Below are 72,089 nucleotides of genomic sequence, written 5' to 3' on the forward strand. Positions count from 1 at the left end.
GAGATGCCCACCCTGTCTCCACATACTGTCTGGAATGTACCAGTGGCTAAAAAGCCCAAGGTAGAAAGTACCTGTACATGTGGTGGTACTGGATTAGAGCGTCTGGTACGGCTCCGCAGTGCTGGCTCCAAACTGTTACACAGTTCTAGCAACACAGCTCTTGGCAGTCTGAAGCGTGAAAATAAATATTGGTCACTTCGGGCAAAGGGGTCTACATGGTCCTGAAAAATGCGTTCCCTCCCTAGGGCACGATCGGCGGCATCTTGCAGCAGCAACAAAATTGCCATTGTGTGAAAGGTGCAGAAAGAGGCGTTTGGTCCTATAAATAGAATGATCAATCACTAATTAACCCATCAGCTTGGATCCAAATTTACATAATTTATGTAAATATAAGTGTTATTGTATGTGGTGGGATTGGTATATATATATATATATATATATATGTGTGTTAATATACAGTGTGTGTGTGTGTGTGTGTGTGTGTGTGTGTGTGTGTGTGTGTATATATATATATATATATATATATAACCATATGTAATATAGAAATTACTGTCTATATATATAGGTCACTATACAAACTTTTTTTTTTTTTTAAAGTACACATGATAAGCATTATGAATTTCATATTATCCAACTGTAGAATTGAAGAAACTTCGAGAATTAATTAGTTTTGCACAAATATGTCACACTTAAGAACTCAAAGGCCAGCCTAAGAGTGCTCATCAGTGTGTGTAGATTCTGTTCTTACCTGAGAACAGATCACAGCTAAGAAAACATTGGAGTATACCAAAATCTTCTTGAAAACCTCTTAAATGGGTCTAAGAAAAAAAATCCTCTTAAGAAAGTGTGCGTAGATTCTGTTCTTACCTAAGAACAGATCACAGCTAAGAAAACATTGGAGTATACCAAAATCTTCTTAAAAACTTCTTAAGTGGGTTTAAGAAGAAATTTCCTCTTAAGTACCGTTGCTGAATGAGGCCCATAGTCTCTTTAAACAAGACTCATCTTCAAGGGGAAAATGTTATTGAACTGGACGGGTATGTATGGTTTGGGTTAAATAGGAAGACACACACTAAAGCATGTAGAGCATCTGGTGGATTATTACCAGATTTAAATTATTGAAAAAGATGATGGGATTATAGGTTTATTATTTCAACATAAATGATCAGAGTATAGTTTTGTCATATTCCCTGTTACCTCCCACCTGAAAATTCCACTGGGGAAGAGACGCTTCAGCTTTTTTCTGTCATTTACTAAGTTTGATTGATCAATTCTCTGAAGTGGATGCAATTTATATTGGTGGGGACGTGAATGCTAGAATTGGAAATATGTTAGATTGTATCCCTACTATTGACTCTATTGCCCTTAGAGTTGCATTTGACGATTATGTTAATAAACATGGGGAAATATTCCTAGAATTCCTATGATATTCGAAAATGTGTGTACTTAATGGTAGGATCGACCCACATTATGATAATCATACATCAGTGTCGCCAAAGGGTAAAGCCGTGGTTGATTATATGGTCGTTCCTTTTGACTGTTTAGAAAACTGTTTGGAATTTAAGGTATTGCTCGCCTCACAAATGGTAGAGGATAGAGCTCTATTTAATTTCATTGAAGATAACAGTCGTCTACCGGATCACTCTATGTTGTGGCTTAAGTTTAGGGCTAGCCATAAAATGCCCAAACGGAGAGAAGTGCCTGCTACAAGCTGGACACTAAAAAGCGAGTGAGTCGAGATGTACCTGCCACTTTTCTAAATTCTGATATGCGATGTACTGCCATCATGTTAAATCTAATTGAGAGATTACAGACTCTAAATAAACATCAAGAGGAGTTGGATAACTGGTACAAGGAGTTCTGTGTTTTAGTACATTCTGAATTGAATAATAATGTGGACAAACCCAAATTTAGAAAATCTAAGCAGAGCAATCCCTATGTCACGGTGCGGGGCAGAGAGGATTTAATACTTAAACAGGGAATATAAGGACAACAGAAACAGACAGAACATAGTCACAACATTAATGAACCAACAAAGACTGGAAACAGAGGGGCATATAAATAGACAGGGACTAACTAGAAACAGGTGAGGACAAAGGACAATTAACACATGATTGGCTGTAACAGAACAAGACACAGGTGAACTACAATTGCAAAGACATACTGGTGAGACAAGACAGGAAACAACAACTATGGCAGACAGGAAACACCAAGACAACACTACAGAATAAGGGTACCGTATAAGGTCAGACAATGGCTAAATAATAAAGTCACAGTCCACGGTCCGAGGAGCGGACCGTGACACCCTATTGGAATAGGGAGTTGGGCTTTTTATGGTCAGATATGTGCAGTGCTGAACGTCTTTTTTTGAAGTGTAAAAATCCTGATTTAAGAAAGCAACTTAAAGTTACTTATAAGCATGAACAATATAGTTTTGACAAAAAAAACGTAGATTCTAAAAACGTAAATATCAAAGAGGACAAATTATACAAATGGAGCAATTACATACACAGAACCCACAACAGTTTTCGAATGAGATAAAGAATCATCTGTGTCCTAAACGTCCAGTGGGCAGTGAAAACCGGGCAGGATGATGGTCCCGATGAGGAGGCGTTGCCTCCACAGTGGAACTTTCACTGTGTACTTCATAATGGCAAATAAGGCCACATTGCTTTTACTGACAAGGCTTTGATCTCTAATTTAGTCATTTATCTTAGCTTTAATGTCTCAAGATGGCTTTGATCTCCAATTTAGTCAATTATCGTAGCTTTAATGTCTCAAGATGGCTTTGATCTCCAATGTAGTCAATTATCGTAGCTTTAATGTCTCAAGATGGCTTTGATCTCCAATTTAGTCAATTATCTTAGCTTTAATGTCTCAAGATTCAAAGATTGTATGTCACATATTCAGGTCTGTACAGTAAAGATAATAATAATGCAAGTAAGGTAGTAAGTACTGCAGCAAATGACAAGCGTTAGGCACCATAATGGTGTTAGACGATAACCGGATAAAGATCCATTTCATTGACTCCCAGATTTTCTGCTGTGGAGCAGGAATGTGACACATTCAGTATAATGTCGCTCGCCCACTCCAATATGCACATATCGATGCACATATCGAACGGAGGCCAGGCCCTCGTGAACACAGTCTGCACCAAGCTCAAAGAATTGCTCTTCAGTCGCCGAGGATATATCGACACTCAGCTGATTCTGGGGTGGAGTGGACTGCAAGGTGTCCTACCTCACTGCGGGGTCTGGCTTCCCACGTGCACTGGAAGTGCTTCAAGCTCGCTACAGGGACAACATGGTGGAGGACGCCAAAACCACGCTTGCTGAGGCAGCAACGTTGACCTGGTAGTCATCAAGAAGGACAAAGCTCAGTACCTGATAGTGTTCAGAGGGTCCCAACAAGTAATTTCAAGTTAATCCTCTAGGCTAGGGTCAAAGATGCAGGCTATCACTAATACAGACACTTCCCTGGACTCTTCATCAACCACAAAAACATCTGATATATTAGCTGACAAAGGTGTAAATGTGTCTGGGTTATCACAGAGATTAAACATGGATGGAATGACATGGGAATGTTTGTATATTCTCACTGAAGATGCATGATATTTCTATGTCCTGCGCTATGAGTTCCACTATTCTGTCATTACATGCTATGAACATTATTGTTTATGCATAACAGCCATTCAAGATGTGTGACAGTTTCAGTGACAGGTCAACTTATTGCTTGCACCACACCATAGAACATGACCCCTGTAGACAGTTGTGTCCCTACACTGTTTGGTTATGGAGTGTTGCCGTACCTGCGGTAGTCCCGCGAGACCACTGGGTCGTGAACGTAAACACAGTTGTGTGTATGTGCTGCTGCTGTCCACACAGAGTTGCCTCCAGTAGGCTACTGTGATTTATGGTTGTTAAAGGAGAATTCCGTTCATTTTAAGTGTTATGTTTGATGTGTGTCATGTGTTGGCATGATAGTAGGCTCGTGGATAGCCCAAATTCGCCTATTTTAACAAATGTAAAGTCTGTTTTTTTCTCCTAGTACTCATTGTGGAGTCCCATGATAACGTAACAGGCGCTAAAACTCCCGACAAGCTAACGGCTAATAACAGAACGAGCTAACGCTGGGGCTGCTTATCTCTCTGCATGGCAGCCCCAGGTTGCCAGGTCGGGAGAGAAACCGGCAACCAGCATTAGCTCGTTCTGTTATTAGCCGTTAGCTTGTCGGGAGTTTTAGCGCCTGTTACATTATCATGGGACTCAACAATGAGTACTAGAAGCAAAAAAACAGACTTTGCATTTGTTAAAATAGGCGAATTTGGGCTATCCACGAGCCTCCTATCATGCCAACGGTGGGGGTCGATAGGGGGATCTGTGGAGTAACGCGATTTTCATTTCTACGTTGGTAAGTGATTTGACACACATCAAACATAACACTTAAAATGACCGGAATTCTCCTTTAATAAACCTTACTTGAACTAAACCACAAGTGATTATTTATAAGTCAAGAAGTCAACACCCCCACTCCAGGGGCACTCCAGTTCAGACACAGTCTGACCCCAAAACCATCGTAGCGGGTGTCAAGTTTCCAACTGGGTTTCCTCCTGAATCAAAGAAAGCGGGGCTCTGATTCTCTGGCCAGTGAGACCTAACAAGTAGGATCGAGCCAGCTTCAAGGTTATTATAGTTAACGAAAACGAACGAAATAACGAAAACAAAAATAAAAAAAAACATTGTCATTAACTGAATTAACGCTAATAGAAACTATAATAATAAACGAAAAACGATAACTGAAACTGTATTGTGTGTTTACAAAACTAACTAAATTATAGTCAAAATATCCTTTGTTTTTATAAATATTTATAAGCCTTTTGGATTGAAATTAATTTGATTCATTTCCCCTACCAATTTTACCGCAGTTGGGTCCTCTGACGGAACTCGCCCCAAAACACAGTTGCCCCGGGGCAAATCCGGCGGTATTCACCTGGTATGGCACTCAAAAACAAATGGGGGCGAGCGTGTTTTGGGGTCTTCCGGTTACATTTGTTGTTTACATTCTGCACCGTGAGCAGCACGTTAATTTGGCATAATGGCGACGGCGAATAAAGTTGGGAGAAATCGGCAGAGTCCTATACGGGATTTATTTGAATACAACATCGAGAAAGACAATAGCAAGTGCCAATAGCAACCCCACGAATCTGAAAGGCCACCTGAGAAGTGCCCTAAACAGGCTTATAGCGCGTACCTTGACAAGGCAGCCTCTCTGAGCACCCCAGAAACAGATGCTACTACATCGCGGCGAGTTAGCACGGGGAAGAACAGAAACATAATGGACTGCTTTAATCGGCCAAATAGCTGCTGGCTAGTGAATTCGCAGGAACACCACAAGCGCAAGGACGTATTGGTGAATATGTTTATTGAGACTGGGATGTCTACAAGGCTGTGTGACTCAACTGCCTTCAAAAAGTTCAGCGTTTCACTTGAACCAAAATTCAAAACACCTGGAGCTGCAAGAGTAAATAACGTCATTAGAGCGGGGTAAAAAAATACATGTATTTTTTATTTTTTTATTTATATAATAGTGTTTTTTAGTTATTTCATTATGGTATTTATTTATTTTATTTTTTTACCTATGGACTTCCATAGATTTGAAGATGTAGAACTCGATTGATGCATGCCTTAAGGTTTTATTTGCAATTGGCGTTCACCATAACACGGAACAACAACAGGTTACAAAGGTATCGTCTCTGTATGAAGGCTGCGTCGGAAGTTAGCCCGGAAGTTAGCCACTTTCGGAAATCATTTACCCTACTTTAAGCCCACATCTACAGAAGAAGAAATTGCAGCGCATGCTCATAGCTGGTCATTCTTCAACCGTCACTTTTTAAAAATTGCGCTAGCTAACCTGACGCTGTCAAAAGTGCTCTCAGACATCGAGACACTGGAAATATATGCAATGCTGAACATGACCAGATCATGTCATAAAATATGCGACGTTGCTGAACACAGGTAAAAACGTTGCTAACTTAGTGCTCTGCTCAATCGCTATTCTGGACCAGAGCTAGCTTTATGCTAGGCCTCACGTGCCGAAATTAACCAATCTACAGATGGAAAACACAAATTAAAAGAGCTCATTACGGAGGCGAGGAAGCTGACCCACTGTAGATGGTTGGAGCAAAAGAGGCCTAACAGCCGCTTTCATGATCTCAGCTTGTTTTTAATATCTGCCTGAAGGCCAGGTTTACCATGCTCTACTTAACCTACACTTAATGGAGCACCCACACACCAGGGAGTCCATTGCTCGCTGCATTGATGAGACATTATATGCATGGGGTATAGGAGAAGACAAGGTGCTGCTCATTGTGACAGATAACGGCACCAACATAGTCAAAGCTGTGCAGCTGCTTGGGGAGAGAAGCCGAGATTAAAGTGAGAAGTCCACAGATGGTTCACAGGCTCAGCCAGGGGGTGCTGGAGGTGGGCTAAATGAATTGTTGATCGAATCAGAATTGGAGTCAAGACGAGGAGGATGAGGAGTGTGGAGAGACAGACTAAATACATATATTGCTTTGGAAAATACCCTAATAGCCCTGAGCCTCTACCTGTACACCAGCTTCGAGGGGAATGTAGAAGCGTTCCTCCGGGCCGAGGGGGACTACATGCCAGTCAACCCCACCAATGTCCCGGTCGAGGTACAAAACCACAGATTCAAATTCGAAACGGCCATTGATGGGGTTGAACTGGAGCTGGCCCGGCTGCAGTCCCTCAAGGCCCGGTTACGCTATCTGTTTCTCCCCGATTGGCTGCGGGAGGGTCACCACCTAATTGATCTGGACAACCTCAAGGTTGATCCCCTTAGAAAACGAGTTAGGATTAGGGTTCACTTATATGGCATGGTCTTCAGAAAAATGCATGTGAAGACCCTCACCCTAAACCTACCTAACCTTATTTCTAAACGTAACCCCAGTAAAACTATGTTCTAACCTTATCATCAAACAAATGCAAGAACCGTGGGTCCGTGAAAATTAATGGGGTTGAGCGTGTTTTGGGGCGAGTTTCATTAACTTTCACTAGGCTATCAGACACGGACAAGATGGTCAGTCAGATGAAGGGATTCCTCTTACAACTTTGTAAAGCATTACCCTTACCGTGGGCCTTTCATTCTTTCAGAACATCAGCTCAGCGACCTCCACTGCAGCCGATGTGATCCCAGCCATCAACGTTCTGAAGCGACTGCTCACTCGGGAGACCAATGCTGACAGTGGAATCAAAACAATGAAGCGTACCCTTCTGGAAGCTGTCAACAGAAGATTTAGCACCACCGAAGGTCAACCCTTGTACTCTGTAGCCACTTTAGTGGACCCACACTACAAAGACAGGTAAGACTGCATGTATTCAATGTTTTATCAATATCAATACAATGTTGTTGGCTGTGTTTTAAAGGAGGAGTTCACCCAAAAAATGACTTATTTTCTAATAAAAAAGTTTGAAGACTAGACTGTTTCATTTGTGATTTGTTTGTGTGAAGATGTACCCATCAGTTTTGTAACATCTGATGTCAGACAACAGATCATTTATAAAGGTTATTTTTTATGTCTCAGGTCTTTACTGTCTACTTATAAACCCAGAAGAACCCAAATTTATTTCTAACATAAATCTAACATTGAATAGTGGGTGACAACTATTGCAATAAACTCAATTGAGAGGCATATCTTTTCTCACTTTAATGCTTAACCACTTAAAACCCTAGTCTAGACTTAGCGAACTGGATCTGGGTTGTCTCTATTGGACTGCCTTTTTCTGTCAACACCAAATGTCCGATATAACGGCCGATCTACAAGCTCTTGTAGATCGGATATTTTTGGCTAATGTTCCCCCAGACTATGGAATTTCTTTTGACTAATTCTTCATCGAAGCTTCAATTGCCATTGAGAGAACACTACATCAACGACGCATTCTGGAAGTAGGCTAAAGTGCTGTACACTGTAGCTCAGTGTTTATCAACCTTTTTGGTGCCAAGGTACACCTGGCTTAGCCAAAATATCCCAGGGTACACCTAGATATATATATGGTGCGTATATATATATATATATATATATATATATATATATATATATATATATATATATATATATATATATATATATATATAATATTTACTCTCATGTACACAAAAAAAATACTTTAAAACTCTCGCACACTGAATATAGCAACATTGTATGCCTTTCATTGTTTTCAAGGCAAAAAACAAACCATGTCACTCTGCCTTTCATGAATATTCAAGGCAAAAAAGTACCATATGTCATTGCTATGCGCTAACTGCTAGCATCAAACTCCGCTAGAATTGATAGTTTTAAACTCTCTAAAATGGATCTAAAATGTTGTGCTTACCTCGACAATAAGTGTTGTCCCTATCTACTTCAATGGACTACTTTATAAGAATCCAGCTGTTTGCTGGATTCTTTTTTTTTTAACGAGGCACATCGAGCGTGCGCGCACAACGAGCGTGCACACACACACACACACACACACACACACACACACACACACACACACACACACACACACACACACACACACACACACACACACACACACAGGCTGCAGGCAACCCTGGCAGTCAGTGGCTGCACAGGACAACATATTTGCATTCCTATGGGTGATGGTCGCTGCACTGAAAGGACTCGGCCGTGGCTGGGTGTGAAACGGATGATGGCCGTATCGATTGACGGACGCGCTATTGTTCTCGAGGGGCTGGTTTCACACGTTCTTCAAAGCTCACGGTACACCTCGCAAGTACCCGCGGTACAAAAGTGTACCATCTACCGCGGTTGATAAACACTGCTGTAGCTACTACGACCCAGCCTTCCCTTGTTGATCCAGCCTGCATTTTCGATTTGGTTGCTTTGTTCCAACCCAATTGAAGCTGCTCCAGAAACTTTGAGCTAGCTAGCAGCAGTTTTTCATCATGGGTCACGTGGAAGCAAACCCCGTCTGGCACCGGACAGTCACAGGACCAGAGTCTCACCGCCATTGGTACCATTTGTTCAGGTTTATTTCCAGGACAATGTGCTGCATCCAGCCCAACAACACCCAGAGTGGCACGCAATGACCAGTGGTTCTTCAGCAGAGACCACTAGGCACTGGGTTACTTTTAAGAGAGTACATACCATACATTGACAAAGGGCTTAGATCTTATAATGTATAATAAAGGACAACTGAACAAGACTTCAAGAGACATTTTTTCAAACAAGAGTACAAAAATACTCCCTGTGGTTGTTTCTGAAACTGAGGAGGGCCATGTGTTTCATAATGCTTAGGTTGTTTTTTTTTTTGTTTTTTTTTGTTGATAGCAAAGTCACATGACATGAAATATGACCTATTTTATACTGTTCTGCTTTAATGTTTGTTTTACCCTCTATTATTATTATACAGAGAGGCAGACAGAGAGGCAGAGTCAGAGAGAGAGATGGCGGACGAACGTTGAAATTCAGACGTCTTCAGGCGAAATGGGACAGCCTGTAACAGTGAAATGGACAGAATAATCTCCAAGGTAATCTTTTAGCCATGGTTCACATGACGCTCGTTTGTCACAAGCGTGATGGAAGCACTTGTTCCTGGTTTGCGATTTTCCGTTCTCAAAACAGTTGTTGTTGTTTTTTTAGTTTTTTTATGTTGATAGCAAAGTCACATGACATGAAATATGACCTATTTCATACTGTTCTGTTTTAATGTTTGTTTTACCCTCTATTATTATTATACAAATATATTTTTACCCACTCTTTTACAACTAACAAACATGTGTTACAATTTGACAAATAAGGTGAGCATGAATTTGACTGCCTTCTTACAAAAGTATTGGCATCAAAATATACTAAAGTACCAAAAGTAAAAGTACTCATTGTGCAGAATGTTGTGGAGTAGAAGTAATAGTAGCCTACTGAAAATTGGAAATACAACATTTTACTTAAGTACAGTACTTGAGTAAATGTACTTAGTTACTTTCCACCACTGCCAAAAAGTAGCAGATCTACAAGCTCACAACGCATCACATCATGCACCACATGTTGTGAGCTTGTAGATCGGCTATTTTCAGTATGCACCACGGTCATGCGCCGACGTATAAATCTGGCTTTAGTTGTGTGTGTTGTTCACTCACTGCTCACCTATCGTTTGGAAGAAATTCAGACTAGTAAGGAGTTTCCCCTTACTCTGTTTTCTTTCTCTTTCTATTTTTTCTTTTCTTTTCTGAGACCCAGATTTTCCTTTTTTGGATGGAGCCATGACTATTTACTTGACGTATTATATCTACTGTGCTGCAGTCATCAGTTGTCACTGACTTCAGTGTGTTTTGAGCTGTGCTGCTTGCGCAGCTGACAGACATTAGCTGATTGCAAGTGAGCAGCTGGCTTTCAGCCAATGAAAAGACTGCTTTCCATTACTTGTTCAGTGATCATATCAGTCTAGACACACCTACTGCATCCGGTAAGTTCACACACACACACATATACATGCAAACACACTGATCGTTTCCGTATCCTTTCTAGACCAGAAGTACAAACTGCAAAGCAAATTGATCTCATCCACACGTACTTAAAAGCGGACGAGGAAACCTTTTTTGTCTAGAGAGGGGCCACAGAGAGGCAGAGTCAGAGAGAGATGGCGGACGAACTTCGACATTCAGATGTCTTCAGGCGAAATGGGACAGCCTGTAATAGTGAAATGGACAGAATAATCTCCAAGGTAATATTTTAGCCATGGTTCACATGACACTCGTCTGTCACAAGCGTGATGAAAGCACTTGTTCCTGGTTTGCGATTTTCCGTTCACAAAACAGTCTCTAAACTGTACTTCAAATTCACTATAAACATTATTGATGACTTAATGGCTGTTGGGTTTTGATATTATGTGAAGTTTAATTGATCATATCTTGTAATAGTGTCTCTACCAGGCGATTAAACACTGTGCATATGTAAACATGTTTTTTAACACGGAGGGAGACGGAGGGTAACAAGAAGACTCGACCCAAAACACGCTCGCCCCCATTTTTTTCACCGACCAGCGGTTCTTGTATTCTTGTATTTGTTTTACAGAGGATAAGGTTTGAAATAAGTTCAGGGTTAGGCATAGTTTTATTGAGGTTCAGTTTAGGAATAAGGTTATGTTTTGGCACCGTTTTACTGAGGTTACGTTTAGCAATACGGTGTGCTGTGAGCTCATAGATGTCAATGTTTGGTCTTTTTAGTCACATATATCTTAATAATAAGTCAACTTGTCCGAGGGCGAGTGGACGATTGTGTTCCAGCTGTCCTTCTGATGGATTTTTCTTGGCTGTCAATGTTTGTATCGTCCATAAAATAGCTCTGAAAGTGATCCAATTAATTTTATCAATTAATGTTGGCTGTCGGAGAAAAACACTGAATTGACATATGAAAATGTACGGATTGTAATGTGCAACTTTATTTAATATCAAAATAATATAGGCTACTGATATAATATCTTATATAATTATAATTATTATAATTATTAATAATTAATAATAATTATTTTTTAGATATATTTTTCTGTTTATTATTGCTGTTCGGGCAAGCCCGATAATCTGGATAGAATCTTGTAGTGTGAGATGCCCCCGATTTTTTAAATCGTGTAGGCCTAGTCTGTGCATGTTTAGATAATCTGATAAGAGAATCTTGAAAGATTATCTTGTAGTGTGTGATGATACCCGATTTAAAAATCGTTAATATTAAGATTATCTCGTAGTGTAAGGCCAGTAAGTTATAGTGCCAACTCTCAACTGTTTATTAGCGTTTTTATGTAAAAGAATGGCTCATTCTCATGTCCTTCTCCAACTGTGTGTGTGTGTGTGTGTGTGTGTGTGTGTGTGTCAGGCCACACGCGCCGAGTGCTTGGTGCCCTTACAATGATCTGGCCAGCTGGCCTGGGTCAATCTACTTAACATTTTGACAGGGGGGTCTGGTGGGCCGGCCCCCACAATTTGGAAATGCTCCAAAACCTTTCTGAGACCTGATTGGCTCACAATGACTTGGTGACACTTTACATCGCATCGCTGAATCCCACATCTCCATTCCACAACATACAGTAAGCATCTCAGGTGAAAGTAATGTTCCAGATTCTTTGAAAGTGCATCTTTTAATAATTCACAATCAAGATGAGTAATCCACGGAGTTGGTAAGTATTACTCTCACAACTAAGCTATAGGCCTACTGCAAACATTTAATAAGATATATTACCACACTCTTTTTTAGAATATAGCCTATACTTCATTTAACTGGTACTGAGACTTCCTTCGCAATTCCTTCCCTTTTCTCTGTATAAACTTTCCCACCAATGCTAACTTAATAATTAATATGCAATTTTGCATTTATGCCTTTTTTTTAAATTGAGCCATTCAGACAGGAGGTAGTTGACCGAAACCTGTCTGTTAGTTTTTTGTTACTTATTCATTTTAATTTTCTTTTTTGAAACTTTATTTTTAATACATATTTGAAAATCACACCTCCTTTTTTTTTTCTTTTCTTTTTTTTTTCTTCTTTTGTTGTACATAGTATTATATGTATATATGTATGTATGTATATATATATATATATATATATATATATATATATATATATATATACACATGTATATGTGTGTGTATATATATATATATATATATATATATATATATATATATATATATATATATATATGTATATATATATATATATATATATATATATATATATATATATATATATATATATATATACTCTTGCTGTTTTTTTTATTTTCTTTGTGTAATGATATTCGAACTGTGATGCCACTATAGACTTTTATGAACGGACCTGTTAGACAAAGTATTTTAAATGTAAATGTGTTGTTTTACATTTTTTTGCCTAATAAAATATTCAATCAATCAATCAATCCTACGACGGGTCTTACGTGCATCCACACAGGCTGCGCAGTAGCCTACCTTAGCAGGCACGTAGATTTCAGGTCATGCATAGCCTACGCAGCTTGCGTTAGAGCCTCCTACACAGCTGGGACTCGGCGAAACCTACGCTCTACCCTCATTAGTAGCAGGTGGTTGTGCCCTACACGCTATCTAAACTGGCTTCGGGAGACACCATCGTCGTAGGTTCTCAAGCGCACAGAGTTACGTGTCTGCTAAAACTACATTCGGGAAACAGCATGCACGTAGCCTACTCCCCGCCTACTCCTGGGAGAGGCGTAAACCTGAGTGCTGTCCTACGCAGCAGTTTGTTACGAGCGCCCTGGGGCGCTCGTAACACCCTACCTGTGACGTTGAATTGTGGGCGTTCACTCCCTTTCATATTTATAGGGGGCGGGGCTAAAGCCATGTTTTGGGAAACGATGAAGTGATCTGTCGCAGATTGAGGCGGAGTGAGTTGGAGATAGAGAAGGTAGACAATATTGTGGTTGATGTAACTACGTGTACTTGTGACAGTGTGTATATGAGTTCAGTGAGACCACGCTTCTTGCTTGTCATCTTAAAGGGTTAACTTTACCAGATTGTACCAGATTCACTCCTAAAAGTCTTTTTTTTTAACCACTAACCTTCCTTTCAGCGGGAGAACACTGAAGTCCAATCATCAGACATCACTGAAGTGAGCACTAAAAAAAGGAAGCACGAAAGGAATGAAAAGGAAGCACTAACCTTCCTTTCAGCGGGAGAACACTGAAGTCCCTGAATCAGAGCCTGTAGCCAGCACCTCAACTGAACACATGGATGCTGAATCTGACATCACTGAAGTGAGCCCGCCTAGGGAGCCACACACACACAAAAAAAAAATCCATAATATTTTGCATTAGAAGATGCAATTCAACATTTGACCAGTAGGGGAATCAGTAATGTTATCTCTACGGGCGCAACTCTTGCGCAATGTCTTAAAAACATGTAACCAGCTGAGGACAGGAGCGAGTTTAATACTTTTTTCAACTCGTTGGATAGATTTTATTGCCAGGTATAACTTAAAACATCTGTGAGCGTTTCAGAAAACCTTTACTTTTTGGATACGATGTGCAGAAAGGGGTAAGAAACATGTAAAGTGGAAAATGTGCGACAATGTCCTGCTCAAACGGCACCGGGAAACGAGGGACCTCATCTCGGAGCTATACAGCGGAGGGAGAGGTTCCGTCGGAGCTAGTACATTTTGTGTGTTCTGTAAGAAGTCTGACATGCTATTTTTATTATGTTTGGACATGGTTAAATAAGTTAAACTCTCAGGAATTGGTCAATTAATATTTCCAGTACAGTAACTTAAAGCTGCATTACTAAGAAGAAGAAAAGTATAATTGCTTAAATAAATACTTGCTAAAAGTGCATTAAGTTAAAGGTGAATATTCCTGAGAAAGTAAGACAGTTAATGAAGGTCTGATTGGGTATTATTGTATGTTTTGAAGTGATGATGTTGTGAACATGTTTGCTATGTGAAAATATATGGAAAATAATTTGGGAAAAACATGCAGTATAATGGTGATTAACTACAGTGATACATTTATGGTTCAATGATGTATTCTGGTGAAAACTGAATTGAAGACAACGTAAAAAATATTGAAATGATAATACAAAGTAAGAAAATAATTGGAAATGAAGTACATTGTGAATCTGTGATTTCTGTGAATACATTCTAATGAGAGCTACCAGTCTGAAAACAACTCAAACATTCTGTGTGCTTCTTTCTCCTGTTAAACAGGACATTATTATCTGCATGCTTGTCCTGGCTACCTGGGACCCGCAACACATGGATCCTGGGCCTGCATCAGATGCTGCTGTTCTTACTGATCCTGGGTAAATGGCTACTGCCCAGTGACGTAGAGTTGTCCAGAGACCAGCTCTCCCAGCTGCTGCTCATTTTCTTCGGCAGCGCATCCGTGATCCTGGAGTTCAAATCCGAAACCATCTCTGACATCAAGTAAGGAAGGAGGGAGCAACGGAAGGATGGGAGAATGAATGAAGAAATGGATGGATGATGGATTGGATGAATGAGTGAATTAATAGACAGACATGCTGGGGGTCATACCTCCCAATACATCAGGTGGGTGGGAAATGGATAAAGTGAGAAAGCATGTATGGCATTAGACATTTGAGGAGAATGGAAGGAAAAGGGGAATGGTGTGAATTAATAGATGGATGGATGGATGATGAAACAAATAAAGTGAAATTTGTCTTGTGTGTGCGTGTGTGTGCGTGCTTGTCTGTGTAGGGACAACAGCTTGACCGTGGTGTACATTGTCATGTCAGTATGGACTTGGTCTATGCTGCAGTTCCCACTGCATCTCTCAGGTACAGTCCAATGAGATCAAAGTGCTTATGTTATGACAGTTTGTCCATGGCACCACAGAACACCATTTTAAACCGGACAGTCACAGGACCAGAGTCTCAATGCCATTGGTACCATTTGTTCAGGTTTATTTCCAGGACAATGTGCTGCATCCAGCCCAACAACACCCACAGTGGCACGCAATGGCCAGTGGTTCTTCAGCAGAGACCACTAGGCACTGGGTTACTTTTAAGAGAGTCTGCACAGCGCCTGTCAGAGACTCAACGCAACAAGGTCGTGAAATCCTACACCCCCGACACAGACTACCAAGACCTCTTTAAAGATGAGTCTGATGAGGGTTAAGGGCTCTCTGGAAAGACACAGTCGCAGAGAATCCTTCCAGCCAAAGAGAATCCCCACACAATCCTTCACCCAACAAATAGACTACCAGGATGACTCTGAAGTTGAGGTCGATTTCCAGGTGAAATCTTACATCCCCGACACAGACTACCAAGACCTCTTTAAAGAAGAGTCTGATGAGGGTTATGGCTCTCTGGAAAGACACAGTCACAGAGAATCCTTCCAGCCAAAGATGGAGGCTGGCTGAGCGAAGAGGCCGCAAGACTCACCTCTCACAACATGGACATTGAAGAGCAGCTGGACATGAAGGATCGGCTGATAGAGAAACTCAACCATCAAATCATGAGCCTGGAAACATCAGAGAAAGCACCATCGCCAGAGGCAACAGGGAGGAACTGATCAACTAACTGATCAGGAGGATGAACTAAGCACGAGCTGGGAAAAAATGCTGGGGAAAAAAACACTGTATATACAAGTATCACAATATGGCCACTGATGTAGGATTAGTGGCATTCATTATGTGATCAGCTGAATATGTTCAGTATTTTCGACCCAGATCTGCCACCTCCAGCTCCACTCCATTAGAAGGTCTACACGCCAGTCCAAACCTTCTGACAGACTGGTCCTCTAAAAGAGCTGTATTTGTTTGCACTAAAAAACAAAAAAAAGTTGCTCTGTCAACTTTCTCTTGTCTAGAGAAAGTATCACTGTGCCACCATAAAAATGATGACAGGTGATTGCTTCATGCAATCAATTCCCAACATATTGTTTCGGGGTGCGCTGGTTTCAGTACATTCAACCTCCTCTTGTGTGTTGGCCAGTGAGGCGCATCCTAGCGAGACATGACAGAATGGGTTTAATTTGGTGCCGGCTTGCGCGCGCATACTGGTTCTTATCAGTGTGGCGTCGTCTGTTAAAGGAGGAGTTCACCCAAAAAATGACTTATTTTCTATCAATTGCACACCCTATGAAGCCTTGAATCCATGGATTCTTTTTTGTTTTTGTCTTATTCCTAAACTAATAATTTGATTCCCGTCTCCTACCGGCTAATGTATCCAGTAGGAGACACAAAGTAGATTATTTGTGTCTCCTACCGGAAATACACACGGTCATCAAATTATTGTCTTAGGAATGCCACAAAAACAAAAATAAATCCATGAAATCAAGGCTTCATGGGGTGTGTAATTGATAGAAAATAAGTCATTTTTTGAGTGAACTCCTCCTTTAAGGGGTCTATAAGCTCTTTACATGGCATTACTCTACTCAGCCTGAGCCTGTAGATCTGGGTGGGTGTGTTTGCTGGTTAATTACTACAGCTGCCTTTGATTGTGTCGTTCTTCTCTTCCTGCATTTAACACGCCTTTCCATGTAATGTATCAGACCTGATGAAGACCCTTTGCGGTCGAAACATTGTGCTAATTTTCTACATGGAGCTACCAGTGTGTGGACTTCCTCTTCATTTTCTCTAATGTATGTATTGTGGTCCAGCACCTGAAACGTTTTTTGGGGATGTGCGTGCTTCCTTCTTAACTCCATATTTCAACATAGACCACCAATCTTAAACCCCCTATATACTTTGCTAACCGGGGTCCCCCACTGGTCTCCTCCTTCTGTGGATGATGGTATGTTAACCACATGAACCCTAGCATCCCTATTCTGAAAATGAGATAATAGGCCAACATTAGATCAACTATTTTCACTACTTGACAAAGCCTGCAGGTGTGATTATTCTATAGCTTCACGGTGGCATGCCCTTTTTTGCTGGACGTGCATGAAGAGGCGCTGATCTTAAGTAGGGCACTGAGAAGGGAAAGGGTGTTTAGGGGCAGGTACGACTCCTTTGCTTTCATTGATGATCGGTTATATGAGCGATACAGATTTTTGTGGGAAGGCATATGCTAAATTTGTACACTGCTTGGCCCCCGAATCTCTCACCGCACTACAAGGAGATAGAGTTCTCAACGGGCCTCAAAAGTTATCCCCGGCGCTAACTGGGCCCGGCCCGAACAATTACCATAATTTTAGGCCCGAAAACCCGAAAGAGAAGAGGTTGCCAGTAGGCTGCGCCAGTGGCTCAAATTATAGCAGAGTGAGAGAATGAACATGGCGAAATGGCATTCATGATGCATATATGTATACTGGCATAATTGTATTGCTGTTGTGATAAGATGAATAAAAACAATTGATAACAAAAAAAAATAGTTTGCGAAATGGCAACTTCACATATTCAGTTGTTCATAAAACTTTTGTTTTTCCATGGAACCCGAGGCTCGGCCCGGCCCAACTAATTACCAAACATTTTAGGCTCGACCCGGCCCGAAAACGTTGGTCAGGTAGGGTCGAGTTCGAGCATAATTTGAGAACTCTACAAGGAGCCAAGCCTCTGTGTGTGTGTGGTAAATGACTATAGGACTCTAATCCCATCTCCTCTTCCCCCCCCCCCCCCCCTCATAAAGGAGCGTACTGTCCTGGTGGTTTCTGGACTGAGACTGGGCAGCCTCTACAGACTGGAGGTCCAGGTGATCGGGACGGAGGGAGAGGGTCCCTGCGATACACAAATGGTGTGTATCGCAATGAGATTCTTTGCAAGTGGTTCGTTCCTGTACTCAGTTGGCGATGCAGAGAATCTCAGCAAAGCCACTGTGTGCAGGACAATCCGCAATCCGAGTATACCTTGCCCTTAGATCATTAGCGCCGGCCAGCATTCATCACATTCCCTGGCCACAGAGGACTGAATTATATAAATAAAGGAGGACTTCTACCAAATTGGCGGTAACACGAATTTAAGTCAAGATAGAATAATAATTATGTGTAACTTTCGAACAGTTAAATTAGACTATTTTATTTATTTTTGCAGGTTTTCCAAATGTCATTGGTGCTGTGGACTGTTCACATATGACATAAGATTAAACGGTCCTCAGGTGACCATGAGGGGGATTTTGCGAATACGAAGTGGTTCCACAGCATCGATGTTCACATAAGAATGACTCATCATTAATGTAAAATATATGCATTAATTACATAGACTACATTAAATTAACACATCTTATTTTACCATTTCAGATAATCTGTGACGCTGACCTCCTGATCAGCAATGTTGTGGCATTGTGGTCAGGGTTGGCACATGACGTGAGGATCTTTCGATCCTGCACTCTTTCCCAAAGACTGGAACTAGGTAGTCCAATTTGTTCATCATGATAGTTTCCAACATTTTACCCTGCTATTTCTGCAGCCCTAACTATTACTATTAGTTTGTGTTCTTAGGTGAATTCCCAGGCCTGCTCCTAGGAGACAAGGGTTATCCCTGTTAGCCTTACTCCCTGACCCCTGCAGAGCGTCATTATAATTATGCTCATGCCCGGACAAGGGCACAAATTGAAATTACCTTTGGGGTTCTGAAGGCATTGCAGTGCCTGCACCACCTCAGAGTCACCCCAGCCAGGGCATGTGACATCATTGTCCCATGCTCTGTCCTCCACAACATACTGTAGCTGGGATGAGGAAGGAGAGGGCTCCCACAGTGGTGGAGGACAAGAACTTGGACGACATCCCACACCACTATCCTGACAACAACCCTGAGGGCACGGCCGTCAGGGAACGATATGCCCATAATTATTTTGCATAGTGTTTTTTCTCCTTTTTTTGGTAAAAACCTTTGAATGCAGTAAAGCATACATTTTGTGACTCTTTGTGTGTCCATCTTATTTGGCATTGAAGCACACCATTTAGGTTTCATTTTTGTAGAATCCTTCACAATGAACTAAATTAATGATGACCACTAACTAAATTAAAAGGAACATAAACTATAATAAACTACAACTATAATAAATTACAACAAAAATACACAACTATAATAAATTACAACAAAAATACACAACTATAATAAATTACAACAAAAATACACAGCACTCGTATGACCTAGAATCTCACACGTGACAAATACATAGCGGAATAATACACTCAAATAAATAGCTTTAAGAAGATAAACCACATTCAGAAGTAGGCTAATTATTAAATTATTAAACTGACCTTAAAATGAAATTACAAATCGATGGACATTGATAAGATAATTATTTAACCACATTCAGAAGTAGGCTAATTATTACATTATTAAATTATTAAACTGACCTTAAAATGAAATTACAAATCAATGGACATTGATAAGATAATTATTTAACAAATGAAATTAGAATACATTACAACCATGTTGGGCTGAAGGCTATGTCTCTCATAATTATGGAAGAACAGAATTCTGAATAATTGGGCAATCGTGCCATTACGCGGCACTGCAGATGGATAGATAAATGGATAGATGGATTCCATGTAATGTCACTATTGCATGGCACATACAGTATAGCAGATTGTAGAATAGATAAGTAGGCTATAATTCCAATATTCACTTAAACTCCTCATGGTTAAGCCTACAACTGAATTATATATTTATGGACTTGTGTATAAATATTTGTTTGGACGACTTAAGCATTTCATTTGCCACGCTTTCTCCCTGGATTTATTTATTGTGGAACTGAATAAACCAGGCTGTACTGATCAGACTTTGATTATTTAATTCTACCTTTGTGAAACAGGCCCCCGGTCAAGTCCAAAAGTTTGTACTACACAAATAATGTCTTGCGTCAGCGCAGCGCTCCGACGTTTCAATACTAAACCCGAACCAAACCCGCACCCTAACCCTAACCGCACGCGGATGCCACATAGTCGGAGAAAAGGTCTGTCGGATTATCGCATGCCTCCCGCGTGAAAGGCAGGCAGGATAGAACGGGAGGCATACGTAAGTCCGACATCCCATTTCTCCGACTATGTGGCATCCGCGTGCGGTTAGGGTTAGGGTTCGGGTTAGGTATAGGGTTAGTATAGTAAACGTCGGAGGCATGCGCTGTCGGAGGAATGGTCTGTCGGACTAACGTATTGCACCCGGATAGAACAGACCCTCCAACACAGACAAACACATCATGACATATGTTTAGGATTTGGCAGTGAGTGTGCAGATTGAGTTGATTTTATTAGGCAAGGTGATTAGTGGCCACAGGTGAACTGTGATCAGGGCAGTCGGGATTGAAGTGAGATGGAATGCAATATGGGAGTGGCTGGAGTAGTAAAACAGAAAGCAGGCAGAGATCGACACAGAGGAACAGACAGGCGAGAGATCATCACAGTACAGGGTTTACAGCTTCATATTGCCATGCCACTTGACCGGCAGAGGAGGAGCAGAAGTTCTCTCTGAGGGGCCAGAGCTTCCGTTGCTGCATTGTTGGCGTCAACTTGGCCTATGGCCTGCATCGCAGGTGAAGGCTCACTCATGGCAGGTGATTGAGCACTCCTGTGTACACATGCCACTGTGCAGAGTTTATCAGACTGCAGCCACAGTTTGGTGTGACCGCACCCTAATAGTGTTTTTTGTCCAGGCACATTTAAAGACAAGAGATTGCTGTTGCTGCACATTTGTAATTCTACTATAAAGTCATGGCCAATTTAAGAATCTTTGTCCAACTTCATGTTTTATTTTGATATTTGTTTTTTTAGTGATATTTATATATTCCATTTTATAGCATTTTAAACATTAATGTTTCTTTCTATACTTTTATATTATGTTTGTAATTTATTTGGCCAGTATGAGTCTTGTGATTTTTCACAATTATTTAGAAAATCACACACAGCCCCTATCGGTATTGTATCGTTTTGAAAATACATGGTATCGTACATCACTAGGATGTGTCATTGCATGAATGTCCCCAGCAGCTCTCTCCCCCTGGCTGTTCAGTAGCCTGTCGAAAGTGCACTGACACACTGCACTTGCAGCCTCCCTTTTATAGGGAGCGGACCCTACCACATGACAATGAATCAAATTAGAAACCAATTAGCTCTTCTATACATTCCCCATTGTATATCAGTCATCTAAACAACAATACAGAAGTTTTGTACAACACAGCATCACATTTGGGCACCAATACATCCCAAAGACAATTTAAAATCAGATTACCGTTCGACATGACCAAAACACCCCTCCTCTACAGTACTTGGCACCTTCCTCCCAATCTAACAGATTGCCAGCAGTAGTGGAAGAAGTACTCAGTATATTTAGTAGTAAGTAAAGGTATCAATACCACAATGTAGAAATGTTGCAAGTATTCATACTTAACTTGAGTAAAAGTACAGAAGTGTTGGCATAAAAATATACTTAAAGTACCAAAAGCAAAAGTAATCATTATGCAGAATGTCCCATTTCACATTTTCAAAATGTATACAAATCTTTTGAAAATAGCAGATCTACAAGCTCACAACGTGTTGAGATACGACACATTGTGAGCTTGTAGATCTGCAATTTTTAGCCTGAAGTATATATAGTTTTGTAATAATATTAAAAATCTAAAAAGTAACTAGTAACTAAAAGTACAATATTTGCGTCTGAGATTGTAGTGGAGTAGGAGTAAAGGCTTTCTCTGCCTTTATTTAATAGTATGCGGTACACTGATAGTCCAGGCGTTTCGGGCCAGAATCGTGCACTTTACGATACAAGCATGAAATTTGGCACACAGTTAGAGCATGCCATAAGGAACATTTTTGGCTATAGAGCCATCGCAGATTTTTCCTGTGGTAACCATGGCAGCCATTTTCCAAAATGGCCTCCATCTGCTGTTATTTTACCAATAACTCAGGTGCTAGGCCACCTAGGATCTTGATTCTGGTGACTAATCCTACATTTTCAAGGATGAGGAATACAGCGGTACTATTTACAACATTCTACTACCTAACTACATATATCTGGCATTCAGTTAATTAAATAATAATAAACCCATCAAAATATGTAATGATGTAGTACAGTAGATGTTTTCAAACTGACACGTGAGAGTCAAGAATGCAGTACTTCACTGTTTATTTTATTAGTAGTAGTATTGCATAATTATTTTCAATGGACTATAAGACACAACTCTTATTCTATTCAATAAAGCCAGATAATCTACACAATGTTAGTTGCACAGTCCACCACAGTAGCAAAGGGCAGTACACTGAAGTGCTGCCTTAACACATCTGCATTGTCCACTGCATCCCTTTTTGCAACCACAGCGGAGGAGTTCCCGAAAGGCCAGGCTCGCTTCTGTGTGGTCCAGTGCACTTCCCATCCTCCTGTCAAAATTAGAATCAGCTTTATTGTCAGATTACAGGTTTACAAGTGTAAAGAAGTGGATTAAATTATTTGTATTCACCTGTCTCCTTCCTCTTCCACCCCCATTCACCTGGGGATGGGAGTTCAGGGGCTGCAACCATCGCCTGTCCCCAACAGTGGCCAGCTTGGTAGGCTGCCCTCTTTGTATGTTGAATCAGTGCAGCTCGTGTTGGGGGGAGTCCATCAATTGTTCTGCCCTTCTGGGTGAATAGCTGCTTCCGTGCCCGTTCACTGATGCCTGGCCGCTAGTGCGGTCATAGAGCAATACCACAAAACGCTCCAGAGGCTCCATCCAGTCATCTATTTTGTCTGGGATGGCAGCTAAGGAACTGAAGGCACGTGTGACGTCACCATAGGTTTTCCAGGTCTCCCATGCCGTCTTCTTGCCTCTGCCTCCAAAAGATGACACTGTGTCACATCCAGTAAAGGCATGGAACATGGGTAAGGCTAAGCATCGATCTGGGCCTAATGCCCTTGCCATCTCATGAGCTGCTAAGTTACGGAAACTTTTCCCAGTTCCACAAGCAACCCACAGTTCAGTCAAGTGGAGGCGTTGGGCTGACGTTACTGCCAGGACCAGCACATCCGTGTCTACTGTGCGTATTGTCACCTTGCTATACCCTTTCTTCACAGCATCTTCTAGGTGTAATATGACACGAGTATCAGCCTCCTCATGTACTGTAGTTAGTTAGGTAGTTACTAGCATGTTGTGAATAGTACCACTGTTTTCCTCATCCTTGAAAATGTAGGATTAGTCACCAGAATCAAGATCCTAGGTGGTCTAGCACCTGAGTCATTGGTAAAATGACAGCAGGTGGTGGCCATTTTGAAAGATGGCTGCCATGGTTACCACAAGACAATTCTAAATAGTACCACTGTATTTATTCCTCATCCTTGAAATGTAGGATTAGTCACCAGAATCAAGATCCTAGGTGGTCTAGCACCTGAGTTATTGGTAAAATAACAGCAGATGGAGGCCATTTTGGAAAATGGCTGCCATGGTTACCACAGGACAAATCTGCGATGGCCCTATAGCCAAAAATGTTCCTTATGGCATGCTCTAACTGTGTGCCAAATTTCATGCTTGTATCGTAAAGTGCACAATTCCATCAAAATATGGCCCGAAACGCCTGGACTATGAGAGGAAATGGGGAGAGAGAGATGGGGAGTGACACGCAGCAAAGGACGTCGGGATCGGGATTCGAACCCTCGACATGCTGTCAGGCATTAGCAGCCTAGGTGGCCGGACCGCTATGCCAGCCGTCCGGGAATGTCTTTAGGGCACAGGCTGACACATGAATCCTTCAAGAATTAAGCCAGTAAGAATTGTAGTTCAAAATTTTACCCTGGTTTCTATCTATAAGTATAGTAGGGTAGGCTACATTTTGGAAGATCTTTGTCAATACTAAGATCAAGGTGTACATGATAAACATATTATTTATACATTTAAATTCTAACAGTTAGTGTTTACTATTCTCTAGTGCAGTGGTTCTCAAAGTTTAAACACTTAAGTACATATTAATGTTTTGGCTATTCGAAAATAGCCAATCTACAAGCTCACAAGGCAATGGCTAATCAATTTTGGAGTCCTTGACTTGAAAATGTTTGAGAACCACTATGTGTCCTTTGGCCAGCCTGTTTAACCCAGGGAGAGATGGAATGCAGAACTATGAGGCTTTGAAAGGCCTTACTAATCTGTCTGCTTATAGTGACACACTGACGTGAGACCTGTCAACACAACACAACACAACACAACACAACACAACACAACAAGAATGCACTGAGTAGAACACAGACCTCCACCAAGGCCTACCAGTTGTTCGTGTGAAAGTGTGGACTGATAGTGTCTCTCTTAGTAGGAGTTATACTGTAGTCCAGGTCTAAGACCACCCTGGTGCTTCTCAATCTTCATGCCTGGGTGACTCCAGAGGAGGATGGTAAAGGCAGGCCCACAATTGATAGAATCAAACGTGGCATGGTAGATAGTGGGGGAGGCATACGATAATCCGACATCCCTTTTCTCCGACTATGTGGCATCCGCGTGCGGTTAGGGTTAGGGTGCGGGTTTGGTATATTGCACCCGATAGTGGTGTACAGAGTCTGCAGGGAATCTTATAGGAGGTGCTCATTACTAAGCAGGAGTCTCAGGTGATAATAACATTTAACGGTTGACAAACTTCACCCCTGGTGAGAACCCATGACACTGAGCAACTACTTTAACAAATCAATGTGTGCACATGCATGTGAAGTTCAACATTTACCTTTCTTATCTTTTAGTAAGCTATAAAGGGTTGTCACCAACATTTGAGTTGAAACCAAAAAACGTGCATGCTAATGCTATCATTTACTATTCCAGGACACAGCATCCCCAGGTTCCTACAAGAATACTGAATATAACATGAAACCATAGCATTCATAGCACAGCAATGTACTGCTGGGCTCCCAGGAGAACAGCATGGACAGTGACGTACAGTAGATGGGATGGTGGACTGAACTACTGATTACAGTACATCAACAAGACTGCAATCTGTCACACACACACACACACACACACACACACACACACACACATAATGTTTTATTTTTCTAAAGTTTTAAATTATATACAAAACATTTTTTGGACGGACCGGACTGGGGGCGACGTGGCCATAGGTTGAGGGAAGAGGTTGGGGGGAGGAAAAGGAAGAGGAGCGGCCAGAACGAAACGTCAAGGACTGCGTACGGCGATGATCAAACTCAATGGCAGCAGCAATCAAGGAGTCGAGAGGAAGATCGCCAGGCTTGGACCACAAACGCTGTTGAATCTCTTGATGCAGGCCACGCTTGAAGAATATGGCAAGGGAGGCGGGATTGTGGGAGCAGTTCAGGGCCTCGGTGCGGAACCTGATGGAGAACGCGGCAACGGACTCACGAGGAGCCTGGGCCAAATCAGTGAGGGCAAAACTGGAGTCAGTGGAGGAGGGGAGACCGTCAAAAGTCTTCGTTATCTCATCCGCGAAAGCAGGGTAAGAGCGGATGAGGGGGCCATGCTTATCCTTTAGAAAAAGGTTAAAACCCCAGTCTGAAGCCTGACCAGAGAGAAAGCCAATGGTAGCCGTGACCCGGGCAACACCATCAAGCAGTGGAGGAGGGAGGGACATAAAATAAAGGTCACAAGCGGCAGAAACCGACGACAACCTCTTAAGGTGCAGAGAATGTGGGGGGGAGACGGTCAAAGGCGGAAGGAGAGGGGAGGTGGTGGGAGTCAGGAGTGGCGGGTTCGCCAGGGGGTGGCTGGAGGTCAGGTGCGGCAGACGCGGCATAGGGGGAATGGGGGAGTCCCGACGAATGGGGTTGGCCGGGAGTTGGAAGGGGGTGGGGGGTTTGGGTGGGGAGTCCATGAATGGAGTGGGGGAGTCCCGACGAATGGGGGTGGCCGGGAGTTGGAAGGGGGTGGGGGGTCTGGGTGGGGAGTCCATGACTGGAGGTAGGGGGCCCATCGGAATTCAGCAGATTAGGAGGGGGGCACTCAGGCACAGCAGACTCAAAAAAGGCAGCAAACCTAAGTGTTAAAGCTTGGAGGTCCGCCCGAGCAGCGGCACATTCAGCCCTAGCATTCGTACTTTCAGCTCTAGAAGCGTCCAGCTGATCGGAGAGCACCCGAACCTGGAGGCCAAACTGGAGGGCAGTGTCGGCCAATTTGTCCTGGTGGGTGGCCACCAAACGAACAATGTCCTCCATGCCAGAGAAGTTGGCTTCAATGGGCGCTGGAGTGAGGGGGGGGAGGGGGAGGTCGGCGTCCTCGACCTTGACCTGAGAAAAATTCTGGGGCTCAGCCTTGATGACAAGGGGGGAGCTGCTCCGAGCTGGAACCAATATCAACATTGGTCGTGGAGGACAGGTCTTTAAGTAACTGTGGAAAGGTTTTGTGCATTAACCACTTGTGTCCTCTGTCACGGCCCCTTGGCCTGGCTTGCAGGGCCTGTGTGTGGTATGGTGTACTCCCCTATGTGTCTCTATCTCTCACAGGTATCCTGTAGGCGTCGGCCAACTTGGGGTTCCTCATTAGGTGCATTGGGAGCACCTGGCCAGTGTTCCCTGGAGCCCTATAAAGGAGTGGCTGCCAGCCATTCTAGCTATCCCTCTCCAGATGACAGCACCCTTTTGTTCCTTTCCCTTATGATTCAGTTCACACACTTTACAACACCCCACACTACATCAAACACACATCCATACATTGCTGACACTACTGATTACTGAATTACACACCTCATACCTTCTGTACAGTATTATTTAAGTTCCTTTATGTAAATAAACCACTGTTATTTTAAGCACTACCATTGTGTCCTCCTCAATTTGTCATGGCCCACGGGCCAGGTTGTGACAAATTGGGGGCTCGTGCCGCTTTTAAGTAAAAATACTCGGGTTGGCTGTGACTCTGCTGAACAGGTAAAGTAAATTCCTGTATTGTTTGAAGCCTATTTTGGCAAATGAAGTCACAGCATTACTGAGGAGGTGCATGGTAGTGTTTGAGTAACATTTGTTTTGGTAATTTGAGTAAAAATGTTGTTTGAATAACAATTGGTTGAATAATTTGATTAACAATTTGTTTGAGTAACAATTTGTTTTGGTTAACAATTTAAGTAATTGATTTATTTTGGTTAAATACAATTATTTAATTTTGTTTTGTGCTGTCAATTAGTTACCACTACTAGTGTGGTAATTAGGGCAGGTGGAACAGGTGTGTCTTAGACAGCCTGAGGGGTGGTGTTCCCCACCCAGATAGGTAAGCGGCGTTTCCCCCTGTGGGACTCGTTGTGCCTTTTGTTTCTTTCTTGTATGGTTTGATAGATTCTGTCCCACAAAATATGGGACAGGGTGGGACCACCGAGATGCTTGCAAGAGGGACTCGGGAGGGCCACTGAAGACCAGGGCAAGTTGTAATAGTTTAGATTTGGTTAGGCAGCTGAGGTAGGGGGAACGCCACTCCTGTAGGCACACCTGTCTCACCTGTCCTAATTTGACAGAGGGGGAACATTTGTTCCATTTTGGAATCTTTTGTTTTACTTTGTTTAAAAGCTAACTAAAACCTACATTTTTGGTAAAAGTGTTGGGAATAGGTCACCTGTTTTTTTCTGTTTTCTTTTTGTTGTTTGAACAGTTTAAGAGAAAAGGAAAAAAAAATGGCTGATCTAGAGGAGTTTGTGGATAATCCATGTGAGCAGACTTTGGATAGTTTTACTAAGGAGCAGCTGATTAGACTAGCAGATTACTATAAAATAGAAATCACTGACAAAAGGTTAAAGGAGACAGTAAAGTCAAATTTAAAAGCTAACTTGAAGGACATGGGGATTCTAAAAGAGGCTCCTGAAAGTGAGGAAAAGTCAGGTGAAATGGTTAGTCAGTTTAAGCTGCCCACTAGTCAGTTTTTCACATTTGAACAACAGAAAGAGTTGCTCATGCTGAAGTCAGAGAAGGAGTTACAAGTGGAGAGGTTGAAAATAGAGCAGTCAGAGAAGGAGTTACAAGTGGAGAGGTTGAAAATAGAGCAGTCTAGACTAGAAATTGAGCGGACCAAACTTGAGCTTATAAAAGAAGGGAAACTCACACCTGAGGAGGCTGGGGTGTCCAGTGGTAGGTCAGCGGCCTCAGGGTCTCAAGCTCAAGATTTCGACATTTTCAGGAATTTGCGCTTAGTGCCCAAATTTTGTGAAAAGGACCCTGAAACCTTTTTCTCAATGTTTGAACGAGTAGCCGAGGTGCGTAAATGGCCAGAGTCAGCCCGCACGTTAATGCTGCAATGTGTGTTAACGGGCAGGGCACAGGAGGCCTATTCATGTCTGAGCCCTGATGACAGTCAAAAGTATCCTGTTGTTAAGGCAGCAGTACTAAAAGCTTTTGAACTTGTTCCAGAAGCCTATCGCAAACGTTTTCGCACATGGCGGAAAATTGAAAACAAGACTCATCTAGAGTTTGCACGCGATTTGTCATGTTACTTTGCCCGCTGGTGTGCCGCATTGAAGGTTAAGGACTTTGATGGGTTATGTGACCTTATAGTCCTCGAACAGTTCAAAAATACTTTGCCTGAACATATTGCCAATTATATCAGTGACCGGAAAGTTGAAACTGCTGCCGAAGCGGCTGCTTTGGCAGATGAACATGTGTTGACACACAAGCGCCCTTATGTGGAGCGGCGCTCCTTTGGCCAGCTGCACGCTGGTAATGACGGTGGTGGTGATGGCGCATGTGTCAAAATGGACTGTTCTGATAGTTCAGGCATGGCGGTGGCACCAGAGGCAAAAGCTGAATATGGCACGCATGAGGAGGAGAAGATGATATGTAATTATTGTCATAAAGAAGGGCATTGGAAAGTAGACTGTTACACTCTAAAAGCAAAGACAAGAGGTCTGTCTCAATTCAGGGGTTGCAGCCTCCAAGTGCACACCCTAGGTAGGGTGGGTAGGGCACTGCCCCCTGGAGGGCGCATAGGGCATACACTCTGCCTGTGAAATGGGACAGCACTTCGCCGAGTCGAGTCGAGTGAACCCGGAAAAAGCCGAGCGTCCACCACTGTTGTTTTTCCGACCTTTTTTTTTTACTTACTAAGCTTTAAAACTTCTTTTTTGTGGTACGGAATTTACTTGTAAGATATTTTAGGATAGCATTAAGTTGACTAAACTTAATATATGTGGTCAATTAATCATGAAACTATTTAAAATAATAATTTAGAGAACCGTCACGTCGGGTCCTGGGGCGACCAGTGAAACTCATGTAGCCGTTGAAAGCAGCTTGTTTTCGGCCTGACTCTTCCAAATGTCCCGTTGCTCCCACGGTTGTCTGCGGAACGAACTTGATGGGATTGACAGACCCACTTACAACTGTAGCCCATTGGTTCTCAAAGTGGGGTCCGGGGACCCCCAGGTGTCCTTGCAGGGGTTCCAGGGGGTCTTCCACAAAACGATTTAATTAATATAGCGACGTCACAATAATTTTAACCACTTTAACCATATTTTATACTTTGGCTATTCAAAAATAGCAGATATACAAGCTCATAGCTTGAGCTTGCAGATCTGCTATTTGTAGATCTGATATTGTTTGAATTCGTGCAAATCTTTGAATATATTATTTGTTAAGCAAACATTTGTCACTAAAATCTTTGCTTCTGGGGGTCACTTGAACAACATATTTTGAGATGGGGGTCCGCGGCCAAATACATATCATTTTGGGGGTCCTTGACATGAAAATGTTTGAGAACCACTGCTCTAGTCTATTTGTTCATAGGCCATGTTATTTATCGTGGTTGATTCCACGCTCTTTATTGTTATAATATTAATTCAATTGAATTAATTATGTTCTGGTTTTGTCATAACGGTACGATGTCCGACATAACCTATACTGTGTGACTTTGATGGGTTAGTTCATTGATGGGTTCAAAAATAGCAGATGTACAAGCTCATAGCTTGAGCTTGTAGATCTATTTTTGAATTTGTGCAAATGTTTGAATATATATTTTGTTAAGCAAACATTTGTCACTAAAATCTTTGCTTCTGGGGGTCACTGGAACAAAATATCTGGAGATGGGGGTCCGCGGCCAAATACATATCATTTTGGGGATCCTTGACATGAAAAGGATTGTTTTACATTCTTTTGCCCAACAAAAAATTCAATCAGTCAGTCAGTCAATCAATCAAACCACTGCTCTAGCATATTTGTTCATAAGGCCATTCTATTATCGTGGTTGATTCCTCGCTCTTTATTGTTATAATATTCATTAAATTAATTATGTTCTGGTTTTGTCATAACGGTCTGATGTCCGACTAGCTCCAATCGGAACCTCACCCTCCGCTGTATAGCTCCGAGATGAGGTTCCTCGTTTATCTCTGCCGTTTGGTTGAAAAATCTCCGCACATTTTCCACTTTACATGTTTCTTACCTCTTTCTGCACATCGTATCCAAAAAGTAAAGGTTTTCTGAAATGCTCACAGATGTTTGACATTTTAACGTACCATAAAATCTATCCAACGAGTTGAAAAAGGCACTTAATTCGCCTCTCTCCTCCGCCGGTTACATGTTTTTAAGACATTGCGCAAGAGTTGCGCCCATAGAGATAACATTACTGATTCCCCTACTGGTCAAATGTTGAATTGCATCTTCTAATGCATAATATTATTGAACTGGCTGAGGAGAGAAGCGATTTAAACACTTTTTTCAACTCGTTGGATGGATTTTATGGTACGTTAAACTTTCAAACATCTGTGTGAGCATTTCAGAATACCTTTACTTTTTGGATACGATGTGCAGAAAGGGGTAAGAAACATGTAAAGTGGAAAATGTGCGGACATTTTTTCCCAAGCCCAGCCAGCAGCCACTGGGTGCAGCATATCAGATGCGTATCAACGTATCAGATACGCTGTTTTGAACAGTTTTTGAAGGTATACACTACCAATACTGCAATATAAAAATACTCTGTTACAAGTAAAAGTCCAGAATTAAACATTTACTTGAGTAGAAGTACAAAAGTATTGGCATCAAAATGTACTTAAAGTACCAAAAGTAAAAGTACTATTTGAAAATAGCCGATCTACAAGCTTGTGAGCTTGTAGATCAGCTATTTTCAAATAGTCTAAAATAGTGTTAAAGTGGTTAATGTGTGTTTCATTATATCATAATGTATCTGCAAAGTATACTAGTAACTAAAGTTTTAAAATAAATGTTGATAGAGCTGTTTTTCCTCATCACCCACACAAAGTACCAGATACTTTCATAACGGCAACATAGGAAAGAAGACTCAAATACAGGCAGCCATGAAGATGATGAAGATGAGGATGATAGATGATGGTGGTGTGACAGCTCTGACCGGTCAGTGGTCAGTGGTCACTGCGTGGCACTGAAAAGAATGGTTATCGTAGAGAAGAACACCGAGATGTATTGTTCTGAAAACAGTCCGAGATTAACCTCCTAGTGTTATGGTTAACATACCAGGCTGAACCCATCAGAGCAAAACAAAGTTAGTGGGACTCTAAGGAGAGAGTGTTATCTCAAACAGAGCCAGCCCAGCGGCCTTGCACAGAAGTAGAATAGGAGAAATAGAAGCATATTATATCAGAGATGACATTTTAAGCAGGTTTCTGACACTTGACAAATTATTATCAACAAGATTAACTCTATCAAATGTAGTGGAGTAAAAGTACAATATTTGCCTCCGAGATGTAGTGGAGTAGAAGTGAAAGTATTGGAAATTGGAAATACTCAAGTAAAGTACAAATACCTCAAAATGTTACTTAAGTAAACATGTTAATTATTCCAGCTACATGATATGATCATATTAGTCCAACACAATTCAAACAGTGCAAATTGATTTTATTTCAAATGCAGGGAAACATTACAGTAAAGTGCCTTCTGTGAAACTCTAATTAAAAACACATTTCATATAAACACTATCAATGTTAACATTTTCTAATGATGAGGGTACACAGTCTTTTTCTGGGCTAAACAGGGAGTCCCTGTCAGTGTTGTTAGACCTTCTCAACCAGGAACAGTGAAACGGATGGGGTGCAACATATGAAGACCCTGGTGTTTGTCCTCGAGGTAGCAAGTAGAGCATCATCTGGGGTGGTCCACTGTCCACCGCATCGTTCATCAGGTGGGTTTGCAAGGCTGACCCAATAGACGGCTGCCATGTCACTGTGGATGGTTTTAGAAAGAGGCAAGAATAGCAAAACTATTACAAACGTTTCCTAAGGTAAACATACAAAACATTTTTAAGTAAATGGGAATCAGTAGATATATACATTTGTTCTACTTGCCTGTACTTAATAGTCATGGTCCATGGGCACCTCCTCCAGGCCAGACACCTCCGCAGTCAGCTGCTCCCGCCACAGATCGCCACTGACTGCCTCAGACACCCTCTCCCCCTCATCCTCTCCCTCATCCTCTGGGGTCACAAATTAATATCACCAGCATCCATGCAGATGTTGTGGAGAACTGCACATGCTGTTATGACCTGAAATTATATGAATGGGGGGGGGTACATTATTATTATTATGAATTCAGGGGTCGACATTATAAATGGCCCAGTGGCCCGGATGTACTTTTTAAACCGTCAGGGCCAGCAGAATGCAACAAGCACTTGCCCGGTGGGGCCAGTGAAAATAATGCCTTGAAAATAAAATCAAAACATTAACATCTAATAATTTCACATAATTTCCCTGTACTACTGTGTTCTGTTAACATATCTGTAAACTCGAGCAGGGCAGGCTCACAGAAGAGCCTTTCCCCGTCATCCTTGGACCCCCTCGTTCATTTTCAAAATGTTTTTAAAACCACCAGTATTCGGTCAAACACCAGGTAAAAACAAATACAGAAAGAAAGTTGCCAGAGTGAAAAGCAGAATGAGACGAAAAAGAGGGAGAGAAAGTTTCAACCACAATGGTGAGACTAGAATTGGCTTACATAAGATAAGTTAAAAGCGAGCAATGTAAACAGTGCATCCACTGTGCAGCCAACTGTGTCAGCCTACATGGAGGGGGAGAGAGATCTCCCCCTCTGGATAATAAACCGCTTACTGACAGTAATGACAGTTAACCTAAAAGCTAGCGTTAGCTATTCAAAATCAATCGTCTCCTGTCCTCATCAACATTAATAGGCTAACAACTTTCTGAGGGTGAGAGACCCGACTGCATTCCATAGTAGGTCGTTCTGATGTTTTTGAATGGCTGTGGGTGTTGCTTGAAATCGCAGATCTGAAGGGTTTCTTTTTTTGTTTACTGCTTGTAAATATTGGTCCTTCTTGGGCCTGTTTCTAAAGTGTAGTTGTATATTTGGGCTTGCTTCCACATTTTTTTTATTATTATTTAAACCAGCAGTGGTTCTCAAATATTTTCATGTCATGGACCCCTTAGCTCTGGACTGGTCCATACTAGTGTTAGAAGGAGTTCTCCAACTCCTTCTAACGACCAGAGCTAATGGACCCCAAAGATGCATCGGCTATTTTCAAATAGGTATATAGGTTTAAAGTGCTCATGTGGTCTATAGTCGCTTTTCATAGACCCGTTTTCAGAGACCCGGTTGCTTATTTCTCTCACAAAAGCTGGCAACACTGATCATACACTTCAGGGTCTAAATCAGTGGTTCTCAACCTGCATGCTTTTTGGGGGGTCCCCAGATGACAGTAAAGTGACAGTTTTAAGACTTTTAAGACCTTTTAAAAAAAAAGAGGAAAATAAACTATACTATTAAAAAAATAGCTGATCTACAAGCTTGTAGATCTGCTATTTTCACAATATTTATCTGTGGAACCGAGTAAAAAAAATGTTATGCCTCTACTCCTACAATTCCAAGAGCCTGTCAGGGTGGGGGGTCCCCAGTTCAAATATGATCATTTAGTACATTTTTAATTCCGGACTTTTACTTGTAACAAAGTACTTCTACATTGCAGTATTGATACTTTTACTTAAGTAAAACGTTTGAGTACTTTTCCCACCACTGCGCGCGCGCGCGCACACACACACACACACACACACACACACACACACACACACACACACGGTACTTACATTTGAAATTAAATTCCGGGGCACTGGGGGCTGGGGCCAGTATCAATGGGGTCTTCCTCCACTGTTGAATGCAATAAAAACATTACTCAAAAAGGGCTCTTACGCTACTAACGACCACAGTTAATCCACAGCTGAATTCGACCATTAACAAAATTGAAAACAAATACTAGTCGGACTCGTGACATACAACCCACTACATTTCATGTTTAAACACAACAATTACACCAGCCGTATAATCTCAGTAATGTTTAACCACTGACTATCTCGGGGGGGGGGGGGGAAGGACTACCCCGAAAACAGCTGGCTGTGTTCGGGTAGAAGAAGCACCGCTGGCCGCGGTTTAACGTTAAAGTAGGCTCGTTCACGATACATTTACCACATATATGAAGTTTAAACAACTACATACTATCCTAAAACATATTAAAAGTACATTCCGTGACACAACAACACTTTTAAAAGGTTTTAAAACTTACAGCTTTGGTCCACCATTAAGGCTGGTTCAGGCTGGCTCCAAGTTCGTTCCACGGACAACCGTGGGAGCAACGGCATGTTTGGAAGAGTCAGGCCGAAAACAGGTTGCATTAGACGGCTACGTGAGTTTCACTGGCCGCCCCAGGACCCGACGGGACGGTTCTCTGAATTGTTATTTTTAAATAGTATCACCACATATATGAAGTTTAAACTACTTAATGCTATCCTAAAACATCTTAAAAGTAAATTCCGTGGCACAAAAAAGAAGTTAGAGAGAGTTTTAGAAGTTTAGATGGACGAGAATTTATAGCGGTGGAAAAAGATGGCGGCCGCTCAGAAAATTTTCCAGTCAGCTCAGTTCGCGTTGCATTGTGGGACTCGGCTGTTCACCGAAGTGCTTGAAGCGTACATCGCGTGTACGCTTGGAAAAGGGGGAAAGTAGGGCACATTCGAAGGGTGGATTTGAAGGGGTCTTCGAAATGGGACAGCACTTGGCGCGCCACTGTGACGTCATCGCCCTTAAAATCCGCACTTGAAGGCTGCAACCCCTGAATTGAGACAGACCTTATGTCTACCTCTCACCCTGCAAAAGGTGCGGCTATGGCTGTGCCTGCGCTAAGCTTGGGGGAGGTACAGGTTACAGGGTCATGTCGAGGTCTTGAGGTTGAGGAATCCTACAGGCCGTTTGTCAGTGAGGGATTTGTGTCACTTGTAGGAAGTAACATCAAGGTGCCAGTAAAAATACTGCGTGACACGGCAGCGTTTGATACATTTATTGAAGCGCCAGTGTTACCATTCACTAGAGAGAGTACAACAGGGTCCTCTATTCCTGTGTTGGGGATGGGTTTAACTGTCCTCCATGTTCCTGTTCACAACATCATGCTGTATTCCAATTTCTTCCAGGGTCTGACCGGCGTTGCTGTGCGTCCCGCTTTACCCGTGGCAGGGGTAAATATGATTCTGGGTAATGGTTTGGCTGGTGCACGTGTGTGGGCGGATGTACCACCACCTTTAGTAGTAGATTCAGTGCCATTGGTAAGAAGTCAACCTGACGAAAGTGAAACTGAATTTCCTGAAGTGTTCACAGCTTGTGCAGTGACACGCGCTACGATGTGCGCAGAGTCTGAAGCAAATGATTGTGAGTTAGGAAAACACGAAACGTTAGGTTCTTCAGGACCAAGGTTTTCCATATCTGACTTTAACTGTGTGGGCCCATTCCCTCGCTCTAAGTCCGGTGTGGTAAATCTTCTCACTGTAATCATGTGTTCAATTGTGTTCATTTTGTCTGACAAATGTCAAAAGGCATTCGAATTTGTCAAAGCTCTGTTGTGTACTATTCGTCCTGTTCTTGCAGCGCCACGTCTCGACCGCACATTCACTCTGCAGGTGGATACTAGTCATGTGGGTGCTGGTGGGGGTTTATTACAACCAAATGATTTAGGCATTGACAAACCATTTAACTTCTTTTCAAGAAAGTTTAAGTTCAAGTCTATGTAGTGTTTGGGGCTGTGCCTGTGGTGGTCAGTGTCCATAATCCACTAACCTTTTTGAATGAATTGCAAAGTCCCAATCGGAAGATAATTCACTGGTCCCTAATGCTGCAGTCGTATTGGCTCGTAGTTAAATGCATTAAAGGGGTAGAGAATGTTGTAGAAGATGCCCTTTCCAGGGTGCCTTAAATGTAGGCAATATGTGACCTGTTTTTTTTTGTCCCATCTAGTGGTCCTCCTGTTCTGTCTGCTCCTCTCCTCTTAGATGCTCCAGGAATCCATGGTAATCTTGGTTGCTGAGGGGAGGGCCGCCCATAGCAAAATTTGTGTTGCTTATCTATTGCTGAATCTCAACTCTGAGACATAACTATTGCCTTCTCGTATATATATCATTCTGTGATCATTTGCTGCTGCCCTATTACTCCTAAGAACAAAACTAGGAGCAATAGAGAGAGATGAGAATGAGATACTAAGTCTAAGATAACTAAGTTTGGTTCAGGCAATAACTTGAGAAGTATTTGAGAAGTATGATAAACAGAGGAGATCTCATCCGGAGCCTTCATTGAAGGGAATTTGAGAAACATAATAAGAAACATCTGAGAATAATGAGCCCTTATAGAGATCTCATCATTGTGAGTTCAATATCTCTTCCTCATCTCATTTATTTCTATTGGATGCCTTAATGGAGCTATATGAGACCTCGATCTGAGACACACATGAGCATTAATGGAGCTATATGAGACCTCGATCTGAGACACACATGAGAAACAATTAAGAATTATACAATTAATATTCAGATTTCTGAAAAAAAATAGACATCATTGATCAGTTTAACAGTACAACATTTATTTTTAACACAGGGACACATTTACAGCAGTTAACGTAAAGGAAATATATGAACACACATTTTTTAAATATATGTCACATATATGTTTATCATATATGTGACATATTCAAAATTGGCCGCCTACATATATGTATATTACATATATGTACATATTTCACATTTATTTATTCACATTTTTTTTTTTTAAATAATAACTAGCCAACCACATTAATATTGACATTCTTCCCATCACTTGGGCATATGTTTTATATCTATCCAATACAGTATGTAAAACATAGGTAGAAAACTACTAATCACCAGAAGTCTTAAGTGCATTTTCTGCAAAAACAAGCAACCAAGAGTATACCTAGCGCTAAGGTAAAAGTGCAATATATCAGCTACCTACTTTCTTAAACAGATGAGACAAAATAGCAAAATCAAATGAGCAAGAGCTAAAACAAATAAGTGTATCGACTAAACAAGATCCAATAAAACAATACAACAATAAAACAAGCGTTCGTACAACTAGTTAACAACAAGTAGGCCAGGCAAAGAGGAAGGGTAGTGTTTCCTGAAGAGGTGGGTTTTCAGCCTGCGGCGAATGATGGGCAGTGACTCTGCTGTCCTGACATCAGTGGGAAGTTCATTCCACCACTGTGGGGCCAGAACGTGCCAGAAAGTTGTGACCGTGTGGATCGGCCAGAAGGACCCTTGAGTGACGAGGCAATCAGTCGCCCGAGGTGGCAGACCGAAGTGGTCGGGCAGGGGTGTAGGCATCGACCATAGCCCGGTGGTAAGAAGGAGCTGTTCCTTTCACTGCCCTATAGGCTAGCACCAGGGTTTTAAACTGGATGCGAGCCACTACGGGGAGCCAGTGTAGAGAACGGAGAAGGATAGTTGTGTGGGAGAACTTGGGGCGGTTGAACACCAGACGAGCCGCAGCTTTCTGAACAAGCTCCAGAGGTCTGATGGCAGATGCCGGAGCACCAGCAAGGAGGGAGTTGCAGTAGTCCAGGCGGGAGATGACAAGAGCCTGGATGAGCACCTGGGCTGCCTTCTCCGTGAGGAAGGGGCGAATCCTCCTGATGTTGTAGAGGAGGAATCTGCAGGACCGTGTCACTGATGCGATGTTTGCCAAGAACGACAGTTGATCGTCCAGGGTCACACCCAGATTCTTCGCAGTCCGAGTTGACGTCACCACAGCATTATCAATGATGATGGCCATGTCTCGGTGCGGACAGCCGGGAGGAACATCAGCTCGGTCTTGTCCAGGTTGAGCTGGACATCCACTCCGAGATGTTAGCCAGACAAGCAGCAATGCGTGCCTCCACTTGTGTGTCAGAGGGGGGGGATGAGAGGATCAGCTGGGTACCCAGCCATCCTTTGGTAGTGTGTGGACATCTTCTTCTGGGTTGTCTCTACAGAGAAGAGAAAAGGAACTAATGAGAAAACAGTGGACCAAAGTCTACTACAGACTCCAAGCATTTCACTCCATTTGCTACACCGCCTGTTTTAGTGTACAAGAGCTTTTCTGTGAGTTTATTGATGATAATGCCCTTTATTCAAACAAAATAACTATTTTAGTAGTGATTTTTCTCGTGATTTTTTTCCAAGAACCTGGCAAGTTTGCAATTATTATTGGTTACAAATATTAAGGTAAAGTTAGGCTTTTCCAAATAGCCTGATTTTAAAAAATAGATGTTTGACATCACATGAACTCCACTTAACTTGTTATGGGAAATTATACAACGACAGCGCTCTGCACAGGTTTTACCAAATGTAGGCCTCCGTCGGTCAGGGTTGACCATAGTTGGCACATCCTATGAGGTTAAATTACTGCATACAAGAACTTGTTTTCCTTTCTCAATTCATTTCTTTTTATACTCACCAATTGTGTCCATCTTTTTGACTGGATCATGGGCCTCCAGCTGCTCCCCATCACCATGCTTTGGCTTTTGACCTTAAGTAATATTATGTAATTATTAATTTGCAAAAGAAAGGTAAGCGGTTTCACAGACAACATCTCAGATCTAGCTTATGGGGATACAGAGTGAACACAAAGTGGTACAAAGCTGAGCCAGGCAGCATTTTAAAAGACTTGAGTGTAAACATAAATAAATCAAAATTGCACAAATTAACCAATAACTGTAACAAGCTGACAATTATACAGACAAGAAAGTCTAACATGGCATCAGTTGGTGCCTGATCATGACCTATGTCCAAAACAAAAATGTGCCAACTGTTTTCTTACCTTGTAAGTAGGTTGAGTAGTGCCATGGAAATGCTGATTTGCAGCAGCTGATGTTCACTGTTCACATAGTAATGGCCCCACACTTTAAGCTCTAGAGCGTGGAACAAATATTAATAAATATTAGCCACAATAAAGCATCAGAAAACACAAGCCCCTAAAACAGTGTAAAAACAGTTGAAGTTTTTTTAGGTGAATCCCATAACATACCATATAATGTGTTAACACATGTGTTTTATTTATTGATGACGTGATTGAGACCAACACTTACATTTGAGGTTGCTCTGAAGCAGCGTCAGGACTCAGGATCCCTTCACAATGTCCACCTGACAAATGCAGCAGATGTAAATGTATTAGGGCTACAACTATAATTATTTCATGGAAAATCTGGTTACTATATTAACAAACTTAGTTTGTATTGATATGTGTAGTTAATCTCCCAGTAGTAAATAGTTGTCCTAAATTTGATATGAGACAGTGATTAACTTTTACAATGGTAAGATAGCAGAGCAGACTGTCCAAATTCAGTTGTAGTCTAAAAAGGTATGTATATCTGGGAGAACAGAACATTTATTTCCATTTCCCCTCCATATGACTTACAGTTATGCTTGAACCATGAAGTGCCATGAACAAACGCAGCCCTGAAAAGGAAAGAAAATGTAAGACTATAGAAGTAGTAACCACAACAACAACAACAACAACAACAACAGCAATAACAATGCATGCATATTTTGTGGCAAATATCCATTATGTTTACCTCAATTTGCCATAATTCTTGGCTCACTCAAGTTTGGTTAACATTAGGTTTAAAATAAATTAGGCTAACCACATTAAACCACGTGTCCCTTCAGGGTGAAAATTTGGTGAAAATAGCCGATCTACAAGCTCTCAACATATTGTGTTGCGACACGTTGTGAGCTTGTAGATTGGCTTTCGGCTAAGAGATCTGGTGTACAGGTATAAGTGCTGGGGGAACTGTATCAAAGTATATACTAGGCTTTAGTGGTGATTAACAACAGCTATTGCATTATTATTGTTGTATTATTTCTTATTATTTGCCAACAGCATAAATGATTGTACTGTGTACCTTAAGCTTTCTTTGAGTCACACCATGGCCTGGCCTGGACATCCCTGCAATCACAAATAAAATAAACATTAATGAGCAACTAGTTCAAAAATCACTTGGTAAACAGAGCCATGCATTCTACATAAAAAAACAAACATCAATACCTTCATCCAGATACACAGTAATTGAGTTAGCTTCATTCCTGTCGGTGGAAAGACCAATATTAGTTGTTACTAAAAACTTAAGAGGTGTAACTAGATGGTAAAGAGGCTATATCAGTTAGCCTAGAGGAACTTATGTCCCACCACCACCACCACCCAGGCACCCACACAATGTTTTAACACAAAGTAGCTTGCATGGACGTGTGTGTTAAGTCACAACAAGTTATTTCAACTATATTCAGAAGCTGTACATGTAGATAATAATAATAACATGAATAATAATAGTTACCTCCGTAGTGTTCTCTTCATAGCTGCTGCCTGCTGACGCATTTCAAAAATGGGACCGTTGTGATAAAACCGGAAAAGGCAACGTTGCCAGATTCTGTGAGAGAAATAGGCAACCAGGTCTAGGAAAACAAGCCCAAAAGAAGCGACTATGGGCCACATGAACACTTTAAAGCTACTGTATGCACCGGCTATTTGAAAATAGCAGATCTACAAGCTCACAACACGTCACATCGTGGGCGACGCGTTGTGAGCTTGTAGATCTGCTATTTTCAAATAAAATCTTGGGGGCTAACTTATAATGAAAAACCCTGGCAACGCTGAAACGGGGGCCTGGTCACGTGATAAGGGACGGCCAATGACAGCACAGCTGTGGTTGTATTGGTTTGCTGGTTGTCAGGGAAACATCACATAACCAATCGGCGGACAGGCAGTCTTCCAGACCATGGATTCATTGTCTGCCTGCTTTCTTTTAATGATATGATGATGATGTAGCCTGATATGTTACTTTTTAACTTTTCTCAACACAAAAGCACAAATTTGTCCTTGATATCTCAAAATTACAATCATATTAAGGATGCCAGTTCTAATTAATTTTCATTTGATTCTGAGAAATAAAGGTTCTAAAGTGTTAAACTGTTATTAATCTCTCAAGTAGTAATTCAGCAATAACAAATTCAAAGGATTTCGCCCCTGCCCCCTTTAAAAAAAACTGATGGATTCCCCAGATTGAGCTGTTATTTAAGATAGCCTGATGATACAATAAAACATTGGCAAGGCAAGGCAACTTTATTTGTATAGCACATTTCATAGGAAACACAATTATAAAATGATAACATGACATTAGGATGCATAAACCAAAATAAGTAAAACAAATATATAGATACAGTTGCAGTGCAGAAGAGAAAAGAAAAGAGAAAAAAGAAAAATAACTCAATCAAAGGCAGTGGAAAACAGAAAGGTCTTTAGTTGTGTTGTAAAATAAATAAGAGTGGCAGCAGACCTAATTAAATAATATTGGGCCCGATTCATGAACCGTACTTAAGAACAAATTTGTTCTTAGACCCACTTAAGAAGTTTTTTAAGAGATTATTGGCATTCACAAATGTTTTCTTAGCTGTGATTTGTTCTTAAGTTAAGAAGAAATCTACGCATACTAGATAGCACTCTTAGGGTGGCCTTTGAGTTCTTAAGTGTGATATGTTTGTGCAAAAATAATTAATTCTCGAAGTTTCTTCAATTTTACAGTTGTATAATATAGGATTTAAATTACAATAATATTTTTATCATATCTTTAGAGCAAAAAAGGTTCTCAAAGGTGTGGTCTGGGGACCCCCAGGGGTCCTTGAAGCTGTTCCAGGGGGTCCACAGCAAACGAGGAACAGTTTAATCACTTTAACCCTATTTTATACTTTGTTTGAAAATAGCTGATCTACAAGCTCACAACGCGTCCCATTACTGGCAATTTTGAACTTGTAGATCGGCTATTTTCGAAACATTTTGATAAATCTCGAAAACATTTCCCTAGCAGAAAATATTTTCAGGTGGGGGTCTGCAGCCAAATGCATCTAACCCAAACAGACCCGGTTGAGTTGAATACCCACCCCATAACCCCCCACCCAACCCACCCTCATCGCCCCCCCCCCATACCCCCACCCCCATATCCCGACATTCGCCACACCCCCATTTTCAAGTCCCCTTCCTACCTGAAAGCCCCCCTATACCCACCCGTCACACCCATCCCCATACCCCACACAGCCCCCTACACCCCTCCTTGCACCACCATATCACCCACCACACCCCTATTTCCACCCCATTACATACCAAGCAGCTGCTACCTTAAAGACCCTCTATATCCACCCACCAGCTTTCAGTACTAAAATGTTTTATATCCACTACTAACGCTACTCCTGAACATGAAATATGGATAACATTTTTAACAGCTAATTTCAGCAAATTTACATTGATGTCGAGTGGTGATATGTTGATTAATGTGAGAGAAATAATAAAATACATTCATTAATTAAATAAAATAATTTGCTGTTCACTTCAGAAGTACCTCCACAGAAATATTTATTTATTTTTATGTTTGGAGTCTGGTGTTCCACCATCTTTAGGCTTTAGTTTAGGTATTCTTTACTTCATTCTCTCAACTTTATTTCTCTGTGTGATTTCCTGTGATTTCTGTGTGCAGCAATCACACACAGGTGTGACGGCAGGCAGAGCCTAAGAACATTTCATGAATCTGACTCGACTTCTCTTAGGAATTCACTTAGGAAGAAATTTAAGAAGACAACTTACGAATTTATTGCTGAATGAGGCCCATTGTCTTTATACATATCTTCCATAATCCACAATCTACATTGAATGGAAATACTTACAATAATGAATACTTTAAAATAAAAAAAGTGAGCTATATATAGGCATTATGTATGACATATATGCAAAAAGTCCTATATATATTAGCTATATATGTAGGCATTTATGACTATATGCAAATAGATTAACCTGATTGTGGCATATATGTGGACATATATAAGATATATATGCAACATATATTCCCTATATATCAACATATATGCACATATATGAACCTGAATATGGCATATATGCGGCATATATTCTGCATACCTGCCATATATTGGCATATATGTTCATATATTTCCTTTCTTCCGTAATGATGAGACTCTTTGAAAGAGATGTTAGTGAGATTATCCCAAGAACTCAAACAGTGATCACTGAAAGACAGAGATGAGACTCTTTAAAATAGATATTAGTGAGATTATCCCAAGAACTCAAACAGTGATCACTGAAAGACAGAGATGAGACTCTTTAAAAGAGATGTTAGTGAGATTATCCCAATAACTCAAACAGTGATCACTGAAAGACAGAGATGAGACTCTTTAAAATAGATATTAGTGAGATTATCCCAAGAACTCAAACAGTGATCACTGAAAGACAGAGATGAGACTCTTTAAAAGAGATGCTAGTGAGATTATCCCAAGAACTCAAACAGTGATCACTGAAAGACAGAGATGAGACTCTTTAAAATAGATGTTAGTGAGATTATCCCAAGAACTCAAACAGTGATCACTGAAAGACAGAGATGAGACTCCATAATAGCGACGCCATTAAGATCATTTTGAGAACTCAAACAGTGATCACTGTGAGACTGAACAGTGTCATATCTCAGGAGTTAAAATTGAGAAGAATGAGAAAATGCACTTTGGTCTCGGCTGGTGCTCATCTTTATCTAGAGACACAAATGATACATAATGGAGGTCTCATTTAGGATTTTCGCTTGCTATGGGCGGGTGTGTTGGTTGTGGACAGGATTGGTTGGACCGTAATATTTTGGAGGCAAGTGGTGTTTAAATTCACAAATATTTGTTTAGTTATTGACATATGCACATTTTTTGGTTTTCTTGATTGATTTAAAATTTCAATTTGATATACTTAACTTGGGGTTAGTTACCCTTTCGGTCCCTTATGGGCCCTCATTTTGAAGGGGGAGGGTGTCACGGCCCCTTGGCCTGGCTTGCAGGGCCTGTGTGTGGTATGGTGTACTCCCCTATGTGTCTCTATCTCTCACAGGTATCCTGTAGGCGTCGGCCAACTTGGGGTTCCTCATTAGGTGCATTGGGAGCACCTGGCCAGTGTTCCCTGGAGCCCTATAAAGGAGTGGCTGCCAGCCATTCTGGCTATCCCTCTCCAGATGACAGCACCCTTTTGTTCCTTTCCCTTATGATTCAGTTCACACACTTAACAACACCCCACACTACATCAAACACACATCCATACATTGCTGACACTACTGATTACTGAATTACACACCTCATACCTTCTGTACAGTATTATTTAAGTTCCTTTATGTAAATAAACCACTGTTATTTTAAGCACTACCATTGTGTCCTCCTCAATTTGTCATGGCCCACGGGCCAGGTTGTGACACCTCTTTTCCAAAGGTGCCTCGCTGCCACGTCTTGTGTTGAATGATACTACTGTGATCGCTTCTACAGAAGAAATTTGTCGGTAAGTAACCTGGAGTGCTTCGTGCCAGCTACTTAACCTGTTTAGACCATGATGCCGATTCTAAATCCTGACCTAAGTTTTCTGAAAAACATTGTTATATACTGTACAAAGAACCCCAAAAGGGGTTCCTGTCTTGAAAGGTATAGTTACAAATGGGGGTTCCCACCCTAAATGGGTTAAAATTAATTAATTAGTCAAACAAATCAACACAGCCACTAAACAACTCACTACTGCATGTTGCAGATGCAAAGTTTGCAGATGCAAAAAATCACCAGCACCAAAATTATTAGAATTGGTAAATTATGTGTCCTTACTGCACTTTTTTTTTGCTAATTGGGGTTTCATTTACTCGAGCATAATTTTCAGTTTCCTTGATCAAATTGTCAGAAATAATATGGATAGGTGGCTGTCATATTAGGTGACAGAGGCTCATTGCCTTACTGTTATACTGTAGTCGTAAAACGGATGGAGCAAGGTACACACTGTAAGAGTTACAGTGGTCCGGAAGTCTGATCGTTAAAGGGATATTTCACTTAAAAAAAAAAAGATTATCGTCTACTGAGGCTTTTGGCTAGCCTGGGTGCCAGCCTGCTTCGCTACGTTCGGCGGATTTTTTTTTCTCTCTGCGCTTCTCAGTCTGGAATGCCTCCTATCTCCAGGAGGCGGGACACAGCAGCCAAGGTTCCAAACCTACCGTGGCTTCTGATTGGTCTGTGGTGCGGGGCGGGACAAAAAAAACGGTGTGATCGTTTTGATTCGTCATTCGTTTGAACAACATCCAATCAGCAACGACGAAAGACGAGTCAATCGGGTGCATTCCAGACTGAGAAGCGGAGAGAGAAAAAAAGTCCGCCGAACGCAGCGAAGCAGGCTGGCACCCAGGCTAGCTTTTGGCAGCACCCCGGACAGTTTTTAAGTTGCTTGATTCAGTATTTAGATATTTGATATTAATTTTATCAGACACGCCCCTTTCCTATACAAACCCACTGTAACGTCAAACTCCATTTTAACCATGTTAGATTAATCGGAAACACCCGTCCTGGCTTCTGGTGACTCATATTGTCCCTCTTAATACGTGAGGAGACCGTGTTTTTTCATTTATTGTCTTCGCCGGGCCAAAAGGCAAGGCAAGAGTATGTTCTGCACCCTGTCCGTCCGCCTGTGTGTCCGTCCGTCCGTGTGTCTGTCTGTGATCATCTGATCTCCGCCACCGTTGGCCCGGTCGTTGCGAAACTGCACACACACTCCCTGGATGCCAAAGCCGAACTTCTGCCCTGAATTTTTCACATTGGCCTGTTATAGCGCCACCAGGTGGCCGCTTTTTGCAAAACACTTTTTTTTTTTACAGTACTCCTACAGCATTTGTCCAAACATCACGCAAATCGATACTCAGTATCTCTAGTCATTAAACAAAACGATTTTTTCAGATGTTTTATATTCCATCCTGATTGGCTAAAAATGGCTTCCAAAGTTTGCAGGAGTGCTCTGTTTTTGAACAAAATGCCTCAAATCATGAACACATAGCATGCAATTTCCGTGAAATCTTGCACGCACATTTCCACTATGCCGAGGAAGAAATGCCACTCGATTTCTTTCAAATCAGCCTCATGGTGGTGCTATAACAAGCCAATTCGTGTTTTTACCTATAACTGCACTGATCTGGATAAAACTTTGCATGCGCACTCCCTAGAGGTCAAGGAAAAATCTTTGCCCTGCATTTTTCACATCTACCTTTTATAGCGCCAACTTATGCAAAACACATTGTTTGATATTACTCCTTCCAATTGTATCCAAATGTCACGCAAATCGGTACACATGCTCTCTATAGTCATGTGACCAAGACTGATCTGTTGATCTTTTCTCATATTCCATCCTGATTGGCTAAGATTCACATCAAAAAAAAAAAGTTTGCAGTAGTGGCTTGTTTTTAACAAAATGCCGCAAATCAACGCAGCGTCCGATTAGGGTCAAACTTTGCACGCACATTCACATTATGTTGAGGAACAAATGCCACCCTTTTAACATTGGCCTGTCATAGTCGGTGCCACCAGCAGGTAGCAAAACACTTTTTGGGGGGAAAATGTAATACAATTAAGAAATTAGATAAAATGTAAATTGAAAAAGTTATTGAAAACAATTCTGACAAATGAAAATCGTCATCCTCATTATCCTTTTGTTTTCCATCATAAAGGGAGTTTGTTAAAAAAAACTAATTCATCCCATTGTAACACCTCAGGTTCATACTGGGGCAAATGGTGGCTGATCATGCTGATTTTCAAGCTGGAGTTGAAATTTCAAACCATGCTTTGCAGCTTCTTGGGTGGCTAGCAGAAATTCAGGTAAGATTTTGTGTTGACCAATAGAAGAAAACATATGTAGTATATAGTAATAAGATAAGACCTTTTATTGATCCCTTGAGGCAAGAAAAAGTACAGTAGATACAGCAGGGTTAAGACATCACACAAAATAATTACTATAATGAGCTATTACTTAGACTATTTAGCTAATTAAATAGTCTTAAGTAATCTGCTAATTAGACTATTGATGAGCCAAGCGACCATTGAGTGCCTCATAAATCTTTGTCAGTCTAATTATATCTTGTTTTCCCCTTAAATTGGGGGAGATGAATCTCATTTCCTATCCTGTTCTTAATTTCTCATCTGGCTATATCTCTCAAAAGAGCTCTTCATATAAAGAAATGTATGATAGTTTGTTTTCACAGTAAATCAGGAGACAATTAGACTCTTCTCTCGTAATCATTGTTAACGACTTACGCTCTATATACTTCCTCATGCAGGGAATAGCTCAAATAATCAATCTACAAGCTCACAACTTGTAGTTCTATTTTCAAAATGTTTCAAAGTTTAGAAAATATAGAAATCGTCTGATTTTCTTTTTGCTTTATTGTTTAAAGAAATATGATATTCTTTTAAATGTTTTTTTTAGGTCAGTCTGAGTAGAGTCGATGACCTTGTAACAGCAGGAACTGTGGCCGTGAACGAGAATGTGATGCAGCAGCGTCGCGCTTTCAGTGTTGGGAAAGTTCACTTAAAATATGAACTAGTTCAAAGTTCAGTTCACAAATTTTAAAATGAACTAGTTCAAAGTTCAGTTCATAATTCAAAATTTTGAACTAAAGTTCATGGTTCAAAAAATGAACTAGTTCAGTTCTTTTTCGTTCTTTTTTTTCAATATATATTAGTGCTGTCAGGCGATTAAAATTTTTAATCGCGATTAATCGCATATTTTTATTGTCTCAAACTTGAATGATTAACTGAAAAGCAGTGCATTGTATTGTATTGTATATGGAGCAGGATGCATCCGAATCTATTATTTATTATTATTACTATACTTTTATTTTTTACCCAATACATTATAAAACCAATGTTATTTATTTAATTTTCTTATACATTATATCCTCTCTGGTGTACATACACAAAGCACCCTATATTTATTATTTCCAGTGGTGTAAAGTAACTAAGTACATTTATTCAAGTACTGTACTTAAGTACAATTTTGAGGTACTTTTACTCAAATATTGTACTTATTTTTAATTATTTGAAAACTGAAGTTACTAGTTACTATGTAGATTTTGCAAATACATGAATCACTTCAGCCCTATTTAAGTTTTGGCTATTGGAAAATAGCCGATCTACAAGCTCACAACCTATACCTCTATGCTCACAACAGGTCACGGTGCGACACAGTGAGCTTGTAGATCTGCTATTTTCTAAAGATTTTCATTCATCTTGGTGGGAGGCCTACTTTTCTTGGACGCTTTTTTTCTCTCTGCCAAAAATAGCAGATCTACAAGCTCACAACGTGTCGCGCTGCAACACGTTGTGAGCTTGTAGATCGGCTATTTTTGGCTTATGTTCCCCCCATCTGGGGTTCATGTGGTTAATACTAATGTAATGCATAATAATGTAATGGTGTTTTAATTTTTCATTCATCTTGGCGGGGGGGCTGGGGGCTTGTCAAAGTGAGTGTATGACACTGTTAACATCAAAAGCCAGGTGCAGAAGTCCACTTTTAATGCCAAAATAAAGTCGGGTCGGACGTCCAGACTACAATACGTTCATTCAGAGGTTCGGGGGCCGGGGCTACCGTCCTAAAGTCGGCTGTAGGCTACGGTGCACGACGCAACAGCCACGGTCCGGACATGTTGTTGTAACATCCCAAACTCATTTCGCCGTTCCGCGGTGTTTACTTTATTAATTCAGCCCAGCTTCAAGTTAATTTTGTCGGCAGTGAAGCCAAGGAAACAACACCGATACTTTGGAAGAGACACAAGTCAACTTCCAAATGCTTGTGGCCGGGAAATGAGCTTCGCAGAGCGGATAAAGTGTCAGCTCTTCGCCCTGGCCGAGTGGCCGTAACTGTCTGTGCTGTTCACTAGCTGTCGCTGCAATGAGACTGTTCACTCGGAGTCGGTCTCCGAGCTGCGCACATGAATGTGAGACGCCGCCTTGCTTTTCTCTTTTTTTGGCTGATGGTGCGTTCAAGACGCCTCGGAAACACAGAATAGGATGAAATACAACATGACAAACCGATGTAACCATGGAATTTTGGGACACTCTTGAACGAAGTTTGAACGAAGAGAGAACGCCGTTCACAAACGCCAGAATGAACGCGTTCACAATAACGTTCATCTAGCGGATATACAGTACGTTCAGTTCACGTTCGCCCAAAATACGAACGAGTTCATGAACGATCGTTCATTGAACGCGTTCAGGCACAACACTGCGCGCTTTCGCGCACAACGAGTATAGGACCATTTTAGCGACTATCGACATGAGACTGGCTAGCTGCATCCAGAACGGGAGGCAGCCATATCTATGTGGAGTATGCACATACATACACACACGTGCAAAATGCATACACTGTTGACATGCATGAATTCCGCATTAGGAGGCAAACACGCCCACTTACTCATGCCCAAATGTGTGCATGTACACGTTATTATATATTACCAAGTTAAGAGTTCATGATGCATTATTGGAAACAGATTGAACTAAGCTTCCCCTCTGCCATGCAGGGCCCCTCTGGCAATGTTTCTCCATGGTTTTTGCTTCATGGTGATGCTGAGCTCAGTGGCGGAGCGTCCGGGGAGGCAAGGGAGGCGGCCGCCTCCCGGCCCGCGACCCTGGAGGGCCCGGCCGCCCCGACCCGGTCGCCGCGACCGGGCCGGGGCCGCGACCTCTCCGCGGCGCCTCTCCGCCTCTCATTTAATTAAAGCATTATTATCATCATTAAAATAATATTAAAGTGACAAAAAGCCCCCCAAAAGGTGACCCGACCCGACCCAAACCCGCAAAATTTTGTGCGCTGATCACTGTGCTCTGCCTCCCGGCCCGGCTTTCAGTTGTTCCGCCACTGGCTGAGCTGGTGCTGCATCTTAAGTTGTTACGTTGTGTTACGTTAGGGGTAAGGCTGCAACAACTAATCGATTTAAAATCGATTACGAATTTGATAATTGATAATCAAAAAACAAAACAAAACAAAACACCCCCCCCCCCCCCCCCAAAAAAAAAATAATTACGTAGATCTACTTGATTGGCAGTGAACTGTTGTATTTGCATTCGCATGATTGGCAGGGAATGTGTTAAGACCGTTTTTCTAATGTTTTTTACATTTTGGACAAAATAGCCAATTTTACGTCGAGTGTGTGTGTGTGTGTGTGTTTGTGTGTGTGTGTGTGTGTGTGTGTGTGTGTGTGTGTGTGTGTGTGGCCATGTGTCTGACATGTCAGATGGTTGAGCTCAACGTCCTGGTGGTGATTTGATGCTTACCGCCACCTGCTGGTGAGGAAGGATGAGTACAAAAGTGAGTCAAAGTCTTGCATTGGTTTTAAACAACATTCAAAACGTCAGGTGTTATAAATGAGAAGAAGGTGCTTTATGGTAGCCATGGTTCACATGATGCATGTTTCAGGGATAACTTCATGGTAGAGAATATGCATCTTAAAGGAATTAGAAAAAACAAGGCACTGGACTTTAAGTGAAAAGAGTATACAATGATTTTATTAATTGGAAACTGGTTCTAAACATAGAACATGATTAAAATATTAACCGTGATGCGTTTTGGAATCTAGCCTTCTTCATTCAGTGAGTTACATCCAAATGAATGGTGAAGAATATTTAAATGAATAATTTTAAGTAATTAAACAAGTAATTTAGCATTCAGTGAATTGGCTAAATATATTTTATATGTACCCGAACCAATATTCTGTATATTGTCGCTGTCGGGCAGAACCCAGCTATATATATGTTTAACTTAATAAATCAGTGCTTTTGAACACCCTTTATGTCTGTGTGTGGGTTCTACAAATAATGAAAAGTATTAAAAAGCACTTCTGACTAAACCTCCCAACTCCATTGGATCCTAAAACTCGTCAAACCACCTAACTCCAACTTTTGAGATAGTTGTTTTTTTCATCATTGAGATTAGAAGTCAAATCTAAGGGAAAAATATAGCTGCAAGCAGCGATAATACAGGGCCAGACATGGAAACTAGAGAGAGAGAGAGAGAGAGATGGATACTGGAGAGAGAGAGAGACATGGATACTGGAGAGAGAGAGAGACATGGATACTGGAGAGAGAGAGAGACATGGATACTGGAGAGAGAGAGAGAGATGGAAACTGGAGAGAGAGAGAGAGAGAGAGAGAGAGAGAGAGAGAGAGACATGGAAACTGGAGAGAGAGAGAGAGAGAGAGAGAGAGAGAGAGAGAGAGAGAGATAGAAACAGAATAGATGAGAGAAAGAGAGAGAGAGATAGACATGGAAACGGAATAGATTGATATGAGAGAGAGAGAGAGAGAGAGAGAGAGAGAGAGAGAGAGAGAGAGAGAGAGAGAGAGCGCCATGGAAACGGAATAGATTGAAGAGAGACTTGGAAACGGAATAGATTGATGAGAGAGAGAGATGAAAACAGAATGGATTGATTGGACATCTCAACCTATTGCCATTAACAGGAATCGAACTCTCAACCTTCGGACTAATAAGCTGCAACACTACCTATAGTGCTATAGTTTTGTCCAGGCTGATGTTGTCTGTTGAAGATCATAAACTCTTGCCTTCTGTCATGAACCAAGCCAACACTAAGATCACTCGTTCACAAACCATTTACCAATAGAGAAATTGTATGTCTCCTCGCAACCGAAAACAGTGAAAGCAGCTGATCTACAAGCTCAGAAACACGTTGCTATCTGAAAGGTTTTGAGATTGTAGATCGGCTATTTTCAGAATGAAGTATGTCATACGTTGAAAAACGTACTCTCAAATATGCATTTCAGGTTATCTTTACCATTTGCACATGTATTCATTGATACAGTCATGTTGTTTGCAATTCAACTTAAATGAAGTCTGCAAGTGAGGCTTGAACTGACGACCTTGAGATTGTGAGGCACTCATTTAAGGGAGACGCCATTGGACCAACAGACAAGGAACTGTGAAAAAGGAGATCACACAGATGATACAGTTTCACGCAAATAGCTGAAAAATCCTGGGTTTAAGTGTTTTTCAAACTGCTCAAAATTGCGGACAATCTAAGGGCGGAGCTTACTGGTCAAAGCGATAGATGTGTTCCTCATGAGTCAAGGCACATGTGTAAGCAAGTTTCACGACTTTCGGCCAAACGAGGCATGACTTTTGCCTGTTTAAAGTTTGCATTTTCAAAAAATTGCTATAGCGCCCCCCTTTGGCCAATTGGAGTGAGATTGGTTTCAGTGATATTTGGAATGACTCTCTACATTACTGCAACGTTTCAAAGAAATGTGAGTCTTGCATGTATGTGTTAGGGGCAGATGAATCATTTTCATAAAACTGCAATAGTTAAAATCTATTTCCTCCTGGGATTTTTGAGTAATCTGCACAAAACATTTTACACATGAACTTTGGACCTTTGCCGACAAAACAAAAGCGGCGGATTTTCCATAAGTGAAAAAATGCAGAAGTTATGAGCCAATGGCTGTTTTTCATATAATTCAAAATGGTGGGCGATCTAAAGGTCAGACGTCAAAAGTCAGACCACGAAAGTTGTCGGGCATGAAGAGACGCATGTGTGTATCGAAGTTTCATGGTTGTAGGTCAAACAGGGCATGAGTTGTACCTGTTCAAAGTTGGCACTTTCAATTGAGTGCTATAGCGCCACCCTTTGACGAATGAGTGTGAGAATTATTTCTTGGTAGTTTTTCATGAGCATCTACCATATGGGCGAGTTTCGTAAAAAGCGTATGCACGGTTAAGCCAGAACTGGCAAAAACAAGTATTTTTCAAACTGCTCAAAATTGCGGAAAATCTAAGGCCGGAGCTTAATGGTCAAATCGATACGTGTGTTCCTCATGAGTCAAGGCACATGTGTAAGCAAGTTTCACGACTTTCGGCCAAACGAGGCATGACTTATGCCTGTTTAAAGTCTGCCTTTTCAAAAAAATTGCTATAGCGCCCCCTTTTGGCCAATTGGAGTGAGATTGGTTTCAGTGATATTTGGAATGACCCTGTACATTTCTGCAAAGTTTCAAAGAAATGTGAGTCTGTATGTATGTTTTAGGCACAGATGAATAATTTTCATAAAACTGTAATAGTTAAAATCTATCTCCTCCTGGGATTTTTGAGCAATCTGCACGAAACGTTTAACACTTGAACTTTGGACCTCTGCCTACAAAAAATTCCAACGGATTTTCCATAAGTGAAAAAATGCAGAAGTTAGGAGCCAATGACTGTTTTTCATATAATTCAAAATGGTGGGAGATCTAAAGGTCAGAGGTCAAAAGTCAGAGGGTGAAAGTTGTTCAGCATGAGGAGACGCATATGTGTATCCAAGTTTCATGGCTCTAGGTCAAACAGGGCATGAGTTGTACCTGTTCAAAGTTGCCATTTTCAATTGAGTGCTATAGCGCCACCTTTGGACGAAAGATTGTGAGAAGTATTTCTTGATCGTTTTTCATGACCATCTACCATATGGCCGAGTTTCGTAAAAAGCGACTGCACGGTTCAGCCAGAACTGCGAAAAGTGGCAGAAGAAGTGACAGAATACTGCCAATAACAAAACAGGTCCAGAGCTGAGTTCTGGCCCCGTAATAATAATAAATATAGCTGCAAGCAGCAATGAGCGGTTTCGAGAATAATGGCAGACTGGCAGACTGTGACAGAGTGGCAGACTGGCAGACTGGCAGACTGTGACAGAGTGGCAGACTGGCAGACTGTGACAGAGTGGCAGACTGGCAGACTGGCAAACTGTGACAGAGTGGCAGACTGGCAGACTGGCAGACTGTGACAGAGTGGCAGACAGACAGACAGACAGACAGACAGACAGACAGACAGACAGACAGACAGACAGACAGACAGACAGACAGACAGACTGTGACTGTGGTTACTGTAGGTGTTGTATTAATAATTACATCTGCAAAGTAACAAGTAACTAAAGCTGTCATCTGCTGTAATTGTAGTAGAGTAGAGTAGTAAAGTAAAAGTACCTAAAAATTGTACTGTGCATGTGGCAGGTGTGATTGGTGATGAGTGAGAGCAGGTGAGAGGGGTGGATCCAATCCATGGGAATAGGGGGAATTCCAAATGATGATCACCTCAACGCATTGTTGGGGACAGGGATCGAACCAGCGACCTATGGATTCACAGGCTGCCTCTCTTCTCATTGAGCTAAAGATATGGCCTCCCTGATGGTGTCTGTTGATATCTATAGGTTTTTCCGTCCTATAGGTTCTTCCGGTGTGAGATTGTAGGTCAGCTATTTTCACAAGAAAGTATGTCATACATAAAAAACAACTACTCTCAAAAGCATTTCATGTTATTGTTTAAAAATTGCACATGTCTGAATTAACAGGGTCATGTTTTGTACAATGCAATTTAAATGTAAACTGTGACGAGTGGGGTTTGAACCATGGACCTCTGGCACATGAGACTAACAGTGTATTGATCAAGCTATTCAATGCACAGCCTTAGTCAGTGAAAAAGGAGAATCCAACAAAACAAAACAAAAGAGGGAATGAAGTACGTCATACATTGAAAATAGCTACTCTCAATAAGCATTTCCTTTATCAATTGCATGTTTATTCATTGATACAATCATGTTGTGTGCAATGCAATTGAGTTGAAGTCTGCATGACGTGGGATTTGAACCGGCGACTCTGCGGTATCAAGGCAGATGATTAAGCCATTAGGCCAACAGACCTGTACTAATGAAAAGGGAGTTCACACACATGACACACTTTCACACAAATTAGTCAGAAATCCTTGGTTTAAATGTTTTTCAAACTGCTCAATATATTTCGGAATGGAAACTAGTGGAAAATAGTCGATCTACAAGCTCACAACGCGTTGCTATCTAAAAAGGTGTGAGATTGTAGATCGGCTATTTTCACAAGAAAGTATGTCATACATAAAAAAACAACTACTCTCAAAAGCATTTCGTGTTATTGTCTAAACATTGCACATGTCTGAATTAACAGGGTCATGTTTTGTACAATGCAATTACAATACAATTTAAATGTGAACTGTAATAAGTGGGATTTGAACCAGGGACCTTCGGCACATGAGACTCACACTCTACTGATGGAGCTATTCAATACACAGCCTTAGACAGTGGAAAGGGAGAATCCAACAAAACAAAACAAAAGGGAGAATGAAGTACGTCATACATTGAAAATAACTACTTTCAAGTATGCATTTCTCGTCATCTTTAACAATTGCACATGTATTCATTGATACAGTCATGTTGTGTGCAATGCAATTATAATTAAGTCTACATGAGGTGGGATTCGAACCGGCTACGCTGTGGTTTTAAGGCAGATGATTAAGCGATCAAGCTATTGAACCAACACACCTGAACCTGTGAAAAAGGGCCTCAAACATTTATTTGACACAGTTTCACGCAAATTGCTCAGAAATCCTGGATTTAAATGTTTTTCAAACTGCTCAAAATTGCAGACAATCTAAGGGCAGAGCTTACTGGTCAAAGTGATACATGTGTTCCTCATGAGTCAAGGCACATGTGTAAGCAGGTTTAACGGCTGTCGGCCAAACGAGGCATGACTTTTACCTGTTTAAAGTTTGCATTTTCAAAAAATTGCTATAGCGCCCCCCTTTGACCTATTGGAGTAAGATTGGTTTCAGTGATACTTGGAAGGACCCTCTACAATATTGCAAAGTGTCAAATAAATGTGAGTCTGCATGTATGTGTTAGGGGCAGATGAATAATTGTCATAAAACATGCAATTTTCATTGGCTTATAAAAGCTTAACGTTTTCACTTATGGAAAATCCGCTTGCTTAGTTCTGTCGGCATTGGTCCAAAGTTCATGTGTAGACAGTTTCGTACAGATTGCTCAAAAATCCCAGGAGGAGTTTGATTTTTACTGCTTTTTACTGCTTTTCATAGAATTCGAAATGGTGGGAGATCTAAAGGTCAGAGGTCAAAAGTCAAACAGTGAAAGTTGTTAGGCATGAGGAGACGCATGTGTGCATCGAAGTTTCATGGCTGTGGGTCAAACAGGGCATGAGTTGTACCTGTTCAAAGTTGGCATATTTCAATTGAGTGCTACAGCGCCACCCTTTGGCCAATGTTTGTGAGTTTCGGGTTTTCGCCGTTTGGCATAGCCCTCTACCATATTGCCGAATTTCATAAAAAGTGACCACGCGGTTAGGCCAGAACTGGCAAAACCGGCGGAAGATCATGAATTCCTACAGATGTAATAAGGCTTCGAGCCTATTGGCCTCGAAACCTTAATAATAATCATCTTTTTTTAGGAGTGGAGCCCAAAGTGAGTCTGAAGTCAGAGACTCCCCCTCGTCGTGGTGAACACACTCACATGCTGAGGTGCAGCAGCTACGACTTCTATCCTAAAGTGATCCTGGTGACCTGGTGGAGAGGTCAAGAACCTTTGACCTCTGGTCTCTCCTCTACCGATGAGCTGTCTGATGGAGACTGGTACTACCAGTACCATTCCTACCTGGAGTACACACCCAGGTACACACCTAACAGACACCTATATATAGAAATACACACCTCTACTGGTACTACCATTACCACTCCTACCTGGAGTACACACCCAGGTACACACCTAACAGACACCTATATATAGAAATACACACTTAGTAGACACCTATACATATATTCTTTCAAAATAAAACAAGTGTTACTCACTTGCTGAAAATGGCCCATTAATTGGTAGGTCCCACACACACACACACACACACACACACACACACACACACACGCACACGCACACGCATACGCACACGCGCGCACACACACACACACACACACACACACACACACACACACACACACACACACACACACACACACACGCATGACGAACACACACGGAGACCCGCTATAATGCGTGTATCTCGTTACTAAGTTTCTTCTGCCTCTTGCCTTCCTATTTTTCCTGCAATGGGGAGGAAATAGTGCAATACACTATAAACACTAGAGCGGAGGAGAGCCCAGCAGGGCATGCATGCTCCTACACAAAAATAGTCCAAAATAGTTTTTTTCACTGATTTTGTTCAAAAGATCAATGTGTTGAATCGCGGTGTATTTCATCGTGTAGATCGGCTACTTTCACAATCTGTCGTAATGTTAGTGCTAATTAACAGCTGCTCACTCACTGCCAGACCGGGCGCGGAGGAGGGGCCGCTTCAGCTCTGAGCAGATCCACATGGACACACATTCAACTTGATGACACATGCACGTCATGATTATTTTAGGCGGAGAATAAGCTTATCTTAATGCCTATAACGGCCTAATGCTATGGTGCCTGTGTGTGTGTGTGTGTCTGTGTGTGTGTGTGTGTGTGCGCTTGCGTGTATGTGTCTGTGTGTGTGTGTGTGTGTGTGTGTGTGTGTGTGTGTGTGTGTGTGTGTGTGTGTGTGTGTGTGTGTGTGTTACAGATCAGGAGAGAAGATCACATGCATGGTGGAACATCCCAGCCTGACCGCGCCTATCAAGATGGACTGGGGTCAGTTACTGTAATCTACTGTATTCTACTGTACTCTACTGTAATGTGTTACACTACACTCTGTTTTAAGGGTTAAAGGATTATTCTCTATTTGTACCTGAAGGTATATTTGTTTTACAGAAAGTAAAAACAGCACTCCATAAAAAAAACAATACAAATACATGAAAACCTAAACTCCTGGAGCCTCACCTACTTAGAGCTTATAAGTGTCTTGTCTAGATGAGGTCCATCCAAGCCCCCAGAGCCGCTGAGAAATCTTGAAGCCGCCACCCCAGTGGCCAAAGCTGGAACTGCAGGCGGGGAGAAATACATGCGCGAGCAAAACATACTGATATATATTTATATATATAGATATAAATATGTAAACATATTATACATAAATACATATGCATTTACATATACATAGGCATCTCCAGTTAATTTCATAAATATCTCGCGTTCAATCTTTGACACACGGGCTGCCGTAGAACGCAAAAATGACACTAGTGCGCATGCTCATAACTTTACGCTAACCCAAAATCGACTCAATAATTCTACTTCCGGCAGGCTTCCGGGTGCTTCAAAACGCCACTGAGCACATTCATTGAAATGATAGCTGGGGGCGGGGCAATCCTCCCTCTAGTTATATTATACCTCTATGGGTCCATCATCTTAGTTTACTAATGGCTGCTCCCACATCCACATGTTAGCTACCTGTACTAAACATATTATACACAATAAAACATAGTTGGCTGCTACATGACTTCAGTAGTTGGCCACTGATATAGTTGACTTTATTGTAATCTGTTTACTGCACAGTTTAACTGTACTGTACTCTGTTTTATATCACAGATTGTGTTTGTTTGTTTGTTTGTTTGTTTGGTTGTTGTCATATTATTGTCAGATGACTCCATAGAGTCAATGAAGAAAAAGGTGTTTTAATCTACTGTAATAATACAATATCATATCATATCATATAATTATTACCAGGTGCTCGAAGAGCGCCTGAGTCTAAGAAGAGGCAGAGTACTAGTCGACAGATTACAGATTTGCATTCGACACATTTTCGACACATTTGCGTCATTGGCTGTCCTTTAAGCCAATGGGGATATTTTCCCATACTCTGCACCTTGTCCTCCCAAGCTATGGGTAAGCGACAACTATTTGTCATTGGCTGTCCTGGCTGTCCTTCACTCCTTTAAGCCAATGGCCACACGAATGGGGAGACGGCCCGCCCCCCACAGTAACAGCGCTCCGCTGTCCGCTCCCCTCATTCACACTGCAACAGTTGCAGACAGTGCAAGTTGTATTGCAGCCTCAGGCAGGACAGTTAGCCTAAATGCTAGCGTGCTTCATTAGACCTGGTTTGGCTATTAAGTTATTATTTGGCCATGTTCACACTGACTTCAATCTTCGCTATTGTTGGGAAGACCTGTGTGGTGTCTAAAAATGTTGCCACCACTTATATAAAAAACATTATTAGCGTTTAGCGTCGCAAATTCTGTTGCCAGGTTTGGCGAGAGAAACAAGCAATCCGAAAAACAAGTAATCAGGTCTCTGAAAACACACACACACACACACACACACACACACACACACACACACACACACACACACACACACACACACACACACACACACACACACACACACAGAGCACCTGGTAGAATATGACTTCAAGTCATTTTCTTTCTTGTTATAATATAATCTTTGTGTTGACAGATTTCTCCATGCCAGAGTCAGTGAAGAACAAGGTGGCCATGGGAGCATCAGGTCTGGTTCTGGGTCTGGTCTTGTTCCTGTCTGGATTCATCTACTTCCAGTGGAAGAAACGAGGTGATTAACATGTTTAATTAACATGTTTAATTATTATACTACCAGTGGAAGAAATGAGGTCAGATCAACAGAGGATCACATGACATGTGGAACCCTCACAGAAATGCAAACAAACAAACATGTAAAGCCACAACCTAAACTGGTTTATATTTGTTTAGAACCTGAACCGGTTTAGACCAGTTTAGACGACTTAGTTAGAGGTCAAAGTGTGTTCTATGTTGTCACATTTAGCTTTAATACATCAGTGTTACATTTAGTCCTAAATAAGAGTCAAATGTTCACATTAGTTCTGATGCAACACGTGACCCTGATGACTGAACCCTAATGTTGTGTTGTTGTGTGTTGTGTTATTGTGTTGTTGTGTGTACATTTATGCATTTATGTTATGGAGAAATATACACAATACAGTACATAGGATTTATTTGTGTGTGTGTTTTAAATGTCTCTTCTTCTTCTATCAGGTCGTATTCTGGTGCCGACAACCAATGACGATCTTTAGACCCCTCCCACACACCCAGGTTCACTTCCTCTTTCCTTGTACTTTTTTTTTCTGTAAATATAAAACTATAAAACATACACAAAACAACATGCTTGTGTAAGAAGTGAAACCACTAGCCTGGTAAAACATCCCGGTCGCGTGAATTCACATTATCATGTGTCTTCTGCCTAATTTCTTATAAGAATGAATAATAATCAAATTGAATAATCAAATGATTTGTTGTATCAGACAACACTGGGGGGGTTTGGAGTTTGGACCATTCAGCGTGCAGGAGTTTAGATCCCATAGCCTGAGAGGACGTTCAGGTTATTCAGTCAGGAAGTGAAGAGACGACACAATGCAGCCAAACTCTGAACTAATCATTTGAAATAAACATTTCAGTGACATTTCACTAACCCTTAACTGAACCCAATGATTCAGTTCATTGAACACAACACTTCAGTGAACTGAACCCAATGATTCAGTACATTGAACACAACATTTCAGTGAACTGAACCCAATGATTCAGTTCATTGAACACAACATTTCAGTGAACTGAACCCAATGATTCAGTACATTGAACACAACATTTCAGTGAACTGAACCCAATGATTCAGTTCATTGAACACAACATTTCAGTGAACTGAACCCAATGATTCAGTTCATTGAACACAACATTTCAGTGAACGGTACCCAATGATTCAGTTCATTGAACACAACATTTCAGTGAACTGAACCCAATGATTCAGTTCATTGAACACAACATTTCAGTACCCAATGATTCAGTTCATTGAACACAACATTTCAGTGAACGGTACCCAATGAGTCAGTTCATTGAACACAACATTTCAGTGAACTGTACCCAATGATTCAGTTCATTGAACACAACATTTCAGTGAACTGAACCCAATGATTCAGTTCATTGAACACAACATTTCAGTGAACGGTACCCAATGATTCAGTTCATTGAACACAACATTTCAGTGAACTGTACCCAATGATTCAGTTCATTGAACACAACATTTCAGTGAACTGAACCCAATGATTCAGTTCATTGAACACAACATTTCAGTGAACTGTAGACAATGATTCAGTTCATTGAAAACACTGATCATTCCATCACTATCAGGATCAAAGACAGAACCTTGTGGTCCAAAGGAGAGTGTTCTACCAACTGAGCTGCCCTTCCTACTAAGATACACTATTGACAAAGTATTGGTCAAATGTTTGAATGGACTAAGTTGTTTCTACTTTGATGGTTACTGTAGTTGCAGGGAGGCTGCTGGGAGGTTAGGTTTTTAACTAGTTTACTAATAACTTGTTCATGATCTATTAACTATTTATGTTATGACTAACACATTAACTAATCATTTGGGAATGATTAATTTACTATTATAAGGGAAGGTTATTCTAAAGTGTTAACATGTTTTTCTTTTACCTGTGCCCCCAGACCCTCCCGGTCAAATGCCACCACCAGTCGTGTAGGAGGTGGCATAGCCCTGGTGCACAAGAACTGTTTCTCCTCCAGGATTGTGTGCTCCAATAGTACATACAGCTCCTTTGAACTCTTAATCACCAAAGTTGGGCACACAAACCCATTTTATTGTAGTTTAATTTATCGACCCCCTGGTTTTTACAGTTCTTTTCTGACCGATTTTAGCGAACTTTTAACCTCAATGATAATTTTGCCACCAATTGTATTTGTATCACCGAATCATTTAATTTTATCCAACATGTCTCAGGCCCCACGCACAACAGAGGTAACACACTTGATCTTGTTTTTACTCTTGGCTTAGACATAGATAATATTGTTTTTGAGGAAATGACAATAAGCGATCATAAATGCATACTTTTTAACTTAATATTTAAAACTGACACTATAACGGCCAAGCAAGTTAAGCGCTCGCGCATGATCAATGACATGTCGGCAGAAAGATTCTCCACTGCTTATGATAGCAGTGTGGTGCCATCTATTAATGGTGACATCGATACCTTAGTTCATGCTTTTAACCTGCACTGTTCTGACATTTTAGATATAGTTGCCCCCTTCAAATCCGTGCACTGTTCACACTTTAAAGTCCTCCCCCTGGTTTAATGAGGATATTCGTCGTTTTAGACGCAACTGTAGGTGTGTTGAGCGAAAGTGGAAATCCACTGAGCTTGAGGTACACCGTCTTCATTTTAAGAAACTTTTAATTGATTTTAACAGTATGGTTAAGGAGGCGAGAGCTGCCTACTTCACAAACCTTATTTCATCCAGCAAACAAAACCCCAAAGTCCTCTTTGACACCATTAACACCATAGTCAGTCCACAATCTCCTGTCACACCTGTTTTCTCTGCAGAAGACTGTCAAGATTTTCTACAATGTTTTATCAATAAGGTTGCCAGTGTCAGGGCAGGTATTACACCCTCCACCTCAATCCAACCTTCATCTCCAAACCGCCAGTCTACTCTGAATTCCTTTCACCCATTTCCCTCCATGACCTAACAGAGCTGGTGAGTAGCACAAAAACCTCCACCAGCCCCTTAGACATCATTCCAACCTCTCTGTTAAAGGACGTTTTTAGCACTATTGGTCCATGTCTGCTTTCCATCATCAACCTCTCGTTGGTCTCTGGCCAGGTCCCTGCCTATTTCAAACAGGCAATCGTTCAGCCGTTTAAAAAAAAGCCAAGCCTGGATGCTTCGTTACCAAGTAACTATCGGCCTATCTCGAAGTTACCTTTTATGTCCAAAATCTTAGAAAAAAAATGTTGCCAACCAGCTTATAGCTATTTTAAATGAACACCATATTTTTGAAAAATTCCAGTCAGGCTTTCGCCAACAACACTCCACAGAGACTGCACTTTTAAGAGTATCTAACGATTTACTGATGTCTGCCGACTCTGGTAAATGCTCCATTTTAGTACTACTGGACCTTAGTGTTGCTTTTGACACGGTAAATCACAATGTTTTGACCAACAGGCTCAGAAATTGGGTGGGAGTCTCAGGGAGTGCCCTGGAATGGTTCAAGTCCTACCTCTCTGGTAGATATTTCTCTGTTGCATTAGGCCCTCATGTGTCGAAGTCTGTCCCCCTTTCCTGTGGGGTCCCCCAAGGCTCGGTACTTGGTCCAATTTTATTTTCACTGTATTTGCTCCCACTAGAACTTATTATAAATTATTTTAAAGGCATCTCCTATCACCTTTACGCGGATGATATCCAGCTGTATTGCTCGTTTAACCCTGACTGCCCTGATAATTTTAATTCTAATATTACTATTTTAAATGAGTGTCTGTCTGCCATTAAGGCCTGGTTAGCAAACAACTTTCTGCAGTTAAATGAGGCCAAAACCGAGGTGCTCATTGTGGCCTCTGATGGCGTTAAATCCAAGGTGGCTGATTGTTTAGGGTCCCTCAAAAGCAATGTGAGCCCCAACCTCAGGAATCTTGGGGTCATTTTTGATCAGGGCATGCTCCTCGACAGTCGACACACACATTAAATCAGTGACCCGCACCTGTTTTTTCCACCTCAGGAATATTGCGAAGCTTAGGTCGATTGTGTAGCGGACCCAGCTGGACATAAAAGGAGTTGGAGCTCGACTGATGAGTTTACCATTTTATTTGTATTCCCAACGTGAAAAGTAGAACAGAAAACATACAATACATGCATCAAAAGTCAATTCATAAACATCATTGCATCAATAAAACATGACAAACATAACTTCATATAAACTCCTAAACATCATCAATACATTATCAATACCATTAGACACATTAACCACCATAACAATAAAACAGTTACACAAAAAGAATTACACAACAAACATTTCTCCTGCCCATGCTGTCACTGAGCTAGGTTTAGATAGCCCCCTTTCAGGTAGCCAGCCACCCTGGCTTCCGTGTTCCTGTTAGAGCCTTCAAAATAAAGGTCTTGACGTCGCCGGGTCCGTTACACTCCCACCAAATCATACAGTGATTTTAAAAACAGTAAAAATTACAAATTATTTACAAATCAAAATCACGTGACCCCAGACGCATTTAGAATTATTATACAAGGTAACAATGACCTGTACCATTGTTCTCCCACCTTGAGTCCTTCTCCCACCTTGACCAGGTTTCCCACCTGGTGTTTAGGCAGGGAAGCCTGTGCTTCATCTGGTTGTCCTCGTCGCAGTGGCACTCCTCTAGCCCCCATTCCGCCTCTACTGCAGCAGCTGGGGCATCTTCCTTGGCGTCCTTCTTGTAAGCCACCAGAGCCACTGCTTTTGGGGCCTGGCCCTCTGGACTCCGAACAGCAGCCTGGACTTGATTCTGAGGGACGGCATGAGTCTCGGCCCCTCCGACCTGCGGAGCGTCAGCTTCAACTGAATCCCCAGGTGCCTTGGGATCTGAGCCCAGGCCAGCTGCCCCCTGCTGGGCTGGGTCTTTGGGCTTCACTGCTGCTCCCTCCGTCGCCTGGTCTTTGGGCTTCCCTGCTGCACCCTCCATCGCCTGGTCTTTGGGCTTCACTGCTGCTCCCTCCATCGCCTGGTCTTTGGGCTCCACTGCTGCTCCCTCCACCACTTCCAGGTGTTCCTTGATTCCCTTGTCTTGCAGAGCACTCGGGCCTGGCCGTTTCTCCTTGTGTTGCTCCACTTGATCCATCCGTGCCTTATCCTCCGCTTCGCTTGTGGTGAGCTCTGCTGCTGCCTCAGATGAGGGTGTGGAGTGAAAAGGATCATAACTAAACCATTCATGAAAATGTGGCACTTCCATTCCATTAAATTTTCCATCTACCATACAACCATGAACAATTTCAAAAAGAACATTTGTTATAGATTCACATGCATCCACTCGCCATCGTAGACCAATTTCTGGTGTGATGCATTTTCGGATTTCAGAATACCATTTAGAAATGTCTTTACTTTTCTCCAAAGTGTCAATGACAAGTTTTGGGTCACTCTCAGCAACATTGGACTTTAACTGTTTCTTTGTTACTCGTACCAGGACCTTCCACTGGTCAAATAGGCAGAGAAGCTCTTTTACTTTTTCTCAATCCCTGAGTCTGTATGGATATCTGATTCCTTAACCATCATGCTTATGTCTGACATTTTGCATTCAAATTACAGTGATAGTTTAAGTTACAGGGTAAAGGTATAAATAACTGAAAGACCGTGAATAACCATAAACAAAGACAATAAAACCAAAATGCACCTTAGAAAACTGTATTACAAACAACAACACTGTAGAACATTAAAAAGGAACTCATATATGCCTTTAACCAATTTGCATTTAAACCATACTGAATTTCAGCAGCCCCTATATGCACTTATGAGCTACTGAGAGAATGCAATATCCGTAGAAGTCCTTTTTCGTTTTGTTCCTAACTTTGTGAATGCTCAGTCATGTATCAGTTGTGTTTGTGTTTGTGCAATTGTTCACCAGCTCCATGCGACTGTGATAGTGTAGTGGAGTCTTGATGCCTCAGAGAAGTCCATTTTATTGCAGGTGTAGGCCCTTTGGGTGAAGTTTCTACTCGGTAGATGTAGAGAAGATGGGTGAAGTTTTCACTGTAGCGGACCCAGCTGGACATAAAAGGAGTTGGAGCTCGACTGATGAGTTTACCATTTTATTTGTATTCCCAACGTGAAAACTTGAACAGAAAACATACAATACATGCATCAAAAGTCAATTCATAAACATCATTGCATCAATAAAACATGACAAACATAACTTCATATAAACTCCTAAACATCATCAATACATTATCAATACCATTAGACACATTAACCACCATAACAATAAAACAGTTACACAAAAATAATACCTTTTTCCCCTTCCAGCTAGGGGTGCCATACGTTAGTCCGACAGCGCATTCCTCCGACAGCGCAGTGCTCCGACATTAAACAGTAAACCCCAACCAAACCCGCACCCTAACCCTAACCGCACGCGGATGCCACATAGTCGGAGAAAAGGTCTGTCGGATTAACGCATGCCTCCCCCAGCTAGGCGCTATTGGCAGAGTTCTGAAACCGTCCGTCTTTCCTTGACCATATTTTCAGGTCCATTAATAAACATTTTCTGTGCAGTCCTTTCCTTGACCATTCTTTCAGGTCTATATTAGACATATAGTCTCTCTGCAGTCCTTTCCTTCTGTGCCGTCCGCAACAAACATTTCTCCTGCCCATGCTGTCACTGAGCTAGGTTTAAATAGCCCCCTTTCAGGTAGCCAGCCACGCTGGCTTCCGTGTTCCTGTTAGAGCCTTCAAAATAAAAGTCTTGACGTCGTCGGGTCCGTTACAGATTGTTTCACATTCTGACCTAGAAATGATCATACATGCCTTCGTTTCCTCTCGGCTTGACTACTGCAATTCGGTTCTCACCTGCCTCAATAAAACATCCATCGACCGCCTGCAATTCATTCAAAACACTGCTGCAAGACTGTTAACGAGATCAAGCAGAAGGTGTCACATTACCCCAGTTTTGGCATCTTTGCACTGGCTTCCTATACATTTTAGAGTTCAGTTTAAGGTCCTGGTGCTCACTTTTAGAGCTCTGCACAGCCAGGCTCCTGAATATTTAACTGACTTACTGGAACCATATGTGCCCAGCAGGACCCTGAGGTCAGCGGACCAGGGTCTATTGGTCATTCCTCGTACCAGGTTAATCACCAAAGGTGACAGAGCCTTTCAGTCTGTAGCACCTAGACTCTGGAATGCCCTTCCTCGTGGCCTGAGAGCTGCAGTGTCTGTGGATATTTTTAAGAATCAGCTAAACACACTACTGTTTCAACATGCTTTTGGGTAATGTCATTGAGCTTTTCCTCCAATGGTGATATACAGTATGTCTGCTGTATTGTTTTTCTCTGAGGTGCATTGTGTTTTTGTTTCTGCTTCTAATCATTGAATGTTTTTTGCTGTTTTTATTTCTGCTGTATGTAAAGCACTTTGTGAGTCCTCTCTGTGAAAAGCGCTATAGCCTACAAATAAAATGTACTTACTTACTTACTTACACAGTTAATACATTCTGATTCTTATTGGTTTATTGTCTTTTCACAGAACACCTGGGTGTGTTTTCAGAGAAGCAGAGAGTCATCGCTGCCCTGGTGGAGAGAGGATAAAATACATGCGTCAATTCAGCTTTTAAATACTATATGTTATATAGTAAAGGGTTAGGTTTACAGACATAGTGTTTGTGAGGTTAAAGGTCAGGGTTTAGGGTTAAGGTTCGGTTTATAAACATAGTGTTTGTGAGGTTAAAGGTCAGGGTTTAGGCGCCAGCTGGGCAACACATCAAAGGGAGTCCCAATTAGTGTGGGCGGTTCATCAAATGACTTTGTATAGTTTCTGTCGTCAGAAAACACAAACATAATATTTCAGTTCTACACTATATTGAAACATGAAATAAATGATCACACACACAATCAGAGTTCTTCATAACATTAATATTACCTAGACCATACCCGGTGAAGTGCGCAGGCGAAAGTAGTTGCAAACGTGGGGTTATTGCGCGTCTCGTCGCGCCGCCCACCCCCTCGCCCCCCTCCCCGCGGTCAACGGCGTGACATTGTGTGTAATGTAATGGTGGCGAAGCGTCCCCCACCTCCCCCGCGGCCGGTCTCCCTCTCCCCCCCCCCCCCACACACACCCCCACACACCCACCCCCCCACACACACACACACACACACACACACACACACACACACACACACACACACACACACACACACACACACACACACACACACACACAACCCCGTTCGGAGTGCAGAAGTTGGTGTTTTCGCCTATTGTAAGCGGTTTAGGGGCAATATTGGTGGTAGTGTATTTTTGGCGTTGGTTGTGAAAGTGCAGGTGGGTGTGGGGACGCGTTTGTGAGCTTGTAGATCGGCTGTTTTCCAAGAGGCAATGTATATGTGTGAAGGCGCTTCATTTGGCCTTATTTTCATAGACCTTGTTGCTTGGAGGGCTCGCTTCGTTGCTTTTAGGGCTCGCTTCGTTTGGCCTTGTTTTCATAAACCTTGCTGCTTGTTTCTTGCGCGAATTGTTTGACACATAAACGCTAATAATAGGCTGAGATTTGATGACATTGAAAAAAAGGGCTTCGCAGTTGAGTTCAGATGGTAATGGTCAATGACTGTGTGCAAATTCAGATCAATTGCTCCAGCCACTGAGGAGAACCGGGCTCACATTTTTGCTCTCAGAGGTTTGTCAAATTATAGGAGGATATCCATCTGAATGGAAGTCAGTCAGACATGTTTGTGAAAAAGGTTTTATTATTTTATAATTGACCATGAGTCATTTATTATGTAATAATTTATAATGTGTGATAATTAATGTGTTACGATCATTATGACATCACTGTTTTCCTGTGATGGGTGGACCCAGACCCTCCAGGGTGGTCTGAGGTTATGGGTGGACCCAGGTCCACCCAAATTAGACAATGGTGGGCTCCCACAGTCTATAGGACATTAATGGGAAACACTGATGACATGCAATCATTTATATTAAGTAATGATTTATATGTAATCATGAGCAGGGGAGCAGATCTCATTACAACTTACCACAAACAAGGAATCTTCTCATAATATCACCAACATAGATTAATGCTAGGATTTGAAACTAACTAATAATTAAATATGATTTTAGATAATATCATTGAAGTTCAGATGTTAGATTTTGGCTTTAATTTGCTTGGTTTGAATGGAATGTCACAATATCAATAAAGGAATAAGAAACATAATTGGGCCTCATGTTTTCTTACATTTCACTCATACAGTATTTTCTCTTAACTGTCTGTTAAGAGGAAATACAAGAGAAGCCAACCTCCACATCCACCAAATGTGTTTTTCCCCAGGTGTGCTGAACCATGTGTCCTTTCCATGTCGTACCTGAAGGCAGCGTTCAAGATCATTGTCTTTACTGAACTCTCCTGAACTTGAATACAGCGTTTTATGTTGAAAGAATTGTCCTCTTAATCCATTAAGACCGGGAAAGCATTTTAGATTTTAACCACTATAACCATTATCTTATACTTTGGCTATTAGAAAATAGCAGATCTACAAGCTCAAGCTATTTTTGGAAAAATCATGAGAATTTGTACAACTATTTGAATACATATGTTTTAAAGCAAACATTTGTAACTCAAATCTTTGCCTCCGGGGATTTTACAAATGTACAACATTTTTCCACAAAATGATATGTATTTGGCCGCGGACCCCCATCTCAAAATATGTTGTTCCAGGGACCCCCAGAAGCACAGATTTGAGTTAAAAAAGTGCTTTTAAAAATATACATATTCAGAGATGTGCACACATTTTCACGATTTTTCAAAAATAGCAGATCTACAAGCTCATAGCGCGGCACTCGGTGCCGCGCTATGAGCTTGTAGATCTGCTATTTTTGAATAGCCAAAGTATAAAATAATGGTTAAAATGGTTACACAGATAGGTTCCTGGTTTTAATGGGTTAATCCATGCCGTACGCTGCATCTCTAGTAAAGGCTTGATACGTAGTTGTGTGTGGTGTCACGCACCGGAAATGGCAGATCTACAAGCTCACAACGTGTCTCAGTACGATGCACTGTGAGCTTGTAGATCGGCTATTTTCGCCGCACGACACCACGCGCAACGAAGCATATCAAGACAAGCCAAACCCGGCTGCACACATGTCCAGGCCAGTGGTCCGTCTTCATCTGAGAAAACTAAGTATTATATAGACTACTGTTCATTTATATCTTATATGTCAAGTAAGGGTCTCTCTCTCTGTGAAACAAGATAAAAGGAGAGATGAGGTCATGAGAGCATGAGGTGAGATGAAAGTTAATGAGAAAAGGAGCAAATATTGAGGTTTAAGACTGAATAATGACATCACAACAGTGTTATATTTACAGATTTTGTATGAATAATATTCACCTTGTGACAAACAGCCTATCATTCTGATGTGAGACATTCTACAGACATTCTAAATCTGTCTAGAAATGTCAAAACAAAAGTTCAGTTCAGTTTTAGCCCCTCACCCTGTAACATTCTCTGCACGTCTCTGTTGGACATTAAATACTTTTTAACACTTTTTAGTCAGAAACATGTTTTACACATAATGTCTGGTGGCCATTGGGCTGCTAGTCTGCTGGTTGTGCAGAGGCTGTGAAACCTTGCAGAATAGATGAACGCTGGAGCAACACGGACAATTTAAGCCTTTTATTATTTAAGTGCAAGCAAAAGTTGACTAACGTACTGCACCCGATATAAATATATATATATATATACACACAGAGGTGAGCATGGGCTGTGCTCTCAATAAACCAATGGTGGATGGCCCTCTGTTTAGTGGTAATTACCTAGTACTACACGTCACAGTCTCAAGGTTGAGACAATCAGTGATGATTAGGGTTAGCTCTGGGCATATGGACCATTTAACACATTACAGGATATACAATATAGTGTAACCATATAATAAGGTAAGTTTAAAACAGTGTACATATAAAGATAAGGGCCAAAGAATATTAGGCCAATGCAAAAACACTTTAGACAATTTTTTGACAATTTTTACATTGTTAAGACACACAAATAGGGGAAACACTCTCAAGAATAAAAGGCACACAAAACATGTCAGGAAGCCTTACCCTGCGTTTTAACAGCGGGCAACTCTCGGGCGATGCCGGGCAACATCGCCCAAAATATAATGAAAGTCTATGAGAGCCGGCGATCGGGCGAAGTGGGCGGGGGGGCGATGAAAGATGGATTTTCTTTATCTTTTTGGGCGATAACGCCCGGCATCGCCCAGAGTTGCCCGCTGTTAAAACGCACCGTCAGGGACCGTCTATAGAAAGCATGAAAGGCTCAGTTCTTCATTTAGACCGTTGGGTTCTTAAGTGTTAAGGTTGTGGATCCACAATGCTTCTCTGTGAAGCGGTTTGTTAATTATGTCACCACCCTGTGATGAGGATGAAATGAAAATATTCCCCAGAATTTCAGGGATGCTGGGGAGCCATGGTTTGCTAATTTATAGTGCCTGGCCATGGCATATTCTGTGTTGTTGGTGCGAATAGCAGTTTTATGCTCACCTATACAGACTTTAAGTGGTCTCTTGGTTTGACCAATGTATGCCAGTCCACAGGGACATTTGAGCATATACACTGTAGACCACATGGGTTGAGATACAATTTATAAATGAGGATATTTAATATTTTTTACCAGTACGTGGATGGGTAAAACATTTAGAATTTGATGAATTAGAGCATTGAGCACAATTACCACATTTATAAAAACCCTGTGGGGGATTAGGGAGCCAGGTGGGGGGGTGGGGGGATGTTCATGTACGAGTGGACAAGACGGTCTCTGAGGCTTCTGGAGCGTCTGAAAGAGAAGAGAGGAGGATCAGTACACCTGTTTGCAAGTTTGGGATCACTTTTTAGGACGTGCCAATGTTTTAGGAAAGCATTCTTAATTAACCCTGCTGCTGGAGAGTATTGTGTTGAGAAACAGAGTCGAGTGTGTGTCTGTTTGGGCTTTTTATGAGTAGGGACGTTCTGTCTGTATGTAGAGCTCTATTATATGCTGCGTCTGGGTCCACTTGGTTAGAGCCTCTTTCTATGAAGCGGTTGGTGAGATCTGTAGCTTTAGATTCCAAGTAGAGCTACAGTTACGCCTAAGGCGCAGGTATTGGCCAATAGGAATCTTACGAATGAGTTGTTTAGAGTGATTGCTGTTCGCTCTTAGTAAAGTATTCCTGCTGAGTGGTTTTCGGTAGATAGTGATAGTGGAATCAAACAGACCATCACTACTTTTGAAGATGGTGAGGTCTAGGACATGGATTTCATTATTGTTGAACTCCAAGGTAAAGGTTAAGTACCTAGTGGTGGAGTTTACATACAGGAGGACCGCTTGCAGCTCATCTACGGTGCCCTTCCA

The 72,089-nt window shown here is 41.5% G+C and overlaps 2 protein-coding genes and 2 long non-coding RNA genes across 6 annotated transcripts; 1 reads left to right on the plus strand and 3 right to left on the minus strand.

The window, feature by feature from the left end:
• Nucleotides 1-32,160: 32,160 nt before the first annotated feature.
• LOC311044222 lies at nucleotides 32,161-35,159 on the minus strand. Its single transcript, XR_014600665.1, has 4 exons — nucleotides 34,840-35,159; nucleotides 34,367-34,427; nucleotides 32,618-32,814; nucleotides 32,161-32,495 (listed from the first exon to the last, which is right to left on the minus strand). It is a non-coding gene; the product is annotated as an uncharacterized lncRNA (long non-coding RNA).
• Nucleotides 35,160-38,514: 3,355 nt separating this feature from the next.
• LOC311043094 lies at nucleotides 38,515-40,671 on the minus strand. Of its 3 annotated transcripts, none has more exons than XR_014600581.1 (7): nucleotides 40,632-40,671; nucleotides 40,489-40,532; nucleotides 40,002-40,042; nucleotides 39,673-39,727; nucleotides 39,405-39,495; nucleotides 39,042-39,113; nucleotides 38,515-38,571 (listed from the first exon to the last, which is right to left on the minus strand). It is a non-coding gene; the product is annotated as an uncharacterized lncRNA (long non-coding RNA). The 3 variants fall into 3 exon arrangements; XR_014600582.1 differs by having other exon boundaries at nucleotides 38,561-38,571; nucleotides 39,042-39,081; XR_014600583.1 differs by having other exon boundaries at nucleotides 38,561-38,571; nucleotides 39,042-39,075; nucleotides 39,394-39,495.
• A 16,040-nt stretch (nucleotides 40,672-56,711) lies between these two features.
• LOC311043673 (H-2 class II histocompatibility antigen, E-S beta chain-like) lies at nucleotides 56,712-67,281 on the plus strand. The gene is made up of 5 exons (XM_084055003.1): nucleotides 56,712-56,927; nucleotides 57,857-57,924; nucleotides 59,626-59,739; nucleotides 60,201-60,257; nucleotides 67,237-67,281. The coding sequence occupies exons 1-4, from the start codon at nucleotides 56,770-56,772 to the stop codon at nucleotides 60,236-60,238; spliced, it is 378 nt and encodes a 125-aa protein (XP_083911129.1). The 5' UTR covers nucleotides 56,712-56,769; the 3' UTR covers nucleotides 60,239-60,257; nucleotides 67,237-67,281.
• LOC311043107 (uncharacterized protein) lies at nucleotides 64,166-64,807 on the minus strand. Its single transcript, XM_084054284.1, has 2 exons — nucleotides 64,763-64,807; nucleotides 64,166-64,690 (listed from the first exon to the last, which is right to left on the minus strand). Exon 2 carries the CDS (start codon nucleotides 64,685-64,687, stop codon nucleotides 64,247-64,249), a length of 441 nt encoding a protein of 146 aa, XP_083910410.1. The 5' UTR covers nucleotides 64,688-64,690; nucleotides 64,763-64,807; the 3' UTR covers nucleotides 64,166-64,246.
• Nucleotides 67,282-72,089: the final 4,808 nt, after the last annotated feature.

Source organism: Gymnoscopelus microlampas (assembly GCF_963454915.1).
Source record: "Gymnoscopelus microlampas genome assembly, chromosome: 4".
NCBI lineage: Eukaryota > Metazoa > Chordata > Actinopteri > Myctophiformes > Myctophidae > Gymnoscopelus > Gymnoscopelus microlampas.

Bases quoted from the DNA above. Each gene is read 5' to 3' on its own strand.
- LOC311043673 (XM_084055003.1), top strand. From the start codon at position 56,770: ATGCTGAGGTGCAGCAGCTACGACTTCTATCCTAAAGTGATCCTGGTG. The intron at 56,928-57,856 runs GTACACACCTAA...TGTGTGTTACAG, and splicing joins TACCTGGAGTACACACCCAG to ATCAGGAGAGAAGATCACAT. The intron at 57,925-59,625 runs GTCAGTTACTGT...TTGTGTTGACAG, and splicing joins GCCTATCAAGATGGACTGGG to ATTTCTCCATGCCAGAGTCA.
- LOC311043107 (XM_084054284.1), bottom strand. From the start codon at position 64,687: ATGGAGGGTGCAGCAGGGAAGCCCAAAGACCAGGCGACGGAGGGAGCA.